Source organism: Lutjanus erythropterus, chromosome 1, assembly GCF_056507025.1.
Source record: "Lutjanus erythropterus isolate fLutEry1 chromosome 1, fLutEry1.hap2, whole genome shotgun sequence".
In the NCBI taxonomy this organism is placed as follows: domain Eukaryota; kingdom Metazoa; phylum Chordata; class Actinopteri; order Lutjaniformes; family Lutjanidae; genus Lutjanus; species Lutjanus erythropterus.
Window position 1 is genome coordinate 33,673,246 of NC_139317.1, and position 71,521 is coordinate 33,744,766.

The window sequence follows — 71,521 nt, forward strand, 5'->3', positions numbered from 1 at the left end:
ACACCTCACTCAACCTTTGCCCTTTGTTTTGGCTCATTCACACACTTGATTATGCTTTCATGTCTCCAGCTGTATTACATTTTAGTAGAATAAGGCTTTTCACCGTGTAGAGTGACCTTATCAGCTCCACAACGGCTGAGTAGCATTGTATTAACACGCCTGACCTCACTCTCAATCAGCGTAATGTCAACACAACACTTGCAAGACGTTTTTCATTTTACACATTGAACGTGTACACACACATACCCACACCAGTGGCAATTCACAGCAGGTAATCACAAGTTTAGGTGGCGTGGTAGTGGCCTTCACCCCTGAGGAAGGCAGAGCTTGTTTGTCTCTGGTCTCTGAGGGCTTTGACAACACACGACCATCTGGTAAAGAGTGCTGCGGTGGTCCAAGCATGCTGGATGGGACCTGAGCCAAAATGACTGACAAAGGCACAGTCGTGACAGCACGCACTGACCTGTGGGGCTCGACTATCAGCACACCACACCCTGCGACGCTCCAGGACTCTGCGGGCCGATAATGACACACGCAGTTTGATACTGAGCAAGAGGAGAAGCATTAGAGCAGGAAGTCTGATATTGCTCTTACTTATAGGACACAACATCATCACATTGCTTCACACAAGGCACATGAGATGGATCTCTGAGCTTCTGCAGCCATGAATATCACTCTGCTGAGTATCGACAACAGCAGCGATTCTTCTTCAGTGGGCTCATCAGTAAGAGTCTCACCTCATTGGTGTGTTTCTCATGAGTAAGTCGACTCAGCTACTCTCAACCATGTGGGGGCATTAATAACAAGCTGCATGTTAAAGAAAATGGAAGAGGTAGCGCTACATGTATTCATTCTGCCTCCGGATAAGAGGCGCTGATCATCAGTTTCAATCAGGCTTGTCTTCACCCCTGACATGGGCATCATTTATCAGGGGTGGAGGGGCGGAGGTGGAGCGTAAGTGTTGGGATTCACAGCTCATTCTCATTTGAAAGATACATCCAGTGGTTTGCCCATAGGTGACAGCAGAATTATTAAAATACTGTGAAAATATCTGGCCTCATCCCAAATGTAATTACTAATTTGGAAACGGCTTTGGGGCCTTCAGGACATTTCAATATAATTTCTACAACACAGACATCTCTGGCTTTCTTAATTGACAGCTGCTGCTCCCCTTAAGATGTGTAAAGGAATACGTGCGGTTTGTATGAAGCAGTCTGACACATCCTGGTGAAGAAATAGAGGAGGTACAGATTTGTTCATTTTCTTTTCAAAGAGTTTCAGAGTTTCTGCTCCGGGGCAGGCACAGAGGGTACACCTGTACTTTGTCAACAGGGAGTTATGGTGCAGGATGATAAACGAAACCAACAAAACAATGCTACACTGTGTCTTGCAATACTTGTTGGATCAGAGACGGACGTGAAGACTGTGAGTGAGAGCAGCTGACCCATCCTTGTCCACATATAGCCAGGTATCCCTATATTACATTGACATTGGACCTGTACGATGTCATCAGACATTTAGAGCAGGAAGTAGTGCATAATGAGAGATGTAGAGAGAGTTGTTTGTTTGTTTAATCTTGTTACAGCTTTTATGTTATTTCCTCTTATTACATACAATATGTTGTATGTGAAGTGCAGTACAGATATTTGAAACTCTACTAAAGTACAGTAACAGAGTATTTGTACTTTGTTACTTCCCACCTTTGGCTGTATTGGATGAACAGATAGTGTTTGTGCCATTGAAATCTAGAGCGAGCACAGGCCTTCTTCCATGGCGTTTGCCGTATTGCACTGCCATGTTTGTACAGAAGCCTAGAATGGATAAACCAAACACTGGCTCTAGATATGGCCTTTTGTGTTTTTTATGTGTTTGTACCAACATAAGTCTCCTACATGCTTGGAAGGCCACTGGTCCTGTAAAGACACAATGAAATTTTAGAAACAAAGCTTCCAAGAGCTTTCTAAACACAAATTGTGTGTATTTATGTCAGTTTTTAAAGGTAGAATATGCCAGATATGTTAGTTTTTGTTTGTAACAGAACATTAAAAGTTGGAGCAGTAGCAATAAGGAGAACAAAGTAGTGAATCAGTGAAATAAAAGGTTATTTCTGATACCTTTCCCATAGAAATCATTCTAAAGCACACGCTCCCACACCTCTGTACAATGCCGAATTTTGTGTGAGTGTAGCCAAAGTGATCTTTCGTCCTGTCAGTGTCCTCAGTCAGCTCTGCCTGTGTGTGTGTGCATTTGTGTGTAGCTCTGCAGCTCTCACAAACAGAGAGCAGAAGAGAGAGAGTGATATAACTGTTGGCCACTTTGTTTTATGGAGTTCTGACTTCACACCCTGTTATTACCTGCGTGCTCGACACCACTTACTATAGTAATACTGTAGTTGTCAAACATCAGTAATGAATGTTGTCTTTTTTTAAATTATCCCTTTCTTTCTAATATGCATGTAGTGGTCACACTTTGCATTTGTCACCTGTGCTGTCACTGGTTTCAGTTTCAGGTGTATGCAGTCACCTTGTATGTACTAAAGGGAAAACTGTGCTGAGTTACACCCTGAAGACAGCTGTTTGTGCCACTATGTGTGGGTTGTGATCCAGCTCCATTTTAACATGTACAAATGCTATCCATGTTTCTTAGATTTTCTCTATGAAATAGTCCTCTGAATAAAGGCTTTTCAACTTTTTGCCAGAAGAGTGACCTTTTTTCTTTTTTTTAGCACTGTATGTAAACTGGGGTTTTGCTGAACTGTCCAATATCACCATCTGTTTGATGGACTTTTGGACCAATCACAGGAAATTACAACAGGATATCATCAGAGCCAAAGAAGGAAAAACAATGCACCAAAAAAAAAAAAAATAGCCACAGGAGCACATTAGGTTCTGGGGACATCTGGTTTGATGACTTTAAAAAGACCTGACGTGTAAAGTTCTTTAGTCTGCTTGGATAATTGCAAAGTGAAACCAGAATTAACCAGACCAAATGTAAACAGTGTCTAAATGGAAGTCTAAGCGGGAGTCAAACCCACAGCCGCTGCAGAGGACTCACAGCCAGTACATGGGGCAAACACTCCAACTGAGCAGGCCACCTTTTATTGCACACTTGAGTTAAACCTTCCTTTTCAGTTGTTATTAAGACTTCTCAGGTCTGAGTCTCCATTATGGTAAAACAGTAATCTGGGTTGTTTGAATAGTGGGAAAGCTCTGCTGTACCCTTAGCCAATGAAATCTCTCTCAATGATTTCCAGGCAGCTCCTCAATTTAAAAAATTGTTTAATGTGACAGCTTGAAACAACCAACTCAGCAGTTTGGAAACACAGTTATGCAAATAAGTGGAACCAGTCTGTAATTGATGGTCCTAATGGATTGATATCTGAAAGGAAAATACCAGAATGTATGGTCTAAACCATATCTTAGCACCTCAGTATCCTCCTGCAGCATCCGCTTTTCACAAACTGACAGCATGTCCATGGCCTAATGCTGTTTATAGGCTTTGTGCAAGCATAGTCTCTGTAATGTCTTGTAATAATATTTATATTCTGTATGTATATATATTATGTGTGCATTACCAGGTGGCAGCTGTGCTGACTCAGAGGAGCGTCTCATGAACATGTTGCTGGGAAAGAATCGCTACAATCCGCTCATCCGCCCGGCTGTCAACAGGACAGAAAGAGTCACAGTGAAGCTTCAAGTGTCTCTGGCTCAGCTCATCAGTGTGGTAATGCAAAAAAAAATTCCTGCCCACCATGAAGCCGTGGTGTATTTATTTGTCTGTGTGTGTGAAGACAAGGATATTTGTTGGGGAGACAAACAATGAGACAGGAAAAGAAAGACAGTGAAAGAAAAAGGATGATAGAAAAGTCGGACCAAGGGCCACAAAGCTTTGAGAAAGCAGTTAATTACAAACCAGCCTGCACAGAGGGGCTGTAGGTCTAAACGGATGGATGAAATGGAGGATAGATCTGGTCAGCTGTGATCTCTGCCTCTGTCATGTCCAGATTGAAACTTCAGCACATTGGATTAAAAGGGGCCATAAAGCTGTTTTAGCCACAGTGATAGAGGCTCTCCTCTGATTTACAGTGGAGGCTCCTCTCAGCTGCAGACCAAGGCTGCAAGGCTCATTCACAGCCTCACTTTATGAGTATGCATTGTACCCTTTGGGGTAATTGGCGTTTGGTATCATTTTAATGGACGTGTATGTCATAATGCCACCAATAAACATGTTATTAATAAGCACTCTGAGAAGGATTAAAATGCAGGTATGTTGACCTGTTCAAGCTAGATACCAGAATGAATATGACAGTAAGCATATAAGTCTGTCTGAAGTTATTTAGTGTCAGAAAAATGGGCCTTGCCTTGATAACTCTCGATAGTCTTTGCTTTGCAATGAAAGTTGCAGGAGCCAAAAAATAAACAATGCTGACACTGTCCACTTCATTCTATGTGTAAAACCTTCTTATGTACTTCCTACACCAACAGAGACTAACTTCTTCTCTTTGTCCTCAATATGTTCAACAACTTTGAAACAGCTTTATCATCTGTATTATGTAGAAAGATAGGATTATGGGTAGTTGAGGCTACACAGTTATGTAACCGACCATGAATAAGGGAAGATTAAGTTTTTCTTTCTAAGAAAATGTTTTTTTCCGTCAGATATGAAGCTGAATGAATTTTAAATATATTATTATGTTATAACACTATAGACCACTTATGACCCACTACCAGAACTACTTTCTTCCCAACAGAAAGAAAATAGTTCCTAGATGACAGTGCTCACAACATAGTCCGTGGATTATCTTAAGTAATCGAGTTAGGGTTTTTTTTTTTGAAAGAATCACTGGTTTTGAATTTTTAAAACGTATAGGACTAACGACACTTAATCTCATTATAGTGGAGAGAAAGCAGACATCTCTTAGCAGCATCTCTGAAACTTTGCAACTGACACCAATAAAAATCTGTATGGATAAATAGCACTACAGGCCAGGGGAAAAATATGTATTTCTGATTTTGTTGTTTATCACTTACTTGAAGCCCATTTCATTTGTTTATCCGTTACTTTTAGCTAATTTTAGCTATTTCAACTACACTTGTAGCTAAGTATATCTACTGTTTATTGGCCACTTTTAGCTTTATTTTTCATTAATTATCTCAATTACTGTACTTGCTAATTTGTTAACTTGTTTTCATGCACTTTCATTTGCAATAATGTTAAGGTTTTACACATGAGGATAGATAGATTAGTGGTAGGTATGTACTGTGCAGTAAGGTTATCTGTATTGTTGCTTGTAGCTTAATGGTCATTGTAAATATACTAAGGATCACTATCACACCAATGTGTAATCTTATTTGTTATTTTTTTTTGCCTTCACACAAATATTTTGTATTTAATCCAGTCGTATTAAGACACTCCACAATCTTTCCACACCCCCATGTCCTGAATAACTCAGGGCTTAAATCAGTGTTGGTGGTGAGCTATAATATACAGTTATAAATGAGTCCCACCCCATGCCGGACTCTTTGACAGCACTGGGCAGCTTCTTCAGTGACAGACTGCTTCACCCGAAGTGTGTTAAGGAGAGATATCGCAGGTCCTTTCTCCCAACAGCTGTCAGACTTTACAACCAACACTGTTCCCAGTAGATCACACACGCCAAAACTAAATGACTGGAATATTAATAAAAAACAATGAGCAATATCAATATTCCACTCAGGAAAATATCAAAGTATACTACACGGTGTAATATTTTCACTCAAGTGCAATATTAGTTCATACCAAACTGAGCAATATTTACATTTCAAAACGATATGCAATTGACCCTTTGCTAAGCTCCGCCCTCCTCAGTTACTGTTGCTAGGCCTGCCAAACTTTCGATTCTCGCACTGCATTTACAGTGAGAATGCTGTCAGAAACAACATCGAAATTGGGTGCTATTGTTGAGGGATAAGAGCTGAGCTAACTCAGCTTAAACCTGAGACAGCAAGCCAGGGTGAGATGCATCGTTGTCGACCCACCTTGATTCTGTATCAACACAAAAGACGTCACCATCCAGACTCATGGAAAGTCGAGTACTGCTTTTCTTTGAGCCTCCTGCACACCACGTCAACATATAGAGAAATTGAAAACTTGTCAGCTCTAGTTATGGTTGCAAAGCAATGATTGGGCAGCTGCTGTTGGAGGTGGGGCTTAGCGAAGGATCAAAAGTGTTAACTGCTGAGTCTGTTTCTTGTTTATATTCTAATTGTTTTATTTGCTCCTGATTATATCTTACTGTTACTGTTTTTATTGAGCCTTCTGTTTTTATGCTATCCCCTTTTGCTGCTGTAACAATACACATATCCTTGTTGCGGGGTTAATAAAGGGCTATCTTATAAAATTTGCAAAAATGTGATAACCACTTGATTAATCTTTCTGATTTTAGCTGTATTTTGTGTATGGAAACAGTTCTGAAACTAATGGTCACCACGTTTGTACATTTCCAGAATGAAAGAGAACAAATCATGACCACAAATGTCTGGCTCACTCAGGTAAGTGTGATGGAGCCATAGTGTCAAATATTTTCAGTCACCCTATGTCTTGTTAAATGTCCTTTCTTCTGAACTTGAATTAAACCCTATCCATTCTTCTTCTCACAATGTGGAACAAACTGCTTCTGTAATTGTGCTCCAAACATATTCCACTGATAATGAAGCATGTAATTAGAAATGAGCTGGTCGTGAGAAAGTGTGCAGAAGTATGACTTGATGGCCAGCTCTCTCTTTGTCTCTCCAGCACTGGGTGGATTACAGGTTATCATGGGACCCTGCAAAGTACGAAGGCATCGACAAGCTGCGTATTCCCTCCAGACACATCTGGCTCCCAGATATTGTCCTGTACAACAAGTAAGCATCATTGCAACATAATAGTGTTATGTTACAGAGAGATTTTACATATGTGCAATGTTGTATTAAAAATTAAAACACACAGTTACTCCTTTAAAGCCTCTAAAATTTTGGCTTGAAATAGTAAAAATGCATATATAATATCAAAGTTGGGTCTCATTAAATATCTGGGAAAATCTGAGTGAAAATGAAGCTTTATTACTATTAGAAAACCTAGTTCAAAAGCAGCTAATTTTGCTGTTTATACCATATGTCAAGACTACGCAGGTGTGGCAGATCGCATTTTGATTGACATCTCCTTCCTTAGAGTACAAAACCTGCCTTCTGTATTGAGAAATGAATGCATGCATAGTACTTGACTTGCCTCAGCATGCTGTTTAGGAACCAGTGGTTTAACCTCTATTTTCGGATGGAAACAGGAAACTCTCTTTTAGTCAAACATTTGAGAATTAAGATGGATTAAGATGGTTTCTTTTCTGTTTATCATTAATATATTTCCCAACAGATTCTCTGAAACCTCATTGTTTATATACAATGAAGGTTTCACTCTGTCCTCTGTGAATTTTGGTTTTGATATTGATTTGAGTGTCCATGGATATAGAAATAATCAAATACAAATTTTCAGTATAAGTAGTTTGCTCTTGTCTTCACTATGATTGCAAGGTTGAGACTGAGTCATAGGCTCTCTAAAGTTTTCTTTCTCTTTTTTCCTCTCTTCATAGTGCTGATGGTACCTATGAGGTAACAGTCTTCACCAATGCCATTGTCCTTTACAACGGCAGCATCAACTGGCTCCCTCCAGCCATCTACAAAAGCGCCTGTAAGATTGAAGTCAAACATTTTCCCTTCGACCAGCAGAACTGCACCCTCAAGTTCCGCTCTTGGACATATGATCACACAGAGATCGACTTGATCTTGAAGTCTGAGGTGGCTAGCATGGATGATTTTACTCCTAGCGGTGAGTGGGATATCTTGGCTTTGCCAGGCAGACGGACTGTCAACCCTCTCGACCCCACCTATGTGGACCTTACGTATGACTTCATCATCAAGCGGAAGCCCCTTTTCTACACCATAAATCTTATCATTCCCTGCGTTCTGATCACCTCTCTGGCCATCCTGGTGTTCTACTTACCTTCAGACTGCGGGGAGAAGATGACCCTCTGCATCTCCGTCCTCCTGGCTCTCACTGTGTTCTTGCTTCTGATCTCAAAGATCGTTCCTCCCACCTCGCTGGATGTTCCTCTGATCGGCAAGTACCTGATGTTCACCATGGTGCTGGTGACCTTCTCCATCATCACCAGCGTGTGTGTGCTCAACGTGCACCACCGCTCTCCCAGCACCCACACCATGCCTTCCTGGGTCAAACTGATATTTCTCGTCAAACTGCCCGCCTTACTCTTCATGAGACGTCCTCACAATGACTCTGCACGCCAGAGACTTCGCCAGCAGCGGTGTCTACGAGCAAGGAGAGCGATTTTGGGCTTGGGTTACCCAGTCGCATCCAAAACAGGTATCACCATGTCGTCTTCTGCCCTGCTGTCTTCTGACTCTGCTTTCTCCACTCCGGGGCACAAAAATGTAGCTCCTCTACTGAGCTACAGCCACTCCAACAGGAAAGGGGACCTGCGCTCCACTGACTACCTTCCCAGCAGTTTGACTTCTACCCAGGACTTCCAACAGAAAAACAACTCGGATTGGGCTGCTGACGTCCAGGAGGCAGTGAACGGGGTGCGCTTTGTGGCTGAACACATGATGGGAGATGATGATGATCAGAGTGTATGTATATACATTTAAACCAAATTTTTTTTTCACATCTATACAGTGACAGAATAAAGTTTTTTTCTAAATTTAATGTGCCACTAAAGAATTTCACATCTAAAATTTAAGAACTGAAGAAGGATGCATGATTTGTCTGAGGAATAAGATGAGATTTTAGATTTTTAAGATTATAAAATGTAACTAGATTTAAGATATATGATGCACACAAGTAACTACATTAGTTTTTCTGTCTTGAATTCAGTCATTACCCTAGATGGATCGATCAAGTAAAACATATTATTATTATAGACTTATATGATAGTAATATCATGCACAACACCTATTATAGTGTGATGCATAAAACCATTGTTATATGGTGATCATCAAGTCCAACCAATATCCAGGGCAGGGTCATAAAATGTTTCAGAATTTGACTGGAATTTAAAGAAACAGTTCAAGATTTGGGAGAAAGATATTCACTTTCTTTCCAAGAGAAAGATAAGAAGACTGATACCATACTTTTGTCTGTGTATAATGGGGGAACTGAATCTACAAATCAAAGTCTTTAGTCCAGGTCTTGAATAGAACTGTACTACTGCACATGTGAACTTGTGTAAAGCCCAACATCAACTAAATTATTCAGGCTTCACAGTCAGTGCCCTTCACTTGATCCCAGTGAACTGGATCAAAAGTGCTTGTATTGATGTGATAACATTTATTCTGTGACCCCTGAGGTTCAGGATGGAATACCACTAATCCTAAGTAGTGGCTGTGACCCAGAAAATTGAAGGCAGACATTGAGCAATCAATTATTTTCTCAGATAAATCAATGAAATAAGGAGGGAAACAGGAGTGAGGAATGACTTGTTTCAAAAACTACCAAGGGCAGTGGGTTGAAAGGGTCAATAGCTATGTCAGTGTAGGTCTCAACAATATGGAGACAGTCCATACAGGGATATAACTTAACTATGTTCCCATTCAAAGATTACTCAGTCAGAATCCTAAGAAAAGGCTTACAGAGTCTAAACAATTTTATTTGTAAGACTGGACATAACACATATGTAAAGGTATACTACAGCATGCCCTAATTCAATCCAACTGTAAATAATCATAACAGGACGAGAAGATGTGTATATGATGTCAGTAAGTTGAGTTTTTACAGTTTGGATTCAAAGATCTTTGATGTCCAGAAAGTGAATCACTCTCACATTTATTTACTCATTCATTCACTCTGCCCCCAAGTGGCTGCACAGAGGCATGGCTGCATCCACAGACAACCAATTGACACAGGATCATTTGATCATCACACCCCTCCTCAAGGCTGTTTTAGTATGATAAATTTAAAGTTTGTTGTGACAAAAATATGCCCACTGACTAATTTGATTTCTGTATGTTTGCAGGTGATTGAGGATTGGAAGTATGTGGCTATGGTGGTGGATCGTATGTTCCTGTGGATCTTTGTGATAGTGTGTGTGGTGGGTACGCTGGGCTTATTTCTTCAGCCACTCTTCCAGAGTCAGATTCCTTCCAACCAGGAGCCCAGCTCAGAAACGCCTCGTATATAATGAGCAACAAAGAAGACAGAGCAGCTTTTATTTATTTATTTTTTTTTTTTTCAGCTACTGACACTTCCTACGTCCTGCTCCATTTGGATCCCATGTCAAAGTTCTCCTTTCCTATTTCCTATATATGCTTTGGGCTAGGCAGGGGGGGCCTGTAAAAGCAACATATAGACCTACAGTAATGTATATAGCCACATCTCAAGTTGACTAATGTAGCAAAACCCTAGCTAACTAGCAGGCTAATCTATTAATCATTAGCTAGCTAGTTAGCAAGTGTGTTGCTTTGTAGCAAAACGCTAGCTAACTAGCTGGCCAACTAGTTAGCTTTTTGCTTACACCAGCTAGCTAACATTAGCTAACTTAACATGTGATTGAAGCCTGTGTCACTTTTACGGGCCCTGCAGCAACATCTTTCAACTATCTACATCAAAATGTGGTTTTCTTTTCTATAAGCCCAGCACAGGAAAATACAGGAAGCAGGAATGGATAAAGCTGACTGAGGTTCTACCAGGTATCAAACTTGCTCAAAAAGGGGCGGGACATAGGAAAATTAAGCTGTTAGGATAAGTACGTATTGAGTTGTTTTTGTGTTCATTTCAAGCCTGTAGAACCACATGGTGGGGTTAAAAAGCACCACCAACAACACCATCAGTGCCAAACCCCACCAATAGGGTAACTGAGAGGGTTAAACAAAAGGTAGAACCACTCCTTGTCATTGGAACAGACAGGATCTTTGTGCAAGACGCAACATCAAATGTCTTTTAATGATGAAAGCCATGTGGTCTACAGCAATACAACCCCAGCATTATGAGGAAATGGGACATCTGCAAGGGACCTAATGTGGCATCATTGCAGGTCATTTCCCTTCTACAAAGGACAGCTGCAGAACTGGACTGAATTCACCTTTCACTGCACTGAAATATGCTGAACTATTGCAGAAATATGCCCAAATACTATATGGAAGAGATATGAGGAACATCTGTCTACTGTCAGATATTGTTTCACTCCACTTCTGTTTAAGTTATATTACCATGTCACTGAAATGTGATGTGTGATTAAAGAATGGATAATAAAGATAAATGTGTGTCCTCTTTCAGTTTGATTAAATGTATGAAACCCCAATAAAGTTTTAAAATTGTCAGGGTCTTGCCAAAGTGCTCCGTTAATCTGTGTTGCCGGTGCTAAAGTTTGTCCTCGGAGCCAATAGGCCAGCTGAAGATGTGCCAATTAGAACATTTCATCACATAGATAAGACAGCTGTTCACTTGAAATGTGAGAATGTGTGACCAGGCAAAAAGAATATGTTGATACAACAAAATGGTCGGGGATGGATCTTGAGGAATTTTGCCATAGACCTGATACATAGCCTAAGTAAAATAAAGTAAAATACTTTTAAGCCTGTCAAGAAAAGAAAACAATTTATTAGCTCCAGGAATCTTATGGCCCCTCATTTGTGCCTTTACACCAAAGTTGATCAGTGTTAAGTGCTTATTTGTACAGATCCTCAAGTGCAGGCACACACACAAATGATGGTTCACAAAACACACAAACACAAGCTGAACCGAACCTTAACACACACACACTCACCCACACAACATTTACTGCTCAATAAACAGTGCTGAGTGGGCTCGTTAGAGATTCTGCAGACTGTTGGTCCCTCTGTGAGACCTTCATTTAAATCAAGAGATAGCAATCAGCATCTATGTTAATGGCTGGACTTGCTTTACTTTAATCTCTCCTTACAGTTTTCAGAATCATTCAAGGCTTTTTCATTTACCTCTTTCCTTCCTTTCATTAGTGAAGAGAGACAGTGTCGAACAACAGCATATCTATCAACAGTTTGCCATCTGTTTCTGTCCAAACAAAGGAGAAGGCGTCATTTAACACTCAGTGGAAAGTCCAATAAATCACAAACCTTATGTCAGCAGCCTACTGTCATTAGTCTCCAATAAGATGCATAGAAATATTGTCCTGCTACTTAAAGGGATAGTTAGCATTATTTGATGTGGGGTTGTATAAGCTACTTTACTACACTGTATTCAGTAAGTTAGCTACAGTAGGCTCTCATCAACCCCCAGTTTGAAGAAAGAGCGGCACCACTATGGAAGTCAAGAATTGAACTGCTATGGATAGGGTCAACAACAAAAGGTATTTTATCCACTAAATAAACATCTATCTTAACAGAAATCTATTCAAGTGTACACTATATTTAAAATATTATCACCATTGTCAGACAGCATTTTGCCATTATATAAGCCAAATATTCCCATTTCCAAACCAACCGAACTCCATAGACAAAATCAGTAATTTTACCTCGCAATACACAGAAGTTCCTGGTCTACCACTGCCGCAATCTGTTAGTTTGTTTGTATTATTGTGTGACTTTGGTGTTTAAGAGCATAGTTTGGATTCACTCAAGTCACCTAACAACACTAGCAAACTAGCTGGTCAATTCAATTGTAGACTAGCAACTCCTATGTTCTGCAAGGTAAAATTACTGATCTTGCCTATGGAGTTTGGTTGGTTTGGAGAGCACAACCTTTGGCTTGTATAATGAGTTTCCCATTGGAAAAGCCTGAGTGTCAGCAAAAGTAAGTGGCAAAAATATTCTAAATATAGTGTACACTTGAATGGATATTGACTTCTTTTTTTGGTGGGTGTTTTTAAAGCGTCTAAATACCTTTTATTGATTACCTTGTCAACAGCAGTTCATTTTGTAGCTTCCGTGCTGATGCCCCTCTCTGCTTCTCCAAACTGGGTTTGTGCCAACTGGCATCTACTGTAGAAAATAACTCATACATTTTCACATCAAATAATTCAAACTATCCCTTTAAGCAAGCATTTACAACATATACCAACAAATATGTACCATAACAGTCCTTGCAAATGTAAGGATTCAGTAAAAAATAAGTTTCCCTCCAAGTCCTTTTAAATCAGGATAACCTTTGCAGCATGAGATATTTGGAAGCTGTTTGTCACTAAAGATAATCTTGTTAAATGATGCAAGCCTCAACTGAAGTCTTCAGTTTGTAGGCGTATAAACAAGTTTTCATTCTTCAGGGGGAATGAAAAGTTTCTGAAGGTCAAATTAACATTTCTTTCTATTTCCATGTGATGTAATCTTATATTAATCCCCCCATGGGTGCGATTATCTTTTCACCTGTCCCACTTAAAGGAGTTGAGAGTGCAGGGTCAGACACCAAACAGCACCTCTGGTGCTGGTGGGGATTTATTTATCGTTTGAGGGCACTTCAGTAAGGCTGAAAAGCACTCGGGCCTCTCTTTATCCACCTGAAGGACACAACTGTCACACCATTGGGCCGCCCCGCTGACTAAAGTAAAGAAAAAAACTGCTCTGAAGTTACAATCAGGTTAGAAAAATGAAAGCCAGAGTCAAAACAGAGCTGTGGGCTTACCAGCAGATATAGACATATTTTTGAAAAGAACTCTCAGGATATTATATGAAAACCAAAAGCAATAAAGAATCAATCAATCAATCAATCAAAACAAATTATGTTATATTCTTAAGCTGCTACTGAGGGGGGGAAGGGATGGGAATAGGAGGATACTCTTTGTACTCTGTTAAGCCTATTTGTTTGTATAACAAATTTAAAAATATTAAACCAGTGGTTAAAAAAAAGCTGCCACAGAGGGCCACCCAAACCCCAACCCAGACACACAGTGGCTATTGATCTTGTTTGATGAACCAAAGGCTATTTGGTGATTTATCTTCACTGTGAGGGGACAATATGTGTGAACAACACCTGGGTCCATGTTCACTGACCACAAGAAGAGTTCACTCTGCACAACCTCAAAATGTCTTCATGCAACATCCAAATGGACAGAAGTTAAAGCCCTCGAAAGCCTTTCTATCTAACATTATATATTTATAGCTAGCCTAAATAAATGACAAAGTTAAAATATATGCATTATTTATTAGGAGTTTAACACCAAAAAACTCAAGGTGCCCTCTGACTGTCATCAGATTCTGATTAACATGCTGCTAAATCCTGTTTGGTACAAGACCTTTCCTCAACGAAGCTCCTCCCACTTCACACCAGCATAGAGATAAAAAGAAATAAGCTACAAAAATTTGAAATAAACAAAAACCGTTATTGTTACTCTGTAACTTTAGGTGAAAATCCTGTGTTTCATTAAGGATGTCATCACTCATAATTAGAAGTTGACCAAAAAAATAGGCATATAAGGGTCTTTACAGGATTTTGTTCTTTGCCTCAAAGCCCCCACTTTTGGCTGATATGGACGTAGCGAAAGGTAGTCTTTTTAATTTCTTCCAAAAAATGCATAATCTAATATTAATTGGTTCCAATCTTGTTTTTCTGAGTTAAAGAGAAAACATGTAACATGTCCACATTAAAATGTTTTAAAAAGTTAGACATTATTATTATTATTATTATTATTATTAGTAGTAGTAGTAGTATATAGATTTATTATATATTTTGTATATATATTTTTATATATTTTTATATAGTTTGAGCTGTGTTTGTTCAGATGCAGAGAGTTATAGATTAACTAAATAGGGCAAACAACGCATTTCCTAGTAGCTGCTGCTAACTAGCTGCTAGTTTCTGTAACTTCTGGAAAAACATGGGATACATCAGATACATCAGAGAGTGAGGAACATATTCTGCACAGATCACTAAACATAAAGTGACTAAAACTTTAATAATACCTCATTGCCGAACATGACTTCAGCCTGAATCACGTCAGATATATCTCCATCAGCCATGGTGTTTGTTTAATGTGAAGATCATTTTTCTCTCTCTCTTTGTTTCAAAATATCTACACAAACAATGTGAAAAACATCACAGACTTTTGTTATTGTTTTAGTGTGAGAGAGACCCCTAGCGGCAGAATTTACATATTGTAAGTTTATGGATGAAACTATGGGGACAGTGTGGACTGTGCTGACACATCCCGTCTTGTAAAACTAAAGGAACTATAGAGTCAAATAAAGGAGCCTGTTGTGATCATCAGATGAAAAAAATCGCCCCGAATACCATTTTCCCCCTTGTTTTATCAGATTGGGTCGCTCTAGGTTGCCTGTGTTTTTGCAGCGTGCAGCGTGACTGCCTCCCTCCGTGACCGTGTGTCTCAGCGTGGCTCTGCCTCCCCTCCTCTCTGCTCCCTGCCTCTCTGTAGCTGCGGACGCGCTTTCACTCTCTACACTTTCTCCTCCTGTCTGCTCCGCGGAGCACCGCTGCCTCTGACCCTGGATTCAGCTGGAATTCTTCATCTGAAACGGGATGGATGCCAATCTTTGCTTCGTTTTCGCCACATGTTCATTACTCTTGTTTCTTCTGCCAGGTGAGTAGCCTAATAAGCTCCTACTTTAACATAACATCTTGTACTTGTTGCTTTACATTACATAAATGCGTTTAATATTGCCACAGTTAGTCTAATTATGACTTTTTTTTATTGAAGGCTAAATGTAGGAAATAATTAAAATAGTTGTTTTTTACTTATTGTTATCTGTATTTTATTTTGAATTTATACACATTACATTACCTACATTTATATAGATTATACATACTGTTACTTAAGCATTCTGGGAAATCAAGAAAATAAATTATGGTTTTAGGCCATTGTTGTTATTCATTTATGGGGTGTGTGTATTGTATTTGTGCCAATTATTATTCTTCACATCGAGGAAATGAGCAAGCAGCTTATAGCATGATGAAAGTAACACTGGGATTACAAAAAAGTGGTTATTATTACTTAATATTAACTCTGTAGGTGAGATATGAAAACATCCACTGTTTCCCTTGGATTGATGAGAACAAACAATCATCTGCTGTTATAATCACCTTAAGCTAAAGCACATTGCAGTGACAGATCCACGTTTGACCCTCTGCTCTTATCTAGGAGGCTCCTGCTCAGAAGCAGAGCACAAGCTCTTCTCGGTCATTTTCTCCAACTACAACCAGTACATACGACCGGTGGAAAATGTTACCGACCCGGTCATTGTGCAGTTTGAGGTGTCCATGTCACAGCTGGTCAAAGTAGTAAGTAACCTGCAAAAGGTGTTTTTTTTTTACTGATTGTGTGACAAGTACTGTGAGTTATGGGCTGCTACCTTTCCCTCATTCAAACATATATCACTCTGCTCAGTGTGCTGTCAAGATCTGGGAGGAAAAACAAGGAAGACAGCACCTAAATGTGGAGCGTCTGGGCATGAAAAGTCATAGGTTGTTTGTCGATTTGTGGGCCGTGGACGTCAATGGTTTAGAGACGGGGACAATTACAGTCGGAGACACCTGAGATATCCCTGCCGGTGCACAGTATAGCTCCTGGTTTATAGTCCTGAACTAGATGAAAAGAGGGGCTCTGTGTCTGGCCAAGACAAGATGGGAAATGTCAGCTGTCTGAGTACCTCTCAGTTTAGGCAGCCTCAATCACTGCCACTTTAGATGAGCTGCTCTGGATTTAGCGGCAGGTTTTGCTGCAGACTGGTGGTCGGGGCAGACAGACGGCTCTCTCACTTGACTCAGACAGGTCTAGGGCGGATGCCGATAATTAAGCAAAAAGGCTTGCACCGGACAGGAAGGACAGCTTCATTCACAAAATGAACAGCCTTAGATATATTGTACATTAGTACCTCTGCTTGTGTTGAATGACAAGAGGAGATACACATCAGCTCTTACATTTTATTCATCTGTTTATGTTATTGACAAAACAACAACAACAACAACAACAAATAAAAATCCACTTATCCCATAACCCCTCTGAAAACAGCAAACTGTTGTTTTCACAATTGAGCTTTTTGTATTGATAAAACAAATCAGATACAATTTGTTAATTAAGCTGCATTTTTACCACAAGATCTTAGCCCAGGGGCTAGGAACCTTTGGAGGAACTCAGAGCATTTCCAATGCAGGGACCTGGGTCTAAATTGAGTCATTTTAATGTATTATAAGTTAATGTAAGGGCAAAAAAAAGGGAGGTAGTTCTTTCGAAACTACACAAACTTGGAAGTGGGGCTTGCAGCACTGAATATTTCTTATTGCTTGAGTACTCTCAGCATTTTATTTCAGCCACCATTTTTACAAATCTGCAGCTGCGAACCAGTTTGGTTCTTTTTTCACTGCGTTTTGAAAAATCCACATGGGTTTAAAGAAAGAAAACAGATGGACTAACGATGAAGTCTTATTGAGCATTTGCATGTAGTATAGGTGCAAACTAACATTATGTACCTGTGATACATACTGTAACTTAAACATTCTGGATAACCAAGGTAACATATGACTTTAGGCTATTTTTATTTATTTAAAAGATGCATATATTTTTAGGCTACTGGTGCTGTGAAAACAGCTGTCGCTTTTTCATACGTCAGAGGACTAATTTTCCAAATCTTCATGGGTCTTTTGAAAAGGAAGGAACCTGAACCTGAAGGAACCTTTTAGTTCTTTGAAAAGAAGTTCCTGGGACTAAAGGTTCTGGATACATTTGGTGGAAACACGGCTTCAGTGAGCTTTAGCGGTGCAGGAAGACCCAGACTAGCTGGCCGTAGTTTCATATTTAGCAGACAGTCACAGGAGTGGTATTTGGTAAATTGTAACATTGTATAAAAAATGTTATCAGCCAATAGCAGCCAGTAATATATAAATGTGTCACCAGCAGCAGCAGTAGCCTGCACACAGGGTTTTCTTCAGACAGTCGAGGCAGAATGGATAATGTGGGGTCCCATCTTCATCTGTTTTCCTGAACAGGCAATCTTTTTCTCTTTCTCCAAAGAGCAAGATAAGTATTGAAGACCTGTCTGGATATTTTGTTAGATTCTCCTTAACTCAGTTGATGTAACAGGCTGTGGAGCTCTCCCATGCTGATGGATGAGTGTTATTCCCTCCACACACCAGGTGCTCCTAACCCAGATGCAATAGGTTTTGGTCAGCCTACACTAATTAGGATACAGCAGGTCTCGTTTAGACCATCAATAGCTCATTGGCTGAGCTGGCTCACTCATCAACACACAATCAGGGATCATAGCACAGATAGGCTCTTTGCTCGAGTGTTTCAGAACAGGTGGAGGCGGTATGGTAACAGAGACTGTTCTTTAAAGATATATGTTGACATTTTTGTGCTTTTTCCCTTTCTTACAAGAAGTAAATGAGATGATTGATCCAATCTCATGTCCATCCGTTCAATATGAAGCTATAAGCAAGATTCATTTAGCATAAAGCTTAAGGGCCATAGCTTCATGTTCAAAGTGCAAACATCAGAGTGGAATCAATCTTTTCATCTAACTATCAGCAAGAAGTGTATTTCTCAAAATGTCAAACTCTTCCTTAGAGATAGTTTAGATTATTTAAAGTACTCATTCATAGTCAGTGTGTTACCTACAGAAGATATCGGTCGAGAGGGGCACCAGCACAGAAGCTAAGCAATATACTGCTGCAGTCAAGGTCAGCAACAAAAGGTATTTTAGCAATTTGAAAAACAGTCCACTTAAAAAACATCAATATCGGTTAACTGCCATTATATAAACCAAATATTGCTTTTTCCAAACCTGCCAAACTCCATAGTTGAAATCAGTAATATCACATCGCAGAACACTAGAATTCCTGTTCTGCCACTGCTTTGATCTGTTAGTTTCTTACTGTGTGATTTCTGTTTTAAAAGAATTCACTGAATTCACACAGTAACACAAACTAATAGATTATGGCAAAGAAAGACAAACAAGTCCTGTGTTCTGCAAGGTAAAAAGGACTAATTTTGTCCATGGAGTTTGGTTGGTTTGGCTCGCACAATGGCGGTTTCCTATCATAAAAGGCTGTCTGACAGCAAAGTAAAGCAGTGAAAATATTCTAAATATAGCATACGCTTCTACTGCTTCTAATACACTGACCTCATACAACCCCAGATCAAATAATCCAAATAATCCCCAGTTACAGCATGTCATCAGCCATGTTTGGAGTGTACAGTATGTTACCAATATACAGTACCTGGTGAAATGGCGCTATATCTGCATTTTGACCATTCCAGAAATCATGCCGCCAGAGATAAAATGTCCAAGCTTTAATTGTACATCCTGGTGAGAAAAAAAACACACTGAATTCTAAGTAAATCTTCATCTGTTCTGAATCAGTACTTCATTTGTGTCTCTGCACTCTGACTGATTTGGTGGTGAGATAGCGAAGATAATCTGATTGAGGTTGTCCTGCTGCTTTCTGTCCACCTGTGCTTACCAGCCATGTAGAACCTTTCCCGGATACTAAATAGTAACATGAATGGTTAATGTTAACGCACTGGGTCATGAGATTTGTTCATTCACGGTCTAAGTCACACACATGAACCTGACCCCCACAGTTTCTCCCCCACCCACCCTCGTAGTCCCTCTGCTGCAGCTTTACCACTGAGTTAGAATAAAAGTTGAGGCTGTGCTGCAACCCCCTGGCTCCAGCTGTCATGTGGGTTACGCTGCAGGCGTGGAGGACTCAGGTGTGCCTCTCTTAATCCTCTTGTCTGGGATACGCAGAGGTCTGACCCTGCAGACAACACACAAACAATTCTCAGTGGTGAACTGGATGATTACCTGTGACAGTGTTGCTCCTGTTTTAACTTTAAAATGTTCACATTTATTGGCTTTGGTCTTATATGTCTCCATTATCAATTCTGCTTCTTCACAGGATGAAGTCAATCAGATCATGGAGACAAATCTATGGCTAAGACATGTAAGTTTATGGTGCATGACTGTGCAAATGGACCTTGAGCAAGGACATCAAGTATGGATCCAGCCTTCTGTCATACATGATTCTTCAGACCTAGACTGACAAGTTGAATTATTCATGGGAAGAAGCTTTTTAAACACATTGATTCTTCTGGTTCCTTTAAAAAAAAACCATAAACCAAATGCACTGAGATTTCATGGTCAATTTTATAATGTTTTTGAAATAATTTGACAGTGTTCCAGCATTATCATAATAGCCGAAGTCCATAATGTTCCTTTTGATAGTGTGACAGAAACCTCAAAACATCTGCAGTACACTGAGCCCTAAAGATTAAACTGATTTAACCTCAATTGTACAATATTTCATAATCATATAGAACACGTCTGCAACAAAACTAATGTAGTGTCCAAACATGCTGTATGGCTTGATGATTTCGTCATACACTTAGTCCCACATGGTATCTCTGCTGCCATGTTGCGTAGTGCAGTGAACCAGTTTTGAATCAAATGAGGCGGGGCAGGTCTCCAGGTCCCATATTACAAGTGCTGAGCAAATTCTCATTTGTGCTGGAGCCATGTTCACGCTAAAGGGTTGAGTTGTAATTGCTCTTTGGTGCTGAAAGTTGAAGCATTGTTCCACTTATTTAAATGTCGTCTGTTTTTTGAGAATCTTTCTAAGCAATGTAAACAACAGCCTGAGGTACAATTTCCCCACTGGCCATGCAAAGCTTAGTATACACCCGATAAGTACTTTCTTTTTCTTAATTAAGTGAAACTCTCTGAGTTTTCTTTACTATTGTTGCTTTATGAACCTCACGAGGATCACTGACTGTCCCCAAGGGGGGTCAAACCACTTGCCAAAAGGTCCATAAAACACACTGTAAACTGTTGTCCATTATATCTTCTTTTTTCAGCCTACATACTGTATAAACTCTGTTTATATGCCACAGTTTCAGAGATGACTTCTCATTGTTTTTATGAGGGACATTTCACAAGAGAATGCATTTAAAATCAATCAGAGTGGATTTGAATAATAAAAGATAATCACCAGGAGGGAACAACTGCTACCCTCCAGCTTTTATATCTTTTTTGTAGATGTATAAAGCTGTTTATGACTAACTTGTTTGCTTAAACTGCCTGGATTAAAAAAATGCACTTGCCAAAAGAGGAGGCATCCTGGTTGTCTTTGGTATTTGGTTTGTTTGGAAAGAACATTTTGCTCTAGGAATGGCCGTGTCTGTTTGCCAGTCCACCACTTTGGATTACCATGAAATTTTGTACTAACATTAATGGTTTCTGGAGAATGCATCCTAATTACTTTGGTAATCTCCTGACTGTTTTGAGTGAAATGTCTCAACAGCTACTGAATAGATAACCATGAAATTTGGTACAAACATGCACATGAATTTTATTAACTTTGGTGATGGCATTACTTTTTATCATTGGATACAGTTTTTAATTTGTCCAATACTTTGGTTTATGACTGAATATTTGCAATACAAATTACATTCCCATCAGCCTCATGGTACTTTGTTTTTATTGTTAACACATGCAAGCTAAGAAGCTAAATTAAGATGCATGTTTGCATGTTGATGTAAGTATTTACTTGAAACCACCGGTGTGACCAACATATGGGAGAAGCCTTTAGGGCTTTCTGCTAGAAAGCCCTTTGTTGTAGACTGCCTGGTCGCAACATTTTAAGCAAGAAATAGACCATATAAGAACAGTATGTTGATCCATATTTGATCAAAACTGCCTAGTTTTACAGTTTGACCTGAATTTCTTGGGTTCCCTTCTAGACAATCACCAGATCACAATCTTTCTTGTTTTACAGATGAACAGCACACTAAATTATGTCTCTACAAACATTTAAAGCAGGAAATGGACAATGTAGCAACAGAATCTTTTCATTCAAGATTATTTTTGGGGCTTTTGTAGCCTTTGTTAGATTTCAGCTCTATACAGACAGGAAATGGGGTGGCAAAGGGCCACAGGCTAAAATTGAACCCATGGCTGAGCTGTTGAGGATTCAGCATCTCTATGTGGAGCACATGCTCTGCCAACTGAGCTATCAGGGCACCCCAGTAGTAACAGAGTCTTGATCCATATTTAATCAATATTGTCCAGTTTGACAGTGTGATCTTAATTCCATGAGCCCTGTGTTTTGCCCTTGACGGACTCACTGAGAATGACCTGTCAGTTGCCCCGCCCTGAAGCATACCTGCTTTATAGTCTGTTCTATTCTAAATGGGAAGATAATTTACAGAATGAATATCATGCTATATAGAAAAAGACCTTAAACTAGTGATTGAGACCATAAATTCAGAGAGGAAACTGTTTATCGAGGTCATATATCAAATGAATTAGGGTAATTTTTGTATGAGACTCAGTACAAACGAACAAATTAATTTTGGCACCAGTGAAGTCGCCCTCTGCTGGCCTCTAGGAAGAACACAGGTTTAAGACACTTTGGCACTGGCTTCCATTCTGAGACCTAGAAGCTCCATCCTCTGTTGCACTGCAATACAGCCTCACAGAGCCATTAGTCTGGCATGATGTTAGACCTGTAGTCTTGTTATACATTGGACTGCTTAAATTATGTTTTGTAATTTTTGTAATCATATTCTACGTAGCTTATATTCCATGTCTTTGAATCAGCTGTGGATGATACGGTAATGCAAACGTTTTCTGGCATGCCCCCCTTCAGAAGCCAAAAAAAGTTCACATACCCCCATCCCACAATTATAATAAATCATTAATAATAACTGGGGAATCAAGTAATAAAAAATGGGATTCAAGTTGACTTGTAGTGAAATAAAAGTTGCCATTATAGTATCAGCAAACTCTTGTTTGGTAATTTCTCCTAGATAAATCATATTCATTCAACTTTGTTGAATGTCTCTATATTTGTCCGCCCCCCAGTTTAGGAACCGCTGTTTTCTATGATTTTAGTGCCTTCATTAAGCTGTCACAATCTGGTTGAAGGTTATGATTAAACAACTTGAATTGTGACCCCTATTCAATACAAATCTTTGTGTAAATAGTTTGATTTTCATTAAAACTGAAATTTACTTTAAAAATGTTAGCTATTATTGTTGCAAAGTTTTGTCTGCATTGTAATTTCTCTTATTGCTTTTAATGTAAATGAATCGCCGTGTTTGGTTTTTCAGATCTGGAATGACTACAAACTCAGATGGAATCCAAAAGATTTTGGAGGCGTAGAGTTCATCCGAGTCCCGTCCAACAGGATATGGAAGCCAGACATTGTGCTGTACAACAAGTGAGCGTAACAACAAATTAAAACTCTGGCTCAACATTTTCATTGATCGTTGGGTGCATTTATGTTAAAAGATTGCAGAGCAATGACAAGCTACATCAGTCTCCATTGCTCATTTTGCATGGGCCATTTTTGTTTTGTATACTCTTAAGCAAGTGCATAAGGAGAATCAGAGGGTAGGATTTACAGAAACCACAAAGCATCCTTTTGATTAATATCTCAATTACACAAGGGTCATTTGATTACATCCTTCAATTTAATCTTCAAGGACCGTCTTCTTTTTTTGTTCTCTCACTCTTCCTCTCTCTCTCTATAGTGCAGTGGGAGATTTCCAGGTTGATGACAAAACAAAGGCCCTGCTTCGTTACAATGGTGATGTTACCTGGATCCCTCCCGCCATATTCAAGAGCTCATGCAAAATCGATGTCACTTACTTCCCCTTCGACTACCAAAACTGCACCATGAAGTTTGGCTCCTGGACCTACGACAAGGCCAAGATTGATCTGGTGTTAATAGGCTCAACCATCAACCTCAAGGACTTTTGGGAGACCGGGGAGTGGATGATCATTGACGCCCCTGGTTACAAACATGACATTAAGTACAACTGCTGTGAGGAAATCTACACAGATATCACTTACTCTTTGTACATCCGCCGACTGCCCCTTTTCTACACCATCAACATGATCATCCCCTGCCTCCTCATCTCCTTCCTCACTGTGCTTGTCTTCTACCTGCCATCCGATTGTGGTGAGAAAGTCACTCTGTGCATCTCCGTTTTGCTGTCTTTAACTGTCTTCCTCCTCGTCATAACAGAGACCATCCCCTCCACCTCACTAGTCATCCCCCTGATTGGCGAGTACCTCCTCTTCACCATGATCTTTGTCACCCTTTCTATTGTAATCACTGTTTTTGTCTTGAACGTTCACTACCGCACACCAAAGACTCACACTATGCCCTGCTGGGTGCGGACTGTGTTCCTGGGACTGCTACCCAGGGTGATGTTCATGACTAGGCCAGAGAGGGACCCCGATCAGGTGACAGTGACGGGCAGTGTTCATACCACGCATTCAAGATCCTGTGCCATTCATTCATCGGGTACTTTGCAGAAACAGCACAAACCTCAAGCCCTGGCCTGCAGCGTAGTGTCCAGTCTGACAAACCGCCAGCGGATTTTCAACAACACAGAGCTCTCCAACCTCAATAACTTAAGTGGAGAACCAGCCAAAGGTACAGGTTCTGCGTTCTTGTGCTGTGATGGCCGTTGCAACTGCTGCTGGCACCAGAGATCCAGCAAACTGCCTTCAGACTCTGGAGGAGGAAGCGGGGGATTGGGCAGCCTGGGGGCGCTGACTGGAGGCAGTACTGTTGGGGTCGGAGGGGGGAGTCAGTGCTCCAGCTCTGAGTCTTTGGATGGAGGAAAAATGCCCCTGTTGTCCCTCTCTCCTGAGGTCAGGGAGGCCATTGAGAGTGTGAAATACATAGCAGAGAACATGAGACTACAGAATGAAGCAAAGGAGGTAAGTGCTCACTTGTACTCATTTTCCATACACACATGCTGGCTTGGCTTGATAAAGCTCGACTCAGCATGTCAGCTCAGCATGGCTAGAATTTGCATTTCCATTACAAGTTTCCTTAAGCTTTGTCTTTTAACTGAAGATGAGCTTAGCTTGAATTGAGTGGTTGTAAATCAGCGAATAAATGCTTAATTTCCTACAAATTCTTCAAAATAAAATCCCTCTATTATTTTGCTATCTAAAAGCTTTTATTATGAAGCTGCAAAATCAGGAAATATTTGGGTTTCATCAGCAGTAACGTAACAATTCCTATCCAGCTGTAAATAAAGTAAAATAAAGCAGATACCTGAAAGTGCAAACAGTGACACAGAACCAAATTAAACTTCAAACCACAGAGATTGAATTAGGAGCTGCAAAAGTACTGAGAACACCTTTCTCTCCACTCTGCTGCACACACAAATTGTCTCTCACAAGTTAAGTTTTGTTTGAGGTGGATGACGTTGGGTGCATGGATGAGATGTCACCACAACTCGCTTGGAGGCAGGTCAGGCACACTTTAGCTCCACTGTGGAAATGGTACATCTGTTGTGTGATTCGGCACAGCTTGTCATGTTATAGGTGATAACAGAAATGCAAATCACTGTGGCACGGTTTGATTTGGTATGGCCAAAACAGTGCCAATGGAAAAGCTCCATAGGGGTGTTGCAGTGATGGAATTTCCACTGCTATTATTTAGGTTGGCTTAACAGCATGTATGCAGTATCAGCACCATTATTTTGTTTGTTTTTGCAAATTATTTCATTTATGATAAATTAAGTAATTTGGTTCAGTAACAGTATGTGCAACATTACCTGTGGATCTCACCTGACTGCTCAGTTGGCATCCAAGCCAATCCATGTCCAAGCTGGTATTGATCCGTCTTTAAGCTTTCTTGAAACATTGATTCATTCATTTAATGCATTAAAGTGCAAAATTTGAAAAAAAAAGACCCAACCTCATGAAGAGAAGAAAAACATGAACATAGAGGTTGTTGCGGGTTTCCTGCCATCCCCTGTGGTTGGCTTGTCAGTAATGCTGTATAATTATAATAAAAAGCACAATAATAAATATATAAATATAATAAACTATAATATAGTAACCTTTATCGAAAAATATACTGTCTAGAAAACTATGACAGTGTCACCATATCACTGAAAATGTTTTCACTGTGATCCTTTCACAGGTTCAGGATGACTGGAAATATGTTGCCATGGTTATCGACAGGATCTTCTTGTGGGTTTTTGTCCTTGTGTGCATCCTGGGAACTGCTGGCCTCTTCCTCCAGCCTCTATTACTTGGGGAGGACATTTGAATCAGTTTGACAAAACTAATGCTCCAGACTGTTGAACTGTGCAACATTTGTTATATATAAGATTCCTGCCATGGGTCAGACAGAGAAAATACAGAGGGGATCTAGAAGAAAAGAAGGCTGTGGCTGCCAAATGTTGATGCAAATGGTTTATTGACTGTTTTTTTTTTTTCACAGAGAGAGCAGATGATTTTTGTTTGGTGAAGGGGTTTAAGGACTCTCCGATGTTGAGACCATGATGGTTAGTCATTTCAGTGTATAAAATGGTTCTGCAGTAATGGCAATGTAATATATGATGTCAAGACAACAAAATCAAAGATCTGTAATTCTGGTTTTGATGAGTAAATAATGGATACAGTGATTACATTTATTGAACATGTAGAACCTAATTTCACATTTAAAAAGTATGTACATACATTCACAACTGTTACTAGAAAGTTCAATTATCTTTATATTCCATTGCAAGAAAATCTCAAGTGTGCCCTTTTTATGGGAAGTCATTGTGGAGAACCATGCCAAACAAATATATGTCCTTATGGAGATAACAGAACAAACTGTCTAACATTTTCAGCATCGACTTCCATGTGGCTGAGACCCAAGCAAGGTTGTGTTCCAAGAGTGACACCATGTGGTAATTCTTTGCTACTAAAAATTATAGAAAGGATTTCTCACAGTTAAAGGGATATGTCGCCCAGTTTGTCATAAACTCTGTTGTATCATATTCCCATTTGTAAAATGTTATGAAAACTCATACTGATGATTTATGTCTTGATTGCATAAAGAGAGCTGCTGTTACATCTGAATAGCATGACCCTCTGGACTGGATGACTTGAGAATATGTCATCTAGAATTGGATGTTCACAATGTCCTGTGAGTATTTGATGTGCAAAGAGGAAAAACATCCATAAATACATTTTTTTGTTCTGTTTTACTCAAATTTATTTCTGTAAATAAATTGTAGAAATAATTAATATAAAGATGTAATGTGGGCCTCTGTGGTATCTGTGATTTCTCTGAACTCCCAGTATTTCTGAGACTGGAAACAAAACCTGTGGGATGTAGATGGAATTTCAAGGAGACCACTGAGGCTCTGTTTATTACTCTGTCCTAACATCCGTGTGCACCCTTTGGAGCTAACTCAGCTTATTGGATCACAATCAATATGGAGTGCAAGTGATGAAAGACCTTATTGGATTCCTCTCTTTTCTTCATGTAACCATCTTCTTGGCCAAAATACAATTTTCTCTCTCAATAGCTCAGTGCTAACACCACACGTCTGCTGCTGCTGTCAGGGGTAAAGGTGAAAAATCCTACTATGTGCTTAAAAATACATGGTTGTGTTTTATGGTACTCTATTTGTGGATACTGGTGTGTTTAAGGCCTAGTCTCCATGTTAGACACAAGCTACCAAAAACACAGCTGTGTAGCAGAAAACATACATGCAGGGGGTGACAGATTTTAAAGATTTGGTTTTGTATTTCATCAGCTGATCTGCTAAAAACCTGTGTGACCTCTACATGCACTGTGAGTATCTTTGCTGAGAGAGTCAAAACATCCTGCATGGGGTCTAAGTGTCAGTTTGTCACCGTCTGATTCTTATTATACAGTGAACAATCAGAGCAGATGGCAAGCTATGTCATTACAAGAAAATCCGACCCATATTAATTGGATGCTGGCAGGGAGGCACAGACAGATACTGTATTAGCTCTCTGTCACATCTGATAAGAAACCCCTGGCCAATGAATTTAATTAAAGCTTGCTCAGAACTTGTGTGTGGCTGATCCGCAGCAGGACAGGAGATCTCCCGAACAGATAGTGTATGATGTACCAAACAGATGAGCTTCGAAACGTATTAGTGAAATTAGTGTTCATCCTATAACGAGTGGCTTGAAAAGGGACAAAAGGCACAAAAATGACTTGCAAGCATTCGCTAAGTAAAGGCATTCATGAACTGAAGATGTTTGAGTGTACTAATGTCACAAGGCAGCACAGAATACACAGGAAGTGGTTCATTATATTTTCTGCATGTTTGGTCTTTCAGCTGTCAGCTGTAGGTGTGGAAAACAACTTGTTACAATAGGTGCTTCTGCAAAGTTTCACATGATGCTGTGAGACCATCAGTGGGTGTCACATTGCTTGTAATCATGAATGTGGTCGCCATTCTTCTGTGTAAGTACACTGACTACTGATTTATTTAACTATGTCATACTAATTGTTTGTATTTGTAATTTTTATGTGCAAGTATAAGGAGAAAATCAGTTTTACTTTTTTCTCTTTCAAGGTACGCTCGTAAATCAGGCTGCAAGCCAAACCAACGGTGAGCTTTTAATCATGAGAAGACATCTGGACAGCACTTTATTTGAAGGGGTGTGCATAAGACTGTAACTACACTGTCATGAACAGGAGTTTTTAGAAATGTTTATGACTGTTGTCATTCAGTAAATTTTGACATTTTTAATACAACGTTGACATTTTTTGAGATATCTTTGTTAAGACAACCTGAAATTAACCAAGTCTGTCAATTTCTTTGTCATGTGATTGGTTTTGACACTGGCTGTCATGAGACCATGACTTAAATTTTCTTAACCTCAAGTGAAGTGGTAAATTTTGGACTTGATATAAAGATGTCATTAGTTTTACTACACCATCAAATACTTTGTAACCCTGTCATGAATAATTTCCTAGACTTAAGCTAAGACCCGAGATATACTCACTTTTACTGTGCGTTTGCATAGGACACCGATGCATCCCTACACATCATGGCATTCTGCATTCTGCATCCATTTGGAGCAATGGTTTTGTGCATCTTCAGAAATTAACACTACGTAGACATGGATGTAAAGTTGCGGCTAAACAGCAGGTATATGTCCAGCCCTGAAGAAGTCCCATTTGGACTTTTATATGGTCAGTTTGATGACAGTACAGTACCAAAGTGATTAAGGTGTGAATCAGCTGACGGACACACAGCTGTTAATGAGTTTACTTGTTACTAAAGTAGGCTAACGACTGTCTGCTGTTATTTGTAGCTGGTGTTAGGTAGTTAGATTGGTTAGCAGTGGAACTAGCCGCCTAATTAGATGGCTCAGCCCCGCAGGGCCAGAAACTAAACCCATGGCAGTATAATGTAATGTTAAAACATAAAGCCAAACAGTTTCTTTAAGTTTAAGTTCAAATAATATCAGCTTTGCATTAAAAATGACATAAATGACTGAATTACACTTAATGACAATAGTCATAACATTCATAAAGACTCCTTCATGTCCATGACTGGTCTCATGACATGTTTATGGCAGTTTAATTACACACACCCCTTGTTGCAGACACCTCTTTGTTGCATTCTCAATGTGATTGCTTTGTGTTGTATCATTCATCAGTACAATGTCTGTCTCTATTTCAACAAGACAATTTTGCAGATTTTTTTCCTGCAAAGATTCTGGCCCAACAGAAGACGATAAGTGAGAACAGTGACCTTTATGCAACCTGCAGCACATTTGGGCTCAAGAAACAAACAGAGACCAGGGTTCATGTTTATTTATGTAAAGATGACCTTGTAATCAAGAGAAAGCAACAGAAGCTCGATCAAAATGATACCACCTTCATCATACCCAAAGTTCATCTCAATGACAGTGGAAATTACAGCTGTGTTTACTCCTCAAAGGATTATTCAGGCCGGCAGGTATCCAAGAGAGGAGACAACATCATTCCAATCCTGGTTATAGGTAAGAATTTTCATTCCTGTGAAAACATTATGTCAATGTTATTTCCGACCACTCATTTTGTCCTTCTGTTGCACAGCCAATTTTCTCCCGGCAGACATGTCAGTAGCCAGGACATTAACTGTCAGCGAGGGAGACGATATTGAGTTGAGATGTACTGTTTCTGACACCCTGCAAACACTCGGTGGATGTCAACTCATCCACTCTTACCTGATGAGGAACAAGAGCATCCTCCAAGTGCAAACATTTAATGTGACACAGATGGAGGCGGTTTTCACCATCGAAGGTGCCGTCGTGAGGGATTCAGGTCATTACAGCTGTGTGGTGCTGCCGTCCAAATGCATCCAAGAGCACGAGAGAACACTGTATGGAAATAATGCAGTGTTACTCGAGGTCAAAGATGAAGGTGAGCTGTTCATGATTATAAAGTAAGACTGAGGCATCTTTTATTTTCAAATGATAATACATATTTTGGTCACATAAATAGGACGTAACAGGCTATACTTTGTATCTAATTAGAAAAAATAGAAATAAAATGTTCTTTATTAGACAGTATTAGACACTTATCAGACTTTTTAAAGGGGTAATTTGAGACAAATTACAACAGAATGGTAAATTAAAGTGAAACACACATATCTGCTACTTCAGACACACCTTTGGCTGGTCTCATACAATTGGCAGAGTAGACAAGACTGATACCCACTTCTTTGCTCAAATCACATTGCCTACAGTATTACAGTAAGTATTTGCTGTTCCTCTTGCATATAATTTTGGTCTTTACTCAGAAGATCTGTTTCACATACTGTTTTTAAATGAGGACGTAGCAGATATGTGATTTTACTTTAGTTTATAGTACAGTTCTGTTATACTATGTCCCAAATTACCCTCTAATAAAGTCTAATGAGGGTCTAAAAGTGTCTAACAAAGAACATATTATTTCTATTTTTGTTTTAGCTTGATACAAAGTTTGGTTTATTACATATTGTGTAAATAATATACTGTAAAAAAAAAAAACACAATAATGTTCATCATGTTTGGGTGACATGACTGTTTTGCTTTTCAGAGAGTTTTTTTCTCAGAGTGATTGTCACTTGTGGAGTGACGACCATGATTTTAGCGCTGGGTGTGTGTCTATGGTGCATTAAACAAGGTCATGGCAAATCAAAAGGTAAATCACTCAACTTTGTTCAAATTTGGTGCCTGTTCATTCAGTATGCATGCATGGTTTATTTCACATCAAAATTATGTTGTTGCTTTTTTCAATTTTAACAGGCAACTCAACTTTATGCAAACCAAGGTGAGTGTAAATCCAGTCTGACTGAACATTACCAACCTTATCAACAGATAACATAACTTCATAAAGAGAGAGTCATCTGGAGTTTTTCTTCTCAGTAATTTGAGCATTTTTAGTTACAGTGAAGTAAAATATAGGTTACTGGATGCACAACTGAACAATCAAACAATGCTGAGCTGATTAAGGGATTAGATTATCTTGAATTGTGTTTTCTTACAGAACGGAGAGTCAGGAGGCAAATACAGCAGTCATGTTGGAGGAACAGCAGGAGCAGACAGAGGAAGAGGATCTGGAAGCACAAGATGGTATGTTGAAAATGGAATTACTGTAAAGGCATGCTCTGGGGAGATTGTAATGAAATTACCTACAATGACTTAGAAGGAAAACATCTATCTATCTATCTAGCCTGATTTAATATAATACTTCATCCCCCAGGATGTGTAAAACATTATTATTTTTGAAACTATTTTTACTTTTTTAAAATTTATTTAATGTCTTAAAATCTTGGATGTGGGGTAGCCACGCAGTGAGGATTTTAAATTTGATGGTTTCTGGGAAAAATGTTGTGTACGATACAAAGGAGGAAAGGATTGCTGGAAAAAATAAATATTATAATAAATAAATAACTTAAAATAAATAAATAAATAAAATACTGTAAATGTAATTTTTATTTTCTGTTAAATGAAATGTTTAGGATATTTCTGATTATTGATTAAAGGATTATCGGTATAAATGAGGTATCACTGAAACATTTTGGTAATAATTACTGGGTACACAACTATCTATCGGTGCCTCTTTTAATGACCACAAAAACTCTGATACTGACTCTGATTCTGAACTTGTCATTCCAAAATTTACAATAAATCAAAAGACTTGTCATATATACAACTGTATTTAAAATGTTAAAAACATAACAAACATGACCTGAGTGTCCTCAATGGTAACTACAGACCTGATTATTTACTGTTTGTATCAGTACATGTCTTGTGGTCAGTGTGTGTTAAGCAAAGCCATATTAAACTATTATCGTTGACTGACATAAAACGATAATAAAAAAAAGATGTATTTCTCTCTTCTCTCTTCTGCACATTTTATAGTAATTTCTTTTTTTTTTTTTTGTCAGGAGAGTCTTTCAGTGAGGACGAGGAAGAAGATGAGGAAGAAGACCAGTACGAATATATATCCATTTTAATACAAATCAGCACTTCAGTGTTACTATTAAACCCCTGGAGAGAAAAATATGCTTTATCGTGGTATATTTTTAAACCACATAAGACATAATGGAAATTGTTCAATTGAACTGACTTATATTTTAAAACTTTATTATTTATTATTAACTTATTTTTTCTATAATTTTTTTTGTTTGTTTGTTTTGTCTTGTTTTTCCTTTCAGGTATACTTTTCCTGCTGAGGACTCCAATCCCTCTGACGATTATGAGGGACTGTACAGTACTGCAGGTAAGTGATAAACTACTTTGTGTGTTTAAAGAATTAGGTTTTATATGCAGATGAGAGTTGAAATTGACATGAAATTGATCTGATAAGAGTGAACTGACAAAAGTGAATTTGGAGTGCTAAAGGTACTGTAAAATGTATAGTTGTTGTTATAATGAAATGTTCTTATACTCAGAGAGGAAAGCACAGTTGGCAAGGTGAGCGGTAGAGCCACTCATGAAATGCACCATTTGTTCTTGTTATTTAGATGTTTTCTTTTTACTAAGATCAATAACAAGGCAGAAATGAGAATATTTTAAATGATAAAACAAGTTTATCAGTTTAGAAGGCTTTACACAGTATAATACCGCCTTGTCATTTCAGCCGATCAAGTTTTACTGACAGTGAGTTCAGTGAATGTTACAGGAAAACCACATCTTCATTTGTAACAGCAGGGCAGATGTGAATAGCATTTTGTGGCAAGCTCTCTGGTTCCCAACAGCTAATTCTCTCATGACAACTGGTAACAGGAAAACATAAAAGTCAAAACAACCAAGAACAAAATGCATGAGTGTCTAAAAACAGATTATGCAGAGCACGTTGTTTAACTGTGAACTTCTCAACCACAGACGATTTACCTGCAAGACCTCCAGCCTGTTTGTATGCCACGTCCATAAAAAAGAAAAAAACGCTGATCCAATGCTCGCCTGATTTTACTGACAGTTAAATGCATAACTGTGATGCACTCCTGTTTTGTTCAATCTGTCACATTTGATGAGAGTAAGGTAATGTTAATGTTTAGAATGGGTAAATAAAGTTGGAAGAGGGTAAAAATGTCCGCATACAATTAATATTTGCAAGGATAATTTCTTTGTTGCAGAAGGGTTAAATTCCCTTTTGCCTATATAATGAAAAGAGTGGTGCTTTATAAAAATTTACACTTTGTTTTTTGTATAATTAACACTGAGGTATTGTACTTTTTATTGATTGACTGTATTTTGTGTTAAAGAGTATGAAAAAAAAATCTTTCCTTGTCTCACATTTAAACTTAGACACTTTTTTGTTTCCATTGTACCAACATGTAACCTATTTGCAGTTATGATCTAAATAAAAAACTGATTTTGACAAATAATTGTAAAATCACACTTTGGTTTGTATTTCAACACACATATGGTTTGAGAATAAGTCCTACATTTAAAAATTCTACTTAAAGTTACCACAAGGAGACCATCAGGTTACAGTCTCTTTGAAATCAGGTGAAGCAAAACTGTTTTTACCTTTTCCCTGGCAAAGTAAAAAGAAGCAGGAGAAGATTATTATTTAGATCATTTTATTTTTTAAGTTATATTTTGTGTTCAATATTGTGGAAACACTACACTTATGCCTACAGGAACCTCCAAAATCAACCAAATATTAAAGTTCCTTGTAGTAGCTTTAAATAAAGGTGCAAAGTATTTTCAGCACAGTGTACTTGAAGCATAAAGGGTAAAAAATAACAGACTGGTTGTCTGTGAATCATGCATTATTATATATGTCACTACTGATGCATTACTGCATAAACATCTTTCAACTGAAAAAAAATAAGACAAATCTTCTTCTTATTATTATTGTTATTGTTATTATTTCTCTTACTGGAGAATTTTACATCACTTGACCTCAAATACTAAAAATGATACCATATGAAAAGTTTGAAGACTAAGTAGCTCACATAGATACCTCAAAGTTGACAAATGCCCTGACTACACACTGCTTTTTTGTACAGGGTCACAGTTCAAAAAGGCTGGGGAACATGGTTTATTTTTAACTATGTATATTATATGTTTATCATATCTTGTATAAAGTGCAATCTTTTTCTACATAGTAACTCATAACCCCAGCATTCATGCAAATGCAGTGGTGTAAAAGGCACATTATGAGTAGTGGAAAATGGAAATATTAATGTTATAATGAATTAGTACCTCAAAATAGTACTTGAGTAAATGCAGTTACTTTCCACCACTGAACTTGATCTCAGGCTGCGATGACTCAGCTACACTATCAAAGACTAAATACTTATGCTGTTTTATCTCTCTAAGTCATAAGTTGAAATATTAAATCTTTACCATTATCAGAAGCTAGTTCTCATGTGCTGATCTTATTGTGATATATCGTCTTAGGTTTGGGTTGTCACGTGCTTATAGTAATAACACTTAATAGCAAAACTTTCTTCAGAGAGTGAGATTTTTTACTACATACTACATAGGGATAAGGGCCTGTGTATGAGGTACAGGTGTAATTAAACGGTATAAGAAAGGCCTGACCTCTGCCTTTGTTTTCTCTTCTGTAATGATTAGACACTGTCTAATCAGTAGCTGCCTGCCAGCACCCACCGTTACCTGCCTGTACCCTTATGAAAGTTCAACCAAAGAGTTCAATGACCTTATCTGATAAGAAAGAAAAGCACTCGATCAGTAGCACTGACTGTAATGACTCACCATGTTCTCCAGCTGATGAGCTACAATCAAGAGGAGCATCACTGCTGCTTTCCTCCCCTCTCTCATTACTGCAGCATCTCCTGTGGGAAATACAATGGAGGAGCTGATGGAGAGGACACCGTTACTACTTTGTCATCAAAAATAGGCAGCAGATGTGCACAATGCTGCAAATAACTCCTTACACTGAGGCTGTGAGCCATGGTAACATTTTTAATAGCATGTTCTTTCAACATTTTTCAATGAAACTCTCCACTTTGAACAAGTGAGGTCACCTGACACCTGTCATTAAGCTTGGAAACATTATAAATTGTGTCTTATAATGAGTGTCTGCAGTTTCAGCTGGCTGCATTGAAAACAGATAACAAAGGTCTCCCTATCATTATCAGCATTTTGAAATCCTTGCTCTGCCTGCCAAATTTGAATCTTGGAGGGTGTTGGACTGTTCCCATTGTTACACGGCTTTATAAAAAGGTTCACAAAACCAAACATTATTCTGCATGGAAAAATAGAAGAACAATCGCCTGTTATTCATTGCAGGCTCAGATTTGCAATCCAACCTCCACTGCCACACCTCAACGGGGACTATAGCCAGCTGACATGGGGATATCTGGTTTATGATCATACTTTTGTGTCACGAAAACTTAATGAATTCATTCTACTGACGACAGATTTACCTGTTCAACATGAAATGAGAACACTATAAAAAACTATTTGTTTTAACATAAAAGAGTTAGTGTACAGGCTGCCTTAAAAATTTTAAGGTGACTGAACTTCAAAAGACAAGTTGAGGTAACATTTTCTACTTTACATTTTATTAAACTATGGTGCAATTTTTCTTCATATATAATTTCTTCAAACTCTCTCTTTTGAATTGATTGAGCTAAACACCTATGCAATACGATTGTGTAGTGTACATTTGTATTTCTAGAAAGAGCATGACAGACTTTGGAGTCTTGTCATTTTTAATTCATTTTGCTTTTTGGGCGTTTCTCACGCATCTAAGTAACACAACAGGGAGGAGAGTAATTACTGCAAAAGTAGCCAGAAAAGACAGAACCACATCCACAGAGTGGTAGGAATACCAGGGCAGTCTGTAGGACTCTGTTCTCAGGTGAGCTGCACCTTTGTGTCTCATGACAAACTCTATCCAGAAGAGGGCGCTGTCCAGCGGTTTCATTGGCCGATCTCTGTGCAGCCTGGACAGTCTCTGCATGTTCATCCTGTAGGACGGTTCATTCAGGACTTCCTGTATAGCCTTCAGAAAGTTGTTGTCTTTGTCCACTGTGGCTAACGTAAGAATCTTAGCTGCTCCTCTCTTCTTCAGACGCAGCAGGTTGTCATATTGGTCATAAAACACAGGTAGACCTACAACTGGAACTCCATGATAAATCGCCTCTTGAACTCCATTTGTTCCTCCATGAGCCACAAATAGTTTGATTTTGGGATGTCCTAAAAGATCATTCTGTGGCATCCAATCAACTATTAAGGTGTTGTTGCCCAGAGTGGCTGGTTTGTCACCTTTGTGCCTCCAGATGACTTTCTGAGGTAATTTAGCAAAAGCTGCAGCGATTGTGTTTGTGAGATCAGCAGGAAGTTCACTCACAAAAGTCCCCAGAGACATGATGATGACTCCATGCTCTCCAGAACTCTGCATGAACTCCTCCAGATGTTCGGGTAAAGGTTTGGCAGGTTTACACTGGAACCCTCCCATGTAGACCACATTAGGCATGGTGGGACGAGGGAACTCAAACACAAAGTCTGCTCTCATGAGCCACAGATCTGCTCCCTGTAACAAGTCTCTATATCTGACTTCTGGGCTGAAGAACTCATCACACACAGCTTGATACTGAGGATTGATTAACAGTTCATCTTGAACTCGCAACATGACATAGAAAAGGAAGTTTTTGACTCTTTCTATGAAAGTCATTTCGTCTGACAGTCCTGAGCCTGTCAGTGGGATATAAGATAAAGGAGAAGGAGCAATGGCCAAATGTCCCTCTCCGCTTGTTAGCCAGCGCACATTGTAGACCAGAGGTAGTTCAAGAGCGTGAGCCAACATTATTCCTGCACCCCATGCAGGGTCAGTAAGGACCAGGTCATACTTGGTCTCCTTTAAATTATTCATAAAGTCTTTATCTTTAAACATGGTAGTAGCCATTTTGCATATTATTCTGTGTACGTTAAACATTGCATCGCACAATTCAAGCTGCAGGCTGGCAAAGCTCAAAATTGAGCCCCCTCTTCTCTCTATATCAATGATCTTTGTCACGATCGGGTTAACAAAATCGTGATTAATGCCTTCGGTGACAGGAACTGTGACTGTTTTGTAATGTGGAAAGCCGTCCTGGATGTACCAGCTTTGATTGGTTCGTAAAACATCGACAGAGTGTCCTCGAGAGTGGAGAGCTTTGATCATGATGTCCATGTTCACCCAGTGGCTTCCTTCCAAAGGAAGAATCAGAATCTTCCCTCCATGACAAATTATCCATGAGAAGAACATGGCGGTTAATAAAAGAAGAAAAGGTGTATTTCCTTGGAGAGGCATCCTTATCCTGAAAACAAAACAAGTAAAGCACCATTCTTAATCATCCTAAATAAAAAATAAAATAAAATAAAATAAAAAAAACCTTGGTATAAATGCAATGAAAATAAACTTAAATGATGTAATTTATGATATATAATATAACATTATATAAATATAATTATGCTATATTACATGCAAAATTGATCTCTGACATACCTGTTTTACACAAAGCAGCTCTGAGCATGCATATGCTTAAATGTTGGAGTGAAGCACCAAAGGTACCACTAAATACTCAATTCCAAATTCCAGGAAATCTTACGTAATTGGATTAAAGATAAGCTTTCATTGAGCCTTTTTCTTTGGGAACAATGTGACCTCTTTGTTGAAAACTGTGGGCAGAGACATGGCACAGCCGCTTATTTGTACCTCCTTGTTTGAATTCTGTATATTCATTTGAAGTAGCATGTCTCGTTCAGCATTTCATATTTGTAGTTGATGACATGTTCTTCAATTCAATTTTAAGTATAGAGGGGTAGGGACTGAATTCAATGCTAAACTTCATCATGGTTCGTGGTGTTTTCATTATAGTGAAAACAAGCAACCATGACTTATCTTAAAGAGTATTCGACACACACAGCAAGTTTTCATCATATATGTTTTCTTCAAAAGAAAGGTCTCAGGAGAGTTTTAACTCTTAAACGTTGCATGCTGGGAAGTTTTTGAGCATGCTGATCATGTTTCTTTAGAAACTTAATTTAATGAGTTGATTAAGCTCTGTACAGTTCATTAATTTAAATGATAATTTCAAGTACAAAGACTTCAATTTAAAAGCGCTGATGTTTATCAGTTCTGAAGTGTTCTGAAAATATATACAAACATTTTTAAATTCAATTAACTTAAACAAATAAAACTCTTATATTTACTTTAAGTGAAAGTTGACTTAGGTAGACAGCCTAAAAACAGTTGATTGTTGAATATCATCTCCAGGACGTGTAAGGTTTTGTTTTTTCCATCCTGAACCCCTTCTACCAGACAAGTAACACGTGTTACAAGCACGCACACAACAGTTTACTAAGGCAATCGTAGCAAGCAAGCATGAACCGACAGACATCAGATGTGTATGTGTGTTTGTGTGTAGCCTCTAACAATACTCACCAGAGAAGTTGGTTCTTTCCTTTATATGCTTTCTGTCTCTTCTTCTTTCCTCCCTCCTCTCTGTAATCCCAAAAGTTTAAAAAACAAATGCTGAGCTCTCCTTGAGATGGTTTACAAGTCCGCGATTTCTTTATGGGTTGTTGCTGCAGAGGGGTTGAGAAGCAGGAGTGAAAATAAATACACTTTTTAATCCTAAAAGTTTGAAACATACACTCTGAGCTCCCCTCCTGCCAATAAAGGAGTCATCATCGGAGGGACTCCAGTGTTTCTTTCTCCAGAAGCTCCTGTCTGTCACTGACCCTATCATCCAGAGCTCCCTGGATCTGAGTAGCTGTCTGTTGGTTCTGTCTCAGCTCTGTCTGGTTCTCTCAGCCTTCAGCAAAACCCAATGATAGGCGTGAATGAACACAACTGAACATGAAGTTAGGAGTAATCAGGTGAACTGACAAACTCCTGGGCTGAGCATGTTGCTCGTTAGTTGGACTTTAATTAAGATTCTCTTTCTGATTATTACGCTTTATAGTGACTTTTCCTGCAGCGGATTCCACCTTTGAGTCAGAGTTTCTCTGAAGGAATGTGCACCTGCAGCAGCACTGACAGCCAATAGAAACGCCTGGTCTCACAGATTGATTGGGTTAAGTCTATCATCTCAGGCCAGATTTCCTAAAGCCTGAAAACAGAGCCGAGAGGAGATGCAGAAGTCTAGCTCTCTCTCAGAACACTTGATTTACAATATGCTGAATAGTCATCATGGAATTATTGTTCACTGATGGCAAACAAAAGTTGCCCCTCACCACTTTAATTAGAAAAGATTAGTTGATTCCACTAAATTCCTGTATGCATTTTTACAGTGAAATAACTTATCTTATAAGTTAATCGAGCTAAAATCCCAAACATGATTCTGTATAATACCTTTGTGTACAGAACAACATCAGAGTTAAGAGTCTCATTATTTTTTATTTATTTTACTTTTTGAGCGTTTCTCAAGACAAACACATCTAAGTAACACAACAGGGAGGAGAGTAATCACTGCAAAAGTAGCCAGAAAAGACAGAACCACATCCACAGAGTGGTAGGAATACCAGGGCAGTCTGTAGGACTCTGTTCTCAGGTGAGCTGCACCTTTGTGTCTCATGACAAACTCTATCCAGAAGAGGGCGCTGTCCAGCGGCTTCATTGGCTGATCTCTGTGCAGCCTGGACAGTCTCTGCATGTTCATCCTGTAGGACGGCTCATTCAGGACTTCCTGTATAGCCTTCAGAAAGTTGTCGTCTTTGTCCACTGTGGCTAACGTAAGAATCTTAGCTGCTCCTCTCTTCTTCAGACGCAGCAGGTTGTCATATTGGTCAAAAAACACAGGTAGACCTACAACTGGAACTCCATGATAAATCGCCTCTTGAACTCCATTTGTTCCTCCATGAGCCACAAATAGTTTGATTTTGGGATGTCCTAAAAGATCATTCTGTGGCATCCAATCAACTATTAAGGTGTTGTTGCCCAGAGTGGCTGGTTTGTCACCTTTGTGCCTCCAGATGACTTTCTGAGGTAATTTAGCAAAAGCTGCAGCGATTGTGTTTGTGAGATCAGCAGGAAGTTCACTCACAAAAGTCCCCAGAGACATGATGATGACTCCATGCTCTCCAGAACTCTGCATGAACTCCTCCAGATGTTCAGGTAAAGGTTTGGCAGGTTTACACTGGAACCCTCCCATGTAGACCACATTAGGCATGGTGGGACGAGGGAACTCAAACACAAAGTCTGCTCTCATGAGCCACAGATCTGCTCCCTGTAACAACTCTCTATATCTGACTTCTGGGCTGAAGAACTCATCACACACAGCTTGATACTGAGGATTGATTAACAGTCCATCTTGAGCTTGCCACATAACATAGAAAAGGAAGTTTTTGACTCTTTCTATGAAAGTCATTTCGTCTGACAGTCCTGAGCCTGTCAGTGGGATATAAGATAAAGGAGAAGGAGCAATGGCCAAATGTCCCTCTCCGCTTGTTAGCCAGCGCACATTGTAGACCAGAGGTAGTTCAAGAGCGTGAGCCAACATTATTCCTGCACCCCATGCAGGGTCAGTAAGGACCAGGTCATACTTGGTCTCCTTTAAATTATTCATAAAGTCTTTATCTTTAAACATGGTAGTAGCCATTTTGCATATTATTCTGTGCATGTTAAACATTGCATCGAACATTTCAAGCTGCAGGCTGGCAAAGCTCAAAATTGAGCCCGCTGTCCTTTCTATATCAATAACCTTTTTCACAATTGGGTTAATAAAGTCATGATTAAAGCTTTCAGCGACAGGAACTGTGATTGTCTTGTAATGTGGAAAGCCGTCCTGGATGTACCAGCTTTGATTGGTTCGTAAAACATCGACAGAGTGTCCTCGAGAGTGGAGAGCTTTGATCATGATGTCCATGTTTACCCAGTGGCTTCCTTCCAAAGGAACAATCAGAATCTTCCCTCCATGACAAATTCTCCATGAGAAGAACATGGCGGTTAATAAGAGAAGAAAAGGTGTATTTCCTTGGAGAGGCATCCTTATCCTGAAAACAAAACAAGTAAAGCACCATTCTTAACACCAAGTGCCAGCATTTCCATAGCTACTAAGAAATCATTTTTGACCCTTGACTTTCAACCCTACTGTGTCTCATTATAAATACCAGACTAAGAAATTAATCCATTTATTCTGTTCGTTTATCTTAAAAAAAGAAAATAACACCTAAATGTAAATTTTGTAAAAATAATTTATATATTTATTAATACGCATGCCATTGTGTGTGTATTCACTGCAGTATTTTTCTGTCAGTGATTCAAATTTGAGGTTAATCTAGAATTACTCAGAGCGAGAAACAATTAAATGTATTTTGTAAGATTAGAAACATGTTATTAATGAACATTAATGAATAAACATTAATGGTAACACATTTCCACTTAGAACTATCACAAAAAAAAAAAAAAAAAAAAAAAAAATCATAGCTTGTGGGAAAGGGCTAGGAATGAGTACAAAAATGAAACCCAAAAAAGCTGGAAACATTTGTAGTTGTAATAAGTAAGTAAGTTAAAATTTGACAGCTTTAACACAGACATTCAGGGCCCTATCTTATGCTGATCTAAAGCGCAAGCGTTTTTTACTCCAATGCGCTGAGCACAAGATAGCAAAGTTGCCGGGCCACGTGTTCCTTTTGCCTTCATGTTTAGACCTCCCACAGCGGCACAGACCCAGCGCAAGTGTATTTGCTATCTTACACACATGGCAAAAATGCCACTTGCGCTGGTGTAAGGTAGCAAAACCACTTGCACTGGCGGTGCAACGTCTTTGCGCCGGGTGTAAGATAGGGCCCACGGTGAGTTGTAAGTGACAAGAAGGGTTACAACCATCGCTGTTCTCCCCTACTTTATTTTTGAATGAGTGTAATTAATTATTTGTATTTTTGGAAATTTGAAATTGAGATGACTTGATAAGTTTTATTGACAGAGACAGTGACAGTTGTTAAGCAACCAAGATGCATCTCCAACTGTGCAAAAAGTAACAGTATAACTGTGGCAAGTTCTGTGTGGTCAATATGACAGGATATGACCAGAACAATGATAACATGTTCTTTGCCTTTTGTGTGATTAAAGTTAGTTTGTAAAGTTGTTGACTACCTTGGCCATTCTACTGTTAATCACTCTGGATAAGAAAATTAGGTATAAATACCATGAAAGTAAATTTAAATAATGCCTTGATATTAAACGCCGAACAAAATTGATCAGTAACATACCTGTTTCACACGAAGCAGCTCCAGGCATTCATATGCTCAGATGTGAAGCACCAAAGGTACCACTGAATATGTAGCTCTTAATTCCAGGAAAGCTTACATAACTGGATTACAGATAAGCTTTTGGGGGCCTTTTACTTCAGGAGTGGACAACAATGTGGCCTCTTTGTTGAAAGCTGTGGGCAGAAATGTGTTACAGCTGCTTACTTGTTCCTCCTTGTGTGAATTCTGTATATTTATTCTAAGAAGCATGTCTCGTTCAGCATTTCATGTTTATAGTTGATAGCATGCTCTTCTTAGAGGAGGTATCCTCATACAAAAGTACCATTAAGATTGAAAGTCTTCGATCCTCTGTGAAAGAGCCAAGGTGGTCTAAGTACTATTCTGTCCCTCAGATCAAAATCAGCAGACAACCAATCAAACCAAAAATAAAGCCATTTTCCAGGCCTGCCTTCCTACATAGTTTTATATATTGTTAGACGTCAAGCTGTCGATGTTTTGGGTATTTTGGTATAGTCAACTCTTTAGTAGCCCCTTTGATGCGTGATTGTGCATTATTTTTTCCTAACTGTAATTATCTATCTACCTTTAATTTTAGGTCCAACTTTATTTTCCATTTAAATGCTCCGGCTCAGCCAGATTATTCAGTGCCACAATGTGTCTTTTCATTGTTATGTGGACGACACATAGATATGCCTGCCCCTGAGACCAGATGATCCAAGAAGCCTAGCTGCTGTGTCAGGCTGCTGCAAGGATATTAACTGTTGGATGGCTCTGAACGTTCTCCAACTTAACAACTCTAAATCGAAAGTCATACTGTTCGGTCCTCCAAATTCCATCATTCCCATCAAAAATAGCCTTTGTCCCCTATCCACAAACATCACGTCCACTGCCAGAAATCTAGGAGTAATATTTGACTCAGATTGCAGCTTTCCAAACACAAATCAATAAAGTTGTTCGGTCCTGTTTTCTCCATCTACGTACCTTTTCAAGCATCAAACCATTGCTCCCACACTCCAACCTGGAAAAAGCCATAGATGCATTCATATTCTCCAGACTTGATTTCTGTAATTCACTCCTATCTGGTATTAACCAAAAATCACTCTCCTGCCTCCAACTGGTCCAGGACGCAGCAGCTGGGTTTCTTACTGGTTTTAACAGATGACATTACATCACCACAATCCTGGCTTCCCTTCCTTGGCTTCCTGTATGTTTTAGAATTGATTTCAAGATTGGCCCTGAGTCTGGCTCCTAGTTACATAGCTTAACCCCCTATGAGCCAGTACACAACTTTAGTGTTACACTTCAACAAGGTGGAGGACCCAGATGCAGACAACACAAGGGAACCAGCTCAAAAAGGTTTAATGAAATTAAACAAACGAAACAAAGGCTTACACAAATGCAGGGAGGTGAAAATCAAATCAAAACAAACGAACTGACACTGACAAAGAGAAACACAGGGGCTAAATAGACAGAAGAGTGAGAAACATGGCAGACAAATACGTGAAAACTAATGACAAAGTAAAAACAAGACACACGAGGGAGGACCAGAACTAAAAAATAAAACAGGAAATGACCAACAAAAAACCAAAACCATGACACTTAGACCCTCCTGGCTGTTCCAAAGTTGAGGCTTAAATCTAAAGGTGACCACACTTTCTCAACTTTGGAATGACCTGCCCAAAGAGATAAGGCTGCAGCATCAGTGACATTGTTTAAATCACTTCTTAAAACCCATTTTTATAGACTTGCTTTTATGTGATGTCATTGTCTCTTGTTAATAGCTTTAATTTTATCCTTTTATTTGTACTTATTTATTTTGACATTACATGATGTTGTCTTATTCCATTCCTTCATTATTTATATTGACCTGACAACATCATGTTATATCTCTGTAATGTCCGCCCTCTTTATTTTAATTTATTCTTAGTGTCAGTTTTACTGTTCTTATCTCTTTTACTGTGTTGTATTGTTTTTCTATATTTTAGTGTCTTTGGTTGTGTCTTGTTTTACTTCAGTTTTAGCTTAATTTTATCTTCCTCCTGTTTGGCCTTCTGTTGTTATTTTGCCTCCTGGGTATCCTGCTCTTGTGCTCTTGTGCTCTTCTGCTTTGTCTGTCAAAGCACTTTGTAAACTCAGTTTTTCATGGTGCTATATAAATAAGGTTATTATTATTATTATTATGGACTGACCACTTTTTGACTACTTTTTAAGACAAAGTGATACTATTGGTAAACATTTTTATGGTTGACAAGAAAAAAACTGATTAATCTACTTGTGGTGTCATAATGTGAATTTATACATTTATTTATGTGTCAAATTCAATGGCTTATTAGCTATAGAGATGTGCATTACATGTTTTGGAGTGTGCTGCCACTTTGAATTTCCATGCAAAATTTTATTGCCTTTTATTGCCTATTGTAACAAGCAAATGCAAGACATCAAAAGATAAAGAGGAGAGGAGGAAAAACAAAAATAACCTCCTGAGACACAAATGACAGGCATCCTTATGAGCCTTCACTTTCTGCTGGACTCTTCTGGATTTCTTCTCCCTTTATTCTTGTCATTCATCTTTGTTTAGTTTTTTTAGTCCTACATTCTTAACCTGTGCTTGTTTTTCTTGGTTTATTCACACCCTCTACATTTTCGGTGGCTGGAACTGGAACTGGGATATCAGATTCCATCCCTAGTCACCAACATGTTGATGCTGGTGGTGCCATTGTTGCCTTTTCCAGCTGTAATGTGAAGTCATGGCCATGCAGGGGCAGTGCAGGCTCAATCGAGCTCAGCTGCTGAGAGCCTTCCTGGTTGTTATTGGAGATGTGGTTAGTAGATCAGTGAACCTGAGGTCTTTTGTTCTCCAAATGACAGCATTTGAGGTGTCTGTATGCAACATTAATCAAATAAGAAGACAGATTTGTAACTGTTGCTTTATCTGTTTTTCACTTTTGATGGAACTAGGTGTTTGTGTTAAGCTACAGCAGGCTATAAACATTCTGGACCCACCCCACCTCCACACTGATCTGAAAGGATCAAGGGATCATCTTAAAGGTCTGATAAAGAATGGAGGCTTTGTCCTCAGGCTGAAAACCGGTATTGCCATGAAATTCTAGTTCTGTCTAGAAAGTATAACTCTCCCTCCCACACACTGTCAAGTCGAATAAAGAGAGAAAATATTGAACAATGTGTGTGTGTGTGTGTGTGTGTGTGTGTGTGTGTGTGTGTGTGTGTGTGTGACCTGCATGCACTCTTATAATGATCTCGAGAATGAGTTCATGTAACTGTGGTCTTCTGAATGTATACAAGAGAGATACTGACCTTCTGATTGAAGGAGTAAGTGGTTCTTCATATGTTAACCTACAGGAATATTCTCCAGAAACTTTAATAACTGCTCAGACTTGCTGAAACCATGATATGAATTACTAGAATTACAGAAACGCAAAGTTAAATGATCACTTTTATTTGAATTATGCCCTACATACAAAGTGGTCATCTATCCAAATGCTACAGATAGCAGATAGGCAGACAGAGAATACGGCTGTGAGAATTAGAATGAAGGTCTTCCCCTGTGTGTGTGTGTGTGTGTGTGTGTGTGTGTGTGTGTGTGTGTGTGTGTGTGTGTGTGTGTGTGTGTGTGTATCTTCTGATCTGGGCGGTGAATCAACATATAAATGCCGATAAATTAGTACTGAAATGAAGTGAATTAAACTGAATGGGTTTTTATCACTTCATCCTATGACCATTATCCTATCTGTGATCTGACCTCAAACTTGAAAACTGTAAGTTTTGCAATGTTTTATGTTGCTTTACTATTTATTTTGTAGGTTCGCCTGTTAAATTTTACATTAGCATGTTGCACAGCTAATGTGGCTACTACTACAGGCTGGAGCGATGTTGGATTAATGTAACATTGAGGGACAGACAAAAGAAACTAGGTGAAAGTTAACCTAATTTGAATTGCAATTTACTTTGTCCTGAAGGTGACGATATAGCTATGTGTGAAAACAAAATAGTCAAACTGCAGGAATTCATTTGCAAAACTGTGTAACTATGACTACCATCCAACAACTAGCTGGGCAGTGAGATGAGAGCCACAGATAATGTTAGACTTAGCATTACTGCACCAAATTACTTCCTCGGTCAAAAATTAAGTCATGTGCAAAAACAAAAGAATGACGCTAATACTGCATACCACACCACCCTGAACTAACCTAAACTAACAAGGGAAAGGCCATCACAGCGACAGCCTGATCTCCACTCCATGATGGCAGCAGGCATACTGTAGTAGATGAAATGAATGTATTGAAATTTACTATTGAGCAAGATTGGCAAAATGCATTTTCTTATCATATGTAATACATCAATTGAGTCTTGTCATTTATCCTTAAACTTAGAAATATAGATTTCAAAATCTCCCTAAAACCAAAAAGAAAAACATGTCTCTGTGAGATATACTCAGCAAACAAGGTCCCAAATCTTCAGCTTTATCTCTGGCACGGCTGTGGTTTACAGTGACTGTGGATAAGCAGAGCAGGATCATATCTGAGTGGTAATCTCAGTATCTCAGTCTGTCAAACCTCAAATAAGACCCATAATGAGCTGTTAATGTGCTTTGCCTCCAATTGTGGTTAGTTGAACTGCAGTTCTTAGAGCATGCTTCCAGTATGGTTAGGGACGATGATGTTGGCCCATTTATAAATAACTGGGATGAAGAGGAGAGCAGAGCCCAGGATCGACACCAGGAGGAAGACCCAGAGAAACATACGATCCAGGACCTGGGCTACAAACTTCCAGTCTTGTACCACCTGAAACAAAAGACGCTCATGTCAGACATGTCTAGACGTATTATCGCCCAACAATCACAATAGATGTTTGCAGAGACATAAGCAAGATGTCTATGTGATGAATGAGAGATTATTTGATGTGGGGTTGTATGTGGGGAAGTACTCAGGTTATTACCTGCAGTAAGTAAGCACCAGCATGGGAGCCAAGCAATCTATTCTCTGCTGTAGGCAGAGTTAGCAACAAATTGTATTTTTGCAACTTAAAAAAGGTCTGCTTAAAAAATCATTATCAGTTTATGTGTAGGCTATATTTGAAATATTTTCACTGCTCTGCTTTGCTGTCAGACAGCCTTTTGTGATGGGAATCCACTGTTATATAAGCCAAATATTGCTTTCTCCAAACACCAAACCAAGTTCCCTAGGCAAAATTATAATTTTTTTCTTACAGAACACGGGAGTTGCTGATCTCTCATCGCCATGATCTGTTAGTTTGTTTATGTTATTGTGTCACTTTGGCATTTTAAAAGCATAGGTCAGATTCACCAAAGTCACACAATGAAACAAACAAACTAACAGATCAAGGCAGCTCCAGTGTTCTGGGAGGTAAAATTAGTGATTTTGCCCACTGAAAAGTAAACGCAAAGCAAACAGTGAAAACATTCTAAATATAGCGTACGCTTAAACTGATATTATAATTAATAATCTGAACTATCCTTTGAATATATCAGAAAAGGATGGAGCCAAAAGTGATTGTTTATATTCCTGTTAACCATTTTATTATAACCTATGGATGTACACATACACAAAATCCAACATACTCACCTCTCTGACCTCATTTTCTTTAACCACATGCATGGTTATGTAGCGAATAGAATCTAAAGCTGCTTGTAGGTTATGTCTGGTGTAGAGGAGCGGTGTCAGTTCAGGTGCTGAGTCCTTCATCAGACCCAGTCCAACTGCTGTTCTCGCTCTGGCAGCTCCAGCTGTGGCGTAACGGTCCACATGGCTGCGCATGCACAGCAGCTTAGGCAGCCGATGCAGGAAAATCCTCCTCACCCAGGGTGCCATGCCGTGATGTGTAGAAGAAGAGCGATGGTGGATATTGATGGCAAAGACGGTGATGATGATGGAAAGTGTGACGAAGATCATGGTGAAGACCAGGTACTCCCCGATGAGAGGGATGGCCTTCGATGAGGAGGGAATGATCTCCTCAATGACCAGAAGGAACACTGTGAGGGACACCAGGACTGAGGTGCAGAGAGAGATCTTCTCGCCGCCGTTGGAGGGCAGGTAGAAGACGAGGATGGTGAGGAAAGACAGGCCAATGCAGGGGATGATGAGGAAGAGGGTGTAGAAAAGAGGCAGCCTGCGGATGATGAAGAAGTAGGTGATGGTGGGATAGGAAGAGCTGCCGTCCGTCCTCAAACCACGGCTGCCTGTGGCCTTCACTATCTCCCATTCACCATTATCAAAATAGTCCCGCTTATCCACATGGAAGTCCTCCAGAATTATGTCCACCTGATGAATAGAGTGAAATCAGTCATCATGACTGCCACTAATATACAGAGCACAGTCTGTGGAGTAGAAACTCACCTGGGAACCATCATATGTCCAGGAGCCAAACTTCATGGAACAGTTCTGGAGGTCAAAAGGGAAGAAGGTGACGTCAATGGTGCAGGCTGACTTGTAATTGGCTGGTGGCGTCCATGATATGGTTCCATCATACTTCACAACAGCCTTGGTGACAGTACCCTCAAAACGCCCGTCTGAACTGTTGAAAGAAACAACATTAGTTTATTCTATAGTCATTGTTAGAGCTTCTATTTCATGCAGATTTGCTGCATGTTTCTTTCAAGGTTAAAATGACTGCATTTTATTCAGTGATTGTTCACCACACTTTTAGAACAAGCTCTTTTTATTACACTTTTTCTGTAAAGGTCCTTTGAAATCCTTGAAAGACTGATCAGCAGCTTCTGTCAGCATATCAGTATGGTCATAACGAATCCTATAAATTTAGGAAAATATAAATATAAAATATATTTTAAAAACTCCTTCCATAAATAATAACAATAGTAACAATATATTGTATATAGCAATATTGCTAACATAAAAATGTCTCAAAACAATACAGGACTTTGACAGTATCTAGCGAAATATTATATGGTTAATTAGTTTATTTTATTTATTTATTTTTTGTTTTATTTTATTATTTGCAAAAATGCCTCTACATTGTTTTTGTTTTTCAATTGTACATATGCACATAATTCAAACATTCATTGGCAAAGACAATTCATGACAAATTTTTTTGCACAAGCAAAAAAATGGGATGGCTACTTTCATTTGATTTTATTAAGGAAAGAAAGCAGAAGCACTTTAAAAGGAAAAACAAATTTTATACAAAGAAAAAATGCTTGAGTTTTTGGTATAGTTATGTTCCTAATAATGACATACTTATCATACAGTACAACGTCAGGGAGCCAGATCCTGTCAGAGGGGACTCGGATAATTGTGATGCCCAGATAGTCGTCAGGGTTCCATCTGAGTTTCATGTCAACCCACTCCTACATAAAAGAAAATTTATAAATTTAGTACAAACTAATCAATAAAATCTACACATGGAGACTTTAAAGGCAATGTTTGACATTTTGGGACACTTGTTTTCAATAATATTGATAACGCTCTTGTCTGTATGAATAAGCCACAGCCAGCTTGCTAACTTAGCTTAGCACAAAAAGACAGGGGGAAACAGCTGGACTGGCAGTTTTAATGGGGGTTATGTGCCAGTTTAATGATATAATTTGTTCATCAATGACACTTAGAGGCGCTGGTGGGTGGACTGGACTGGACCTGAGAGTGGTATGAATCTTCCCATCTAACACTATTTATTTATTTATTTATTTAAAAAGGATCCCCATTAGCTAGTGCCCTCAACACCAGCTAATCTTCCTGGGCTCCAAGCAAGCAAGAAAATGCGCATATTTTCCAGAATGTCAAACATATCCTTTAAATTGGTGTACTGCATCTGTGCTACATTATTTTGCCATCATACAATATTTCTTACAGCCGCAGGCTCCAGAGGATAGTACAAACAAGCACAACAGTTCACGTTAATTTTCAAAATCATAAAGGTGACCGTCAAATGAAGGACATAATATATAATTACAAAATCTGACATTCTTTCCACTTTGCAAATGATATATATGATAGATGGACATCACTGCAGAGGCTACTGCCCTACAGCTGACTTTGCATGATGCAATCCATCATTGTGAAAGGGGGCAAGTGAACTGAATGGCAGAGGCAGGTCTGTGGGGATAATTCATAAGAGACATGACAGACAGGACACCCAAGACCACGAATAAGGCTGACAGGAGCAGGAGTGGGAGGAGGCAGCTTGTAAGTGAGAAAGGTGCGTGGGCAGTCATATAGATAAGGACTGTTGTCGAAATGCCACCAGATCAGATTTAAAAGGGGTTTGGAAAAGATGACTGGTTGTCTAAATGCCATGTAAGCCAGAGGTTGTTTGAGGATATTTCCACAGCCATAAAGTAACATTGACACCTTTACCTACATGTTTATGTGTGATAGAGAAATCTTTGCTTTAATGTATAGGTCTACTTGCCTGTTTCATCCACACATTGGTTGTCATTCGCTGATTCTTCTCATCCTAGAAGAGTGAAACAACAACCAAACAACTTAAATAGCAGTCTGTATTTGTTTTACATTCATAGTCTGTAGTTAACACCTCAGTGACACGACTTCATCCTACAATATCAATAACCAGCCCTTTTCTATCCTCACCACATCGACTAGCTGAGAGATGGCCAGTCCAAACTTCACACGGATCGTCTGGTTCAGATATTCCACTGGCCGAACCCATTTCTGGTAGTTTCCAAAGAGGTATTTGAACAGCTTGTCCTCTGCTTTTGCATAAGAGGAGAGTTTTGGAACTCCTGAAAGGTGTGAAAAGACAAGAGGGAAACATTTCAAGTTTATATTAACTTGTTGATAATTCAGAAAATCAGCGACATTGATTTATTCAGTAGTCCCATGTAGACTCCATGCTTGATAAAAGCTTGGTTACTAGCATTGCTCTCAAACAGCGCTGCAGTCACCTCTCTGACCTTCCTTCAGTATTTGTCTAGAGTTTCTGGATGTGACCTCTGCGATAAAGATTTGGTTTCAAGACACAGAGAAACCAAAGCCAATTGATCCAAACATACACTGAATATACTGTTGTGATGAATCCTTAAAACATAGGATATAATGTATTAAAGCCTGAAGTCAGTACAAAAATGACTAGATTTGAAACCTGTTTGCCACAGATAGCAGGTGACCTTTATCCAGTTTTGTACTGTAATGCAGCATTTAAAAATAATAAAAAGGATAATATTCAATGTAGCAGTCATGCGTTGGAGTGTATTCAGTGCTAGGTTGGTATATTTTTATATCATTTGGCCGCTTGCCTGTCAAATAGAGTCAACATATTTCAACATTTTTTCCAGTCTCATGTTTCTATTGTCACTTGTAAAGCAGTTATTCCATAAATATTGCGCTGCCCACAGGTTTATTAACTGAACAATTTTACATATGATTAGAGAAAGCTCTGCAGAGATTTGGCCTGCTTCCTATTTACTGCATGTCCTCCCTTCATTCACCATAGTCAGAAACTGATATCCACCTCTTCTGCACTATGACTCATATGCGTTGGTGATTGTAAATAATGCAGGCATTCCTCTCAATTCAAGGGGCATCATTACAAAATCACTTCTTACCAATGGATAAGTGGATAAGTGTAAATGTAACACAAGGCAAATATAGGATACTGTAAGTGGGACAGTGGAGTGTGCTGATATGACAAAAAGGTCAAGAGCAACACATCAACACACGATTTGACCAACAGGGGCAATAGAGGAAGTGTAGTATACTGACCCTAAAATGTCTGCAAATACTTCTTGGACTTGTATGTAAAAATGTGCCAATTTTCATAGAAATTTGCCCTTTGAAACCTGCCAGCTGACCATTCCTAAGTGCCGTCCTTTTCTCTTTGTGCTCCTATGACAGTGAAGAAAGAAACTCTCTCCTTTCCTGTTTCCCGTATGCAGATATAATACGTGCTCGACTTGTCTATGTTGAAAGGAAAACAAAATACTGAAGATGTTTAAAAGACGTTGCTGGGAGACCTGTAAAAGCAACATATATTCACATTATAAGTTAGAAAAACATAGCCAACTAGGTAGCTAATCTACATCAGTCATTTGCTAGCCAGGTAGCAAGCATTTTGCTAGCATTAACTAACTTTAGATGTGACTCCAAATACTTTTACAGGCAAAGGAGAAAGCTGACTGAGTTTCCTCAACTGTTATTGGATTACAGGAAAAAAAGAGGGGCGGGTCTTAGGAAGGATCAACTGGTATTAATTGGCTCACATAGTCTTACATAGCCAAAAAAGACAGAAAGCCTACAAAAACTTTATGCAACCATCTCATTTCCAGTGCTTGACCGCTATTTCTTTCTAATCCAGTTTAAGCTTAGCTTGTGTAAAAAATGTAGTGTAATAATGTAGTAATGTGTAGTATTGTTTATACCCATATATGCATTAAAGCATTTACATGCACTGACTAGCTGAAAAGATAAGTAGTGTAGTTATAGCATTAAATGCAGGTACAAAATGAGTTTAACTGACCCATTTGGGTCATGCATCTTGGTGATATGTAGCAGTGACACTGTTTTAATCACAGTGGGTTGTTTTGCTGAAGCAGGGCTCCTCTACAGTGTAGAAATATTGATTACATTTTGAATTATACACAATTTCTGTCATCCTGCCCTTTAAATCATTCACCAACATGGTTATAAACTCAATTTATGGAGGGAGCATGTGGCTGTAAATCTACTATGAGACTTCCCACAAAATGTATGGTGTCACCCGCTCAGTGTTTGCAGATCAATAAAGACAAGGCTGCAACAGCCTCAATCAATGCCTGTGTGATAAACAAATTCATCATCTCTTCAGCCTCTCCCCCGCTATCACTAGCATCTTGCTCAACTGAAAAGCAAGCTGCAGAGTCTGCCGGATTCTATATTAATTTGTTTCAGTGTATGATGAATGTAATGTGTAGAATCAGAAATATATTAAACCTGAAATATGATGTATTTGCTATAAAGTAAAGAAAATACTCATGTACACCTCATAGTAGAATTAATATTTAATGTTAACTTATTCCTGCATTTTCAACGAGACCTAAGTCAATGCTTCCTGCTATCTGCAGTAGTGGCATGCATGACAAAAAGCAAATCAATATAAATTAAACATGGAATATATAATGTATGTGTGGCATGCTGCCATACAGATGGTGAGGATTATAGTGGGATCAAACTAAGATTATGTGTTGCTGCAACCAGCCAAATATGCAAAACATTAATGATAGAAAGAGAGAAAGAAAAAATAATAAAATGGATAGCAGAAGGCAAAAAAACAAACAAAAAAAAAACATACAAACATACTGTGTCCATAAACACACTATCCATATGGACATGCTACATGTAAATCTACTGTACAGTGGATACAAACATGCCCACAATATATAACACTGTCATGGCAACAGGGGTTCCTCTCTTTGCAGCTCTCCCTTTTAAATCTGATCTGGTGGTACACTTATACATAACTGCACTAACCTGTCCTGTCATTCCTCACCTGCCCACAAGCTGTCGCCGAGTTTACCATCTCAGCTCCCCACCTGACCGGCTCACCTGTAAACCCAGCTGTGCTTGATTCAACTCAGTATATACAGCTTAAATCAGATGCCTTGTTATGGAATTAATGCAAATAAAAGTTTCAAGGTTCATTTGATTTACACTAGATTGTACAATGAAATGCAAGATGTAGTCCCTTTATACTGCACTCAAAACAAAACTATTCATGGTGGAATGTGAAGGATGAACTGAGGAGTCTCACAGCCTGAGGGAGGAAGCTGCTTTGTAGTCTGATGGTGCAGCAGCAGATCCTTTTGTATCGCTTGTCAGACGGCAGTGAGGTGAACAGGCTGTGGCTGGGTTGGGTAGTGTAGATAGCCTACACAGATTTTTCTGAAAGCTCGAATATTTCTTTTTTCTTTAAGATCTTTTGCCTATTGTGATAGGACAGCCAAAGACATGACAGGAAATGAGGCAGAGAGAGAGGGGATGACACAAAGAAAATGGGTTGCAGGTGGGAATCAAACCAGCAGCCACTGCAGAGGACCGACAGCCTCAATACATGGTGTGCACACTCTACCAACTGAGCTATAGGGGCACCTAAAAGCCCAACTTGCCTCTTCATAAAGTGGAAGTTCCTGAAAACTGAGCAAAGAATACGCACACTACAACTCCAGCAACTGTCCTGAATTTTCCTGTGAAGTGAACGCACCATGGAAATCTTTACCATCTGTCTAACTTGACCCGAATGGCTCGGCATTAGACCACTGTTTTCAAAGTGTAGCAAGAGGGCATAGTATGCTGGATTTTCCTCTATATAAATCACCACCTCTGACCCATGTGGTGGTGTCTGTATCAGCACAGACCCTGACCTCGGCCAGTATTTTCTTACATTCTCATATTTTGGTGTGTTTGGACTCACAAAAATAAAAAGTAGCAACCAACAATTACATTGCAGTGTCTGTCTCGTTCCTCTGCTCTCTCTCTGTGACAGAGAGAGATACACACACATACACATCACTTCGGACGTATTCATACAAAATCTGGCATGGTGCAGAGGTGTGGGTGTGTCAGTACAGCCAGCACTTTCTGTCTCTGTTTCTGTGTTTGTCTTTTTCTTCTGCTCTTTGTCTGTGAGAGCTGCACAGAGAGATACACACACACACACACACAGGCAGAGCAGACTAAGGATTACTGTTGTCACAGCTATATTCACACAAAATCTGGCATTGTGCAGAGGTGTGGCCGTGTTTATGTGTGCTTTAGGACGTAACTACTATGAAACTATTAACGTTTTATTTCTCTCATTCACTGCTTTGTTCTTGCTAACAGCACTCACTCTTTTGAATTCACTCTCTCCGTCTCTCTCTCTCTCTCTCTCTCTCTCTCTCTCATTCATTGAGCCAGGGAGCAGGACAAACTCTGAATGGAACATTTACAAAAAATCCAGCTCATTCTATTTTTAATAGTAAATCCATCCATATTCAATGGATGAGGTCCAACTTTTTTCTATTTGTAATTTTTTCTTTAATGGGTTTCTGGTTTCAAAGAGAAATTGTGGCCATTTAATTAAAATTTTAGGCCGTCTTTAATTAATTAGCTATTAGAAATGTGCTGCTTGTTCAGTAGCTGGATAGTTTATGTACTTTCTGTGCAATATTCTGAGCTCAGTTATCATGTTTTCTATGCCGCTAAAATAATTTATTTCCAATAACTGTAAAATTTGATATGCAAAAGTAAGCGGTCATACTGACATCAACGCTGTTTGACTCTAACTTGGCAAGCTCCCCTCACTTTTCACTGACCATCTGCCAACTTCTACTTCTTCTTTCCCTCTTCCTTCATATCTGCATAAGTCAAACTTATCTCCAACTATGCCATCTGTTATACTGGGGCTATTACATTCCACCGTGGTAATTTGATGAGGCATCCCCGGTCATTGGGACACTTACGTAGCGAGTGGCACAGGTGGCAGCAGCACAGCAGTGGCAGCAGCAGCAGCAGTGCGAGAGAGGTGGCTGCTCCTCCTGCTCTCAGCATCATATCAGAGGTGGCACTGGATACACACAGTTGGTCCCTCTGGCATCACAGAACTGGAAAACAAATATCAAGAACAGTTGCCATTGAAAACAGTACATTGGGCAAACAGCTGAGCTATTAGAGCATGGCTTGAATCATGCTTTGGGTTAAGGGTTCAAATCCCAAGGCAGCCGCTCCCCTTTGGTGAAGCTACACGCAATCACAATTACAGATTTCAGTCAATGAGCTGTGCATGGCTAAAGACAGAAAAAAAACCATCCTGATGACAGATCATGTTAAATAACAATCTGTATTAATTACAAACAGCATCCTGCATAAGCTAAGAATGCACCCTCCCCTTCCCTCACCTTGCTAACCTGACCCTCTCCAAGGCAACTGATACATTTCACACAGTATGCAGGCAAATGCCATGCACATACCTGCTCTGAGTCTCTTCCTTGAACACATAATCCAGAGCGGCGGTGCTGGTGGAGGCGGTGGGAGTCTTGACGACAGCGACAGTGCTGTTTCTAGCGCTCCTCCATTCCATGCAGGTTCCTTCTCTCGCCTCATACAGATGCTGTTTCGCTCCCTGCTGCCTCCAATTGTGCACAGGCAGAGCATCCTCCTCCTCCTCCTCCTCCTCCAGAGCCCGCCCCGTTTCCCCCACCACCAACCACCCACCCCCCTCCTCGCATTCTTCTATAGCATTTCCGTGGTCACTAATCATAGACAGTGATAGTCACCCCCTCCTTGCAGCCAGCTCACTGCCGCTCCACAGCAGCATCAGGGAATGGCACTGAGAATCTGCTGCTTCACATTTTCAGAACAGTTTCCAGGTTATTATCTGCTGTCCACAGCCGCATATGATGCTACAATTTGTACCTCTAGTTTCTCTCAATCTCTTTGAGAGTGTGTGCTTCCATGGTGACAGCATACTGTGGGACCTAGAGATGTTGTTTAATAGGATGGGGGGAAAACAAAATCAATATCCAGCTTCTGCTGAAAAAATCAATTTTCACAGTCACTTCTGAATAATTACCTCGGGTTATTGTCTTATCTTTCGGTTATATTTTTCGATTGCAAAACTTTTACAAAACAAGTGATCAGCAGAAAATAAGATACCATTTTTGTTAAGAATAAACTAAAATTAGAAGAGTGCACTCAGTGAAGTGCAGATTCCTGCCAAGCTACAGATAGTGAAGCACCTACTGCAATGCCACCACTATTGCCAGATGCAACTACACTGTAAATACCTAACTCAGTTTTCTATCAACTTGTTATTAACATTCATTTTAAATAAGACCAAAAAAGACCAAATATCTCCAGAACCAGCCGATCAATAATTTCCCTTCACGCAGGTGAGGAACGCCAGATCTTCATTTCCCCTTTTTTCCGTTTCTTCTTTCAAAAACCTTTGGTGTTTGATTTTCTGTTTGAGCATGGACCAAACAACTGACACCTGTCCAGAGCTCTCTAATTAACGTTGTTGGCAAGTTGATTTTTCTTTTCACTCTTTACTAAACTGAACCACTAAAACTCTCCTATAGATCCTAATTTGATTTGTTTCAATGAAGAGGGTTTACTCCGGCCAAATTTTGAGACACTGAACTGAACAAACTGAGTTCTTTTTGCTGTTTGTTGCTGAAGACCTGAAAAGTTGTGTTTTTATGTTGAACTGTGAGGAGTTTCAGGGAATATTTATTTTGGACTTGATTGCAGATGACTTTCTCTCTGGTTTAAATGTGGTTTTCATTGTCCCTTCAATTCACTGATTTATACTGAACTGACTTGAAAATGGTTAGCAGGGGTGAAAGTAATGAATGACAACAACTCAAACTACCATGATCTAAACATCTTTTCATAGATGAGGTCTCACTGAACAGAGTTTTTCCTACAATTAGAAATGTAATTACCAACATTCATCTTTTTAGACATGTTTTCTGTCGTCACTGACTTAAACAGCCCGACTCTGACCTCCTCTCTTTGTCAACAGCTGTCACAGGTAAGATATTTTTAATATTATGAAACACAGGGTTATTAAACATTTCTGAAAATAATTACTATTATTGTGGTTGGAATTATTTTCAAACCTTCAAATGCATTCTGTTTGCAGTCAATCATTATTCCTTAATTCAGGTTTATTATGTGTTTTGTTCCATTTGCATTTTTAAATCATGGTTATTTATAATTCTTAAAAATACTAGTTATTGTTTAGTTTATGGCTTTATTGTCCTGATATCATCTGGAAGAATAAAGTAGAATATAATGCCTCTATTACTTGTCATAACCACTTTTGAGGGATCAGAAAATGTGTTAATGTATATATGCTGTTCAAAGAATATCAGCTGATATATTTCATGGAATTATAGAAGACAAAGATTAAATAATGATGTGAAAGCCAGGAATAATTTAAAACTCTTTTAAAAAAAAATAATATTTGCTGCAACTTTACTTACTATCATTTACCTTTTAGACTGTACTGCACAATTGGCTTGAATTTATGTATGTTGCTTGACTTTTGAATTTTACTTGAATTTTACTTGAATAGTTTGAATAGAACATTTTATTTTCAGTGCTTAACCACCACTGATTTCATGTTTGCTTCTAATTCTCTGTGCTATGTCCTAAAGTCCTAAAATGAAAATTCATTCATTATCTACTCACCCCCATGCTGATTGAAGGTCTGGTTAAGTTTTTTTTTTTTTTTTTTGTCCACAGAACACTGTTGGAGTTTCACAGGAAAATGTTGTTGCAGAATCTCCCAAACAGTTGAAGTCAATGGTGACTAGTTTTCAAATGTTAAAAAACAACAAAATAAAAATATAAAATGTCTCCATACTGCTTGTCTAGTATAATCTTCATGATCATGGGCACATACACACTGTCTGAACTGTGTGTGTGTGTGGTGTGATGCACAAACAGCATGTTAGGACATTAGGAATCTTGGACTACACCTGATGAGCAGTATGGATGCCATTTGGTTTTTGTTTTTTGTACAGTGTTTTCCTGTGAAACTCCAGCAATATTTTGTGGACTAACAAAATAAACCCATCCTTCAATCAGCATGAGGGTGAGTACATGACTGAATGACTGAATTGTCATTTTTCAGTGAACTATCCTTTATTGTTGCTGAACATTTGCCCTTGGGGCAGTGGGGGGTCAATTAAAAGTTTCTCTTAGAATACACTAACTTTGTTGTCGATTCTTCATGTTATAGCTAAGAAAAGGCAGTAATTAATAATAAAGTGCTTCAATGACACAAAACCAACAAAATAATATATGAAATTTAATATCAGTGAATATTAATTTATAGGCTCCAGCCCCCCGCGACCTGTCAAGGATAAGCCGTTACAGACAATGAATGAATGAATGAATGAATATTAATTTAATTATTAAATATTTTTATATACATACATTCTGTCTCTATCTGTCATTGTAATAAATGTTACCAGTCATAATTATCAAAGACAACATAACACCAACATAACCGGTGCCTCCTGTGTCCGGCTGGCATCTGACGGGCGCCCGGCCTTTGCTGTGACCTTTTTTTGGAGGGCGTGGCCTGCCGTCCAATTTTGATGTCTTGCCATGAACCCTGAGACGGCTCGGCTGGTGCCTCCTGTGTCCGGGTGGCGTCTGACGGGTGCCCAGCCTTTGCCGCAACTTTTTTGGAGGGCATTAGCCTACTTTGTCTCTCTGCAACCTTTGGGCAATTGAAAAGTCCATCACTCTATATTTTTCAAAATATGAAAAATATAATTATCATCTTTATCTTCACAAGTTTTCTTTTAAATGCACCAAAATGGACACAGACATTCTCTAGATGGTAAATATCAAATGTTTCAAATTGCGTTAAAATCAGTCAAACAGTGAGGCTGCAGCAATACACAATACACTCAAGCAAAACAGGTTGATGCGTGATTTTTCCAGAATTGTTACCCTAACAGTGAAATTTCTGTGATTTCTTTAAAGTTTTGTGGCATCTTACTTTCTGATTTTCTGCTTTTCTGCTTTTGAGCTACTTCTGGGCTCAGCAGCCAGTGGGCGGGGTCAGAGAAGGTATCAGGAAAGTATCTGCACCTGGTTCAGTTAGGCCTCAACCTCTTTTAGTGGATTTCATGTGAAATCTCAGTCGTGTAATGACGCCTCCTGCATAAGAAGTATGTAGTCTACACAAGAAATACTAAATGCTATTTCTGCAACACCTTCTGTCCACAGTTCTACAGCTGGGCAATAACAAGTTGTGCTTGTCAGTAATGTAATCATAAATGACTGTCATCCGTGAAAGCTAATCACAGGAGAGACTGAAGACAACAAGGATTAAAATCCAAATGCTGTAATGCTGCTGGCTCAGGGTCACTGACAGTTTGGGCTAAGCTCTCAAATTAGCAGTCAGTTCAAAGACTCCACTGGAACAAAGCCAAGACAGACTGAAATTAGCACACAATTTAAATTCCATTTCATGTGTCGCCTGTTTTTAATTATTGCCAAGTAACAAAATTACAGTGAGCAGACATTATCTCCATCTTGTTATTTGTGTTAGGCTCATCTAATGAGGTCAGGACTGTGGGTAAATAAACATAAATGATAATCAATGAATTAGTAAAACACTGTAGCCAAATGGTCATGGGAACTTTTTAAAGTGTACATGTTGATTTCATTAGTTTATACAGAGTCTCTCAAAGTATTGAAACACATTCTGTTGCTTCTCAGTCCTAATGTATTGATCCTGTCAATGAGTAACTTGCTTATCGCTGCTGAATGTGCACACATTATTTCCTGTTACTGTCTGTCGTCATCCAGAGCTCCACTCAGTCCTGAGCTGCTCCTCCCTTCAGGATTACAGTCTGGGCTTGTTGTTTGAGGTAAACTGGCGCTGTACAAAGCAGTCCTCCAACACCGTGGCTTTTCTTGTGTGGAATAAAGATACGGACAACAGTAAGTACAAACGCTAAGTGTTATGCATGTTGACAGCAGCGCTTGTACAGACCTGCTATAGTGTAACGGAATTCAGATGCTGACTTTGCTGCTTAGTCAAGCGAAAACTTAGGCTTCTTCCTGTTGTATTTCACCAGTGTGTATGTGAAGAAGCAGTCAGACCCAGTGCAATTCAGTGCAGTTTATATAAACAAATTCTATGTAAAAAAAAAAAAAAAAAAAAAAAAAAAAAAAAAATTAATAAATAAGTGGCTTTTACTAGACCAATAAATGAAACTGAAACTCGCTGACACAGAGCTTTTTTGATAGGTTGCAACGGAAAAGATGGAGCTTTACGTCCCATTTGCTTTCATTCAGGGAGAGGAAGTGGAGAGGGTGGACTCATACAGGCACGCTGGGGTCCAAATCAATAAAGAAAACTGGTCTGCACACAATAGCCTATAATATCTATTGTTTTATTATTGTTGTTGTTGTTATTATTACTAATGTTATTTTTATTATTATTGTGATTATAACTATGATTCTTCTTCTTCTGCTGCTTCTTCTTCTTATTATTATTATTATTATTATTGTCAGTAGTAGTAGTATTGTTATTAGTATTATTATTTTTAGTTGTACTTTTCATTTCATTGTACATTGTGCTATACTACTATATCTTATTCAGAGCTAAATGGCTGTAGTGTTTATTATACTATACTATATAACATTTCACCTCATTTAATGCTTTATAGCGAATACTATATTATACTATACTATATCATGTTAAATCAATATCTATGCTTATATAACATATGTATACTATAATGCAGTGGTTCCCAACCTTTTTTTTTCCTTTGCCAAGGACACATATATAGCATTACCTTTTGGCTGGGCCCTCCCTTTGTAAGGTGTCTTTAATAACCTATTGATAACACTATGGCAAATGTTATGAACAAACAGACAAAAAACCTTATGAATAGCTTCTTTACTTTTATTAATGCATTTTAGAATAATACACATAATAATACTACTAGTAGTATTTTTTTCTGGTTCTGTGTCTTTTATAGCTATTTTATTTAAGAGGGGACAATGCATATAAATTAACAGGAGCACTTTAGTCCATTGTGTAAATTCAGGCCAAGTTTTAGCTGCAGTCCCTGGCGGGTTGATGGCATATAAAAACATTAAAGGAAAACACAGAAAAGCACATAAGCTTCTCTATTTATCTGTATATATTCTGTCCTTGTGCTGCTGTAAAACCTGACTTTATTTCATGAGAAATAACAGTTGTCCTATTAAGAGACTTCTATATTTCATTCAGTATACACAGCTTGCAACTTCATTTTAACATTTTGTTGTCAAAGGTCATTTTGAAATGAATTATGACAGCACAATTCCACTGTAATATGATTTTTTTTAGACCTTGGTGAATTGATTGTCCCTTGTTTTCATTTCAGATGAGGCTGATCTGCTGCGGTGCTTTGCTGCTGCTGCTTGTGCTCGTCCCCAGAGCCTGTCAAGGTGGCAACATCCTGGTCCTTCCTACTGAAGGCAGCCACTGGATAAACATGGACATCCTACTAAAAGCTCTGCACTCGAGAGGACACAGTTTAACTATTGTGCGTTCCAACAAAAGCTGGTACATCAAGGAGAAATCCTCTTATTACACTGCCATTACAGTACAAGTGGAGAGGAGCTTGGATCAGAAGTTCATTTCAGAGCTCATATCTAAGGCCATTGAATTTGAGAGGGGGGCTCTTCCCTTGACCAGTTTCCTCCACATGACTTTAGGGATGTTTGGCACGTTTGTCGAGGCTCACAGAGCCATTGGTGAATTTGTGACAGCAATACTAAGTGACCAAGAGTTGATGAGAAACTTGAAAGATAGCAAGTTTGACATGGTGCTCACTGACCCCTGCTGGGGTGGTGGAGTCATTTTGGCCAAATATCTGAACCTTCCTTTGGTTTACAATGTTCGCTGGCTGCTGGCTGTAGAGGCTCATCTTGCTATTGCTCCTTCTCCTATATCTCACATTCCTATAACAGGATCTGTCTACACTGACAAGATGACCTTCCTTCAGAGAGTTAAAAACATGCTCTTGCATCTACTGTCTCAAACACAAAATCATCTGATGGTGAAGCAAGTATACCAGGAAATATGTGACAAATATCTTGGGCCTGGTATTGACTATAACCAGATAATGCTTGATGCAGACATTTGGCTCATGAGAGCAGACTTTGTGTTTGAGTTCCCTCGTCCCACCATGCCTAATGTGGTCTACATGGGAGGGTTCCAGTGTAAACCTGCCAAACCTTTACCCGAACATCTGGAGGAGTTTGTGCAGAGTTCTGGAGAGCATGGAGTCATCATCATGTCTCTGGGGACTTTTGTGAGTGAACTTCCTGCTGATCTAGCAAACACAATCGCTGCAGCTTTTGCTGAATTACCTCAGAAAGTCATCTGGCGATATAAAGGTGTCAAACCAGCCACCCTGGGCAACAACACTTTAATTGTTGACTGGATGCCACAGAATGATCTTTTAGGACATCCCAAGATAAAACTCTTTATTGCTCATGGAGGAACAAATGGAGTACAAGAAGCAATGTACCATGGAGTCCCAGTCGTGGGTCTACCCTTGTTTTTTGACCAATATGACAACCTGCTGCGTCTAGAAGCCAGAGGAGGAGCTAAGGTTCTATCAATTGGTACAGTGGACAAAGACGAAAACTTTCTGAAGGCCATACAGGAAGTCCTAAATGAGCCGTCTTACAGGATGAACATGCAGAGACTGTCCAGGCTGCACAGAGATCAGCCAATGAAGCCGCTGGACAGCGCCCTTTTCTGGATAGAGTTTGTCATGAGACACAAAGGTGCAGCTCACCTGAAAGCAGTGTCCTTGAGAATGCCCTGGTATTCCTACCACTCTGTGGATGTGTTTTTGTTCCTGGCTGGAGCTGTGCTGCTTGTGCTTTTAACCTTTTTCATTTTCATCCGGTGTTTGTGCACTAAAATGTGTAAACAGAAAGCCAAACGTGACTAATCATTGCAGGGATATACATTTTGTACACTAAATTATACAAAGACACATTTTGATAATCTTGAGATTAATATTTTTTATGCGGTATTTTGACATTTTGGTTCTCAGCAATGGCATTATTTTACAGGATGTTAGAGTAATTTGTTGTTTGTTGTTGTAATTTGTATGAAATGAGTGGATGTTCCAACCTTTTCCACACTGAACAAATAAAATACTAAGAATGAAAGTGATGGAGTTATTCATTATTGTCCCAGTGGGGATATTTATGCTGTGATAAGGCTGGCTCCATGCCCTTGTTCAAGGGCAATGGCATGAATGCTCATAATACCCAATGTCTTCAGGTTTTATGAGATGGCAGGGGCTTATGGGGATAATTACAGACCACAGTTGGGCTTTAAAACCAACCTGTTGTAGAACAAATGAAAAAAAAACAATTTTTTTAGTCATTGAGAGAAATATGACAAACTGACTGTTTGTCTCATTTTCTGACTCATTCATTGCTCAATTTTTATTCTGTGTGTAGTAAGCCATTTTCAATTACATATTTGTGTTTGTTTGTATTTTCACCTCCAACCACCAGGTGGTGCAAGTGTACATAAAGGGATAGTTCAGATTTTTTGAAGTGTATGAGGCACTTGAAATCAATAGTTAGTGCTAAGCAATGTGCTGCTATGGACAGAGTCAAATTGACTGAAATATTTACATCCTGCAAGATCATCTATAGTCTATAGACCGTGTTAATATAGAGCTGAAGAAATAAAGTATGTGCTGCTGATTGCTGTTACATGATCCTTTGCTGTTTGTATGTCTGCCCTGTGAAGCACTTGGTAACTGCTTGTTTTGATAAGTGCTATAAAATAACCTTTATTATTATTGTTAACCACATTATAAACAGATTAAACCTTCACTGCACAACATAATACATACAATTTTCTATTACATGTGGTGTTTGTTGTCAAAGCTAACAGCCAATCGGAGCCAGCCAGCTCATCAATCAGGTGACAGGCAGGTGCTGCAGTTGCTCTCCACTGACTGTATACGACTGCAAGTGCCTAAAACTGCAGCCACCTTGATCTGGATCAAGTCAGGCACAAATCTAACCAGCATGCATTCTGTGGCAGTGTATCGACTCTGCGCAGGCCTGGCACATCTTGAATGAGCCTATTGTGTGATTACGGTGACTACAAATTAACCCTTTAAAACACAGAGTCATCCCAGTACCCAGGGTTTTAACTGATTTGGGGTACACTGCATTTTCCTACTCTGCACCATGGGCTGGGAATAATCTGCAGAAAGATCTTAGATTGGAAACATTCATATCCATTGATACATTTAAGGGCATCATAAAGAATGTGGTTATGGAGACGTGCTTGTTTTTCTTGAGAGGCCCACTATGTTTTAATAGTTGTTCTTGTTGTTTTATTGTGGATTTTTTGGTTAATTTGTTACATTTTAATATGCTGTGACTGGCTGCTACCTTGACTGGGTCTGTCTTGTAAAAGAGATTCTGAATCTCAATGGGACTTCCTGGTTAAATAAAGGTAAAATAAAATAAAATAAAATAAAATAAAATAAAATAATGTAAAACCAAAGTTCAAAATGTCCAAATTATCCCTTTAAGGAGCTCATTGCAAGTAGCTTCAGCTGTTGCTGCTTTGAGTTGTGCAAGAAGAAACCAGTTCAAGAATCCAAGTTGAGCCACAGCCACATTTTGGTGGTTTGTACTTTTTGTGGAAGATTTGAAAATGGAAATGTTTGACAATACTGAAACAGCAAATGGTGAGCTGTAAAGACCTGAACTGTTTACCTACAATCTCTACAAATGATCTTTTAAAAGTAGATAAATCTGTTATACCTGTTTTCATAGTGGCAAGTTTCACTTCCTTTAACATGACTCATTTGAGTACATATGAGATGTTTGCTGAGAGGTGGAGTCTCCTCCTCAAGCCTGTGTACAAACCTGTGGGTACTATGATTATTTTGCCTTGATCAGTGCCCGCCTTTCATCACACATTCAAAGTTCAAGAAGGCATAAAGTAACAGTCAGTGTTTCGACTGTAGACTGAAGATCACCTGAGTGAGTTCTATTCATTTTTAGTAGTTTAACAGCTTGTTAATATTGTCTGTAGTTTTAGATTACTCCAATTCTAATATAATGTTTTATGTGACCATGATAAACGCTTTTCTGATGCTAACTTTGTCTCATTGCAATATAGTGACCTTCCCTCAAAGAGGCAACAATTTAATGTGATTAAAGTTCAGTAGATTTGTTATTAGGGGTGAGGCAAATGTTGCAAAAAGAAAAAAAAATGAGGAAGTGTTTTTTCAGTCCTGCACACTCCTGCCTCAACAATACAAAGCAGAAGTTTGGCAAGTTTGCTATTTAACAATTCGTTTCCTGTCAGTATGTCACATGTTAGTGAGCTTGTTGTATTTGTAAATGTTTTGATATATGGAGCAAAACCACAGTCATACTTAAAACAGATGTAAATATCTTTGACATGTTTTGCAGTTTATGAAACTCGCAAGTCAGGAGCACACGTTTGAAAATTACATGGAAACTGTTGTAGAACTAAGAAATGTGTTCTTTTTTCATATTTCTGCTGTGACAGGTTGACATATAACGCATGCAGTATATTTATGTGATTTACAGTGCTCAGTGGTAACAACACTCACTGCTCCACTGACTGCTTAGTGAAATGTTTGCATCAATATTTTTGCACAAATGTCAAACTTAATGTCTCCTGGCAAGCAAAGATAAACTGTTAATCAGTTAGTCTAGGCTACCGTCCAAATTACGCTGTATGTGGTGCAAATGAAAAAAAGGTTAAGGGACATGAATTTTGCAGCACAACTAAACAGAAACTCATTTCTGTCTGCTTAAGTGCTCTACACTTAAAACACACAATAATACATGAATAAACAGGCGGGCATAAGGAATGAGAGAATGTATCTTAAAAACAATAGATGATTGAAAACCATAAAACACCAAGGATAAAATGTAAAAAATAAATGACAGTGAATTAAAACTTCAAAAATTGAAGCTCTCAGGTTGAATACACACGTTGCTGCTGTGTTTGTAAAGAATGTGGTGCACATGACTGCGTGAAAGGTAAAAATATAATAAGTAGACCATAATATATAACCAATTAACAGCAACTATTTCCTGTTAGCAGTGCAAGTCTGGCTCGCTGCACTGTGAAGCCTAACGCTCCCAGAGACAAGAATCTCTTGCCACAACAGTCTTGAGGGTGGGACAAGTGAAAGCAGGAAGTGTTTGACAGTCACACTGGTTTAACAAACTTTTCATTGGTCTGCTTTGTCTATCTGGCAAGAGAGCCTGTGGAAATGAGTGTCAGGAAGGTCTTCTCTGTAAGCTTCACATTTTGTTTTCAATTTATGACAAAGAATAAGTGATCTTTGTTGAGAGAGTTGCATTGTGAGCAGCTGGTGAGTACTAAAAGGGGAACGTCCGTCTCTAGCTTTTTCCAGCTAATGTTTACCAAGTGGATTGGAGATTTTATTTAATGAAGTCCATTGTTTAAGGATTAGATGTTTGTTCAATAGGAAAATAGGTGCATGGGATTTACTCAGGGATTATGTGTTTCCTTAGATGGATTATGTATTTTCTTAGATGGACGTTCTTCAATATTCCTTTTATGTAGTATGAACACAGTTGTGGTTGTAAAAACACTTGAGCTCAGGGAGAATCAGGCTCCCCGTAAAACGCCTGCACAGCCCTTGGCACTGAGCTGCACTCTAATTTCCTGAGAAAGGGTCCATGTGCTACGTCCACGTGAGGGATTTTTTTTTTCCCCACACAGAGACAACTGAAAGACACATCATTGTATCTCTGTTCTGGACATTCTGATATCATCCTGCACTGTGCATACGTTTGCTAAAATACTAACAGCTTTTCTGTTCTACTTGTGTTTCAGATTGCAACATTTGAAAAGATTTAAGGATGTTTTTGTCTGCCGTCATCTCTCTCTTGGCTGTTATTATTCCAGCAGCCCACGGGGGGAGTGTTCTGGTATTTCCACATGACGGCAGCCACTGGGTGAACATGAGGGTGCTTGTCGAGGAGCTGCACTCAAAGGGACACGCTGTAACTGTCATTCGGGCTGCAGACAGCTGGTACATCAGTGAAACATCTCAGCATTACAAAACATTCACAGTGAATGTTGCCGGTGGTGCAGATGAGGATTTTTTCCGTCTCTTTGTCTCTGAAGTTATTCGAATCAAACGAAGCAAGGGCTCTGTGTGGGCCCGTTTCGCTTTAGACATGGAGTTGAAAAACAAGTTCTTTGAATTACACAGGAAAGTGTGTGAAGTGGTGACATATATATTTGAGAATAAAGAATTAATGAAGTTCCTCCGAGATGCCAAGTATGACATGGTTCTGACAGACCCTGCTAACGGAGGAGGAGTACTATTGGCTCACTACCTTGGACTGCCATTAGTGTTCAACGCTCGATGGACTGTTCATGGCGAAGCTCATTTTGCTGTTGCACCCTCTCCGCTGTCCTACGTCCCACTCCCACCTTCAGAATTAACGGATAAAATGAGTTTCTTTGAGAGGATCCAAAACATGATTTTTTACACCATGCGAATGCATCTGTACAAGCAGGTGGTTGGGCCACATTATTCTGCACTGTCCAGCCGCTACTTTGGCCCAGATGTTGACTACTTCTCCCTGTTTCAAGCTGCTGACCTGTGGCTCATGAGAGTGGACTTTGTGTTTGAGTTTCCTCGCCCCACCATGCCTAATGTGGTCTACATGGGAGGGTTCCAGTGTAAACCTGCAAAACCTCTTCCTCAACACTTGGAGGACTTTGTGCAAAGTTCTGGAGAGCATGGAGTCATCATCATGTCTCTGGGGACTCTGATTGGAGAGCTTCCCCATGACCTAGCAGATGAAATCGCTGCAGCTTTTGCTAAGTTACCTCAGAAGGTCATCTGGCGATATAAAGGTGACAGACCAGCAACTCTGGGCAGCAACACTTTGCTGGTCGACTGGATGCCACAGAATGATCTTTTAGGAAATCAGAATATTAAACTATTTGTAAGTCATGGAGGGACAAATGGAATATATGAGGCTATATATCACGGAGTCCCAATTGTAGGAATACCCTTTGTGTTCGATCAAGCCGACAACCTCTCCAGACTGAGGGCAAAGGGCGTTGCAAAGGTTATGGACATTTCTGACTTGGATAGGAATGTTTTTCAGGAAGCCGTACAGGAAGTCCTGAATGAGCCGTCCTACAGAATGAACATGCAGAGACTGTCCAGGCTGCACAGAGATCAGCCAATGAAACCGCTGGACAGCGCCCTCTTCTGGATAGAGTTTGTCATGAGACACAAAGGTGCAGCTCACCTGAGGACAGAGTCCTACAGACTGCCCTGGTATTCCTACCACTCTGTGGATGTCATTTTATTTTTACTAACAATTGCACTGCTTATTTTATTATTTTTTGCTGGGTTAGTATGGTCATGCATTCGATTGTGTTTGAAAAGAAAAGTGAAATCTGATTAGCAGATGAATTGATCATTGTGAAAATGATCAATATATTGTCATATTATATATTGGTTTATTACATATTGTTATCATGGTCATTGTTATTACAGTTAATTTGGCTGTAATCAGTTGAACATTATTGCATATTTAAATTCTGAACTGTGCTTTAAGTTGACACAACTTATTACAGTTTTTCTAGAAAAACGTCTATACTATACATTTTGTTGTATACTATGGGTGAAAGGGTCAACTGTAACACTCAATTACTCTAATCAGAGACAACCTAGAGCGATGACACTTAGTCTGTCTCTCAGGAACAGGATCATTTCACCTTGTTTTTTAACACACACACACACACACGCACACACACACACACACACACGCACACACACACACACACACACACACACACACACAAACACACAAATTGAGGTGTGAAAGTGACTATTTGGATGTACAGTATTTTTCTCCCATGTAAAGTTTAGATGACTGCAAATTTAAACTTACACTAATTTTATCTCAAGGTTATTTGTTAAAAATCAACACGGAAGAACTATGCTAATATAGGTGCTGCCAGCAAGCATGATTTTTTTCATGGCCGCAAGATCTGAGACAGTTGTAACAGTGTTGCAATTTCCCCAAGCCTCATGACCCATTGTAAGCTCCTTGTTTGTCTGTGTTGACATACTTATCATTTAGAAAACTAAATTTAAATGTACAATTACTTTCCACTCAATTCAAATAACTAAAATCCAACTGCCAAGAGTATAGTTAGTCTAGTTTTCTGCAAAAATATAACTATTGCTTTGAATGCATACCATGCCTGATATCAACAACAACAAAAAAGTAAATAACATAATTGGAGTACAGCAGTACTGTAATTAATCTGAGATGTGCTTTTATTTGTTTGTTGCAATGAATATATTTTAAAAAATAAAGTAAAATTATAAGTTCTAAATGAGGAGTTGTTGATACCTTTACCAATCAGTAGGTGATGTTGTTCAGCCATTTACAGTTTTAGGCCACATAAAAAACTAGTTGGTCATACTATCAAGACATGTTGCAGTAATTTTTGTGGGAGACTGAATTGTGAAATTTCAATAAAAAATAGCAATTTAAAATGATCTGTTATCAGTCTTAATCTTTTATGTGACTAAACACAGGAAAATAATCCTGCATTTATTTTGTTTCTATGTCATTTAGTTTTGTCACTGACATTTGCAGAAGAGTTACACAGTGTCAGTGTTGGAGAGTATCTAAGAACATTTACATACAGCTCTGAGGTACTTACTTAAGTATTTCCATTTTCTGCTATTCTGTACTCATACTCCACTATGTTTCAGGGGGAAATATTGTACTTTTCACTCAGCTGCATGTATTTACTAACTTTATTAGCAGTACTTTTTTTTATTAGTTAAGATAAGATAGTAAAAAGACCTCATTGATCCAGGCGGGGACTCATAAGCTACCTATAGCCATATAAAATCATTAAAATTGGCCCCAGAGCCGCAACATGACTACTTTTACTTTAAGTATATTTATCTGATAATATTTCCGTGCTTTTACCCCTGTAAAATTTGTGAATGCAGGACTTTTATTTGTAATGAAGTAGTTTTTGCAATGTGCTATTATTACTTTTGCATTAGTAAAAGATCTGAATACTTCTTACACTCCTTGCCACCTCGGGGGAGTAACATCATGTCCCTATATTGTCTGGACAGAGAGACAGACAGACAGACAGAGGCTGCTGCAGAAAACGTGCACGCGCACGTGAACACGTGTTCACGCGCGACGCGGTTATCTTCTCTGAGCTACAAGATTATGAACGCCGCTGCACGCGGGCGCTCATCAAACGCGATAAAATAGTTTTACTTCATTCTCACTTCTGTCACAGAGCAGCTCTGGATGTGTCTGTGTCTGAGCAGGACGCGGACAGACAGACTGCAGCACAGCTAACATGAGACAGACAGAACGTTACTGTGAATGAATGGTATCAAAGAAGAGGAAACACAAGTTTACCTGATTACTGTTCACCATGTTCACTCTCTATATATTGTTTTCTGTATATTTCTGTTTCATCTTCCCATCAAAGTTGTAAACAGACACCCGATTTGACGCGAGCGAGAGGCGGGGCCCTTGCGTACCCCGCGGGTC

The 71,521-nt window shown here is 39.0% G+C and overlaps 4 protein-coding genes and 4 pseudogenes across 7 annotated transcripts in view; 5 read left to right on the plus strand and 3 right to left on the minus strand.

The window, feature by feature from the left end:
* chrnb4 (cholinergic receptor, nicotinic, beta 4 (neuronal)) overlaps positions 1–11,300 on the plus strand; it is a 13,199-nt gene extending 1,899 nt beyond the window's left edge. The window contains exons 2-6 of the mRNA XM_084720319.1: positions 3,578–3,723; positions 6,486–6,530; positions 6,775–6,884; positions 7,607–8,660; positions 10,043–11,300. Coding sequence (XP_084576445.1) covers positions 3,578–3,723; positions 6,486–6,530; positions 6,775–6,884; positions 7,607–8,660; positions 10,043–10,207 — 1,520 coding nt within the window. The 3' untranslated portion in view covers positions 10,208–11,300. The remainder of the gene's footprint in view (positions 1–3,577; positions 3,724–6,485; positions 6,531–6,774; positions 6,885–7,606; positions 8,661–10,042) is intronic.
* Positions 11,301–15,346: 4,046 nt separating this feature from the next.
* chrna3 (cholinergic receptor, nicotinic, alpha 3) lies at positions 15,347–29,570 on the plus strand. 2 transcript variants are annotated; one of them, XR_014770679.1, is made up of 7 exons: positions 15,347–15,532; positions 16,091–16,230; positions 19,852–19,896; positions 23,063–23,172; positions 23,486–24,686; positions 25,906–28,348; positions 29,433–29,570. XR_014770679.1 is itself a non-coding variant. In XM_084720335.1 (6 exons), the coding sequence occupies exons 1-6, from the start codon at positions 15,472–15,474 to the stop codon at positions 26,032–26,034; spliced, it is 1,686 nt and encodes a 561-aa protein (XP_084576461.1). In that variant the 5' UTR covers positions 15,347–15,471; the 3' UTR covers positions 26,035–28,614. The 2 variants fall into 2 exon arrangements, 1 of the variants encoding a protein (XP_084576461.1); XM_084720335.1 differs by lacking the exon at positions 29,433–29,570 and having other exon boundaries at positions 25,906–28,614.
* On the plus strand, positions 28,863–33,202 carry LOC146333168 (uncharacterized). Its single transcript, XM_084725014.1, has 9 exons — positions 28,863–28,935; positions 29,352–29,750; positions 29,827–30,153; positions 30,811–30,898; positions 31,000–31,044; positions 31,261–31,346; positions 32,165–32,210; positions 32,435–32,499; positions 33,105–33,202. Exons 1-9 carry the CDS (start codon positions 28,863–28,865, stop codon positions 33,200–33,202), a joined length of 1,227 nt encoding a protein of 408 aa, XP_084581140.1.
* A 2,105-nt stretch (positions 33,203–35,307) lies between these two features.
* LOC146333169 (UDP-glucuronosyltransferase 2B20 pseudogene) lies at positions 35,308–37,441 on the minus strand (annotated as a pseudogene).
* A 2,098-nt stretch (positions 37,442–39,539) lies between these two features.
* On the minus strand, positions 39,540–42,805 carry LOC146333170 (UDP-glucuronosyltransferase 2B37 pseudogene; annotated as a pseudogene). Its single transcript, XR_014770680.1, has 2 exons — positions 42,399–42,805; positions 39,540–41,180 (listed from the first exon to the last, which is right to left on the minus strand). The product of XR_014770680.1 is annotated as a UDP-glucuronosyltransferase 2B37 pseudogene (transcript).
* A 3,802-nt stretch (positions 42,806–46,607) lies between these two features.
* chrna5 (cholinergic receptor, nicotinic, alpha 5) lies at positions 46,608–56,491 on the minus strand. The gene is made up of 8 exons (XM_084720372.1): positions 56,332–56,491; positions 55,825–55,965; positions 50,981–51,132; positions 50,802–50,846; positions 49,631–49,740; positions 48,773–48,950; positions 48,002–48,697; positions 46,608–47,200 (listed from the first exon to the last, which is right to left on the minus strand). The coding sequence occupies exons 2-8, from the start codon at positions 55,913–55,915 to the stop codon at positions 47,042–47,044; spliced, it is 1,431 nt and encodes a 476-aa protein (XP_084576498.1). The 5' UTR covers positions 55,916–55,965; positions 56,332–56,491; the 3' UTR covers positions 46,608–47,041.
* Positions 56,492–62,111: 5,620 nt separating this feature from the next.
* On the plus strand, positions 62,112–63,887 carry LOC146333172 (UDP-glucuronosyltransferase 2C1 pseudogene; annotated as a pseudogene).
* A 3,056-nt stretch (positions 63,888–66,943) lies between these two features.
* On the plus strand, positions 66,944–69,423 carry LOC146333173 (UDP-glucuronosyltransferase 2A1 pseudogene; annotated as a pseudogene). Its single transcript, XR_014770684.1, has 2 exons — positions 66,944–67,221; positions 67,788–69,423. The product of XR_014770684.1 is annotated as a UDP-glucuronosyltransferase 2A1 pseudogene (transcript).
* Positions 69,424–71,521: the final 2,098 nt, after the last annotated feature.

Excerpts from the sequence above, each read along its gene's own strand:
- chrna3 (XM_084720335.1), top strand. The coding sequence starts at position 15,472 with ATGGATGCCAATCTTTGCTTCGTTTTCGCCACATGTTCATTACTCTTG. Across the intron at positions 15,533-16,090 it reads ACTCTTGTTTCTTCTGCCAG|GAGGCTCCTGCTCAGAAGCA; the intron begins GTGAGTAGCCTA and ends GCTCTTATCTAG. Across the intron at positions 23,173-23,485 it reads GACATTGTGCTGTACAACAA|TGCAGTGGGAGATTTCCAGG; the intron begins GTGAGCGTAACA and ends CTCTCTCTATAG.
- LOC146333168 (XM_084725014.1), top strand. The coding sequence starts at position 28,863 with ATGGATGTAAAGTTGCGGCTAAACAGCAGGTATATGTCCAGCCCTGAA. Across the intron at positions 29,751-29,826 it reads CATTCCAATCCTGGTTATAG|CCAATTTTCTCCCGGCAGAC; the intron begins GTAAGAATTTTC and ends TCTGTTGCACAG. Across the intron at positions 30,899-30,999 it reads CTATGGTGCATTAAACAAGG|GCTTTTTTCAATTTTAACAG; the intron begins TCATGGCAAATC and ends AATTATGTTGTT.
- chrna5 (XM_084720372.1), bottom strand. The coding sequence starts at position 55,915 with ATGATGCTGAGAGCAGGAGGAGCAGCCACCTCTCTCGCACTGCTGCTG. Across the intron at positions 51,133-55,824 it reads CCACCTGTGCCACTCGCTAC|GAGTTCCAAAACTCTCCTCT; the intron begins GTAAGTGTCCCA and ends CACACCTTTCAG. Across the intron at positions 47,201-48,001 it reads AAGAAAATGAGGTCAGAGAG|GTGGTACAAGACTGGAAGTT; the intron begins GTGAGTATGTTG and ends CTTTTGTTTCAG.